Source organism: Cupressus sempervirens, chromosome 10, assembly GCF_028749045.1.
Source record: "Cupressus sempervirens isolate cs-2001-9-10 chromosome 10, ASM2874904v1, whole genome shotgun sequence".
In the NCBI taxonomy this organism is placed as follows: Eukaryota; Viridiplantae; Streptophyta; class Pinopsida; order Cupressales; family Cupressaceae; genus Cupressus; species Cupressus sempervirens.
The window spans coordinates 742,821,517-742,893,605 of NC_143127.1; positions in this window are offsets into that span (position 1 = coordinate 742,821,517).

The following is a 72,089-nucleotide window of genomic DNA, read 5'->3' on the forward strand; positions in this document are numbered from 1 at the left end:
TACTTGATTATGTAACTCATAAATGATTTAAATTTTATCAAATGGTTGTTAAATCTACATTTTTGAACCAAATTCTTGATGAAGAAGTCTATATTGAACAACCATAAGGTTTTGTACATCCTACCAAAAGAGATATGGTTTGAAAATTACACAAGGCATTATATGGTCTCAAGCAAGCTCCCAAAGCTTGGTATGAAATATTTCATAATTACTTGATATAAATTGGTTTTCAAACAAAAAATGATAATAGTAGTCTATATATCAAAGAAGGACTAGACAAGAAGATTGTGTTGGCTGAAATATTTGTTGATGACACATTATTCATAGGAAATGATGACTTGTGCAAGGCATTTTCGAAAGAAATGAGAAAGGAATTTGAGATGCCTATGTTTGGAGAAATAAAATTCTTTGTTGGATTATAGATTCAACAAAAGAAAGATGACATCTACATTGCTCAATCTAAATACATCAAGGAGATACTAAAGAAATTTGGAATGGAAGACCCAAGACTAGTTGGAACCCGTATGTCTACTTGACAGAAGCTTTTCAAAAATGATGATTCCAAAGAGGTAGATTAGACCACATACAAATCAATAATTGGAAAACTATAGTTTGTAATACATACAAGGCCTGATATTGCATTAGCAGGCAATTTGGACTTAAAAGTATTTACTGATGTTGATTGGAAAAAATTATTGATCAAAGGAAGAGCACTAGTGGTAGATCATTCTTTCTTGGTAAAAGACTAGTGTCTTGGACCAACAAGAATCAAAATTGCATCTCTCAATACATAGTAGAGGTAGAATATGTGGCATCAACAATTAATTTTTCTAACATTGTTTGGTTAAAACAATTGTTGGAAGGAATGAAGATAGAGATCAAAAATCTAGTAGTCATATACTATGATAACACCAATGCAGTCAATATATCAAAGAATCTAGTAATGCATACCAAAATAAAGAACATTTCTATAAAATATCACTTCTTAAGAGAACTAGTACAAGATAAAGAAGTTAGATTGGAATATGTGAATACAAAAGAAAAAATTGTAGACATATTCACAAAGCCATTACCTAAGGATGCATTTTTGTATCTAAGAGGTAAGCTAGGGGTTGTTCCCCTATATGAAGATCACTAAAAGAATATTAGTGATGCATCAACTAGAACATATTAAAGATCAATCAGTTGGTTCAGTATTAACAAGGGCACATTGTAAATGAATCTATACTTAAGGTACATTAATATTCACTAAGCATTGTCTTTGGCATGAGATGTCAAAGAGAGAGAAGTATAGTGTCGTATCTCATAATTTTTTGTTGAATAGAAGGAGAAGTTTGATGCTATAAAAAGTTTGATAAAGAAAAGAATTTTCATAGAGGGAGAATGAACTTGATAATAGTTCTAGTAGATAGAGGGAGAAAATTGAAGGTATAGTTCACACTTAAAAATTTGAATAAAGATAAGGATATGTTCCCTACTTTATTCTTGCTCCAAAATTTCATTGTGTTATAATATGTTATGTTGCCATCAATGTCAAAGAGGGAGATTGTTGGATACAATTGATTAATTGCATATTATCTTTGATATTATGCAAATGTCATATCATTATCAGTCATTATATTCCAAACTCATTAGGGCATTAAAGACAATTTTTGGTGGCTATTGAGTAATCCAGAGTTTACCTAGTTCAGAAGGTAGTGTTGACTAGATTCACTCGGGTGCGAAAGAAAAGTCTATGGATGATGAGTGTTAATTGAGCTCACTCGGTTAATGAAGTACATGTTGGATGGAACCAATGCTAACGAGCTCACTTGTTTACCAAAGGAATTTTCCAGTAAGTAGTGTTCACTGATCTTCACTTGGTTAACTTAGGAAAATTACTTCTGAGTCAGTGTCTACCGAGTAGGGTCGACTATCAAAGGATTCTCTTGTTTTGGCACATTAAGTTTAATTGATTTATCTATTGATTCTAGCTAACTGACATAATGAATATTCATTAATCTAAGTTGTATTCTAGCTAACTTGAGAATGTGAATGATATAATTAGAAGCTCATGTTGTGGGATAGTGTGTGTGAATAAGTACAATATTGAAGATTTGATAATTTCTCTAAGGAAGCAAATCTGGAGATAAGAAGGATATGTTTGAGGAGCTGAAAGGATACATTCAATTAGGAAGAATCAAGTACAAGCCAAAATAGAGATCTATAATCAAAAATTTAGTTGCATCAAAATCAATTCAACTCATTGTTACTTTCTAACTATTGTAGTAGTGATCTAAATCTCTTAACAGAGTTGGTTTAATAGCCATTTGTAAATCCTCAAACAAGGTGGTTGTTCTGTTGAATTTTCAAAAGAGCTCTGACAAGGCACTCCTAATAAGGTGATTAAATCCTCTAATAGGTCACAACTAAAAATGTGTTTTGTAACCTTTGACATGGTTGGCTCCTAACAGGGCTCACTTCAAAAGAGTGAAAATCAATAACTAGTTGCTATTGGTGGTTTTTCCCAAATTGGGTTTTTATATTAAATCTTGGTGTCAAATGTGTTCATGCTATTTCTTTTTAATGTTTTCAACTAAGCTAAAGTAATGATAATCATTGATAACATCTTAAGATCTATTAAGATAATTCATTATCGAGTATATTTAATATTTACTGAGTTACAACATTACATGTGTGTACGTCGAACATCAACAATATTCAATTTTTTAGAGTTTATTTTGTACTGACATCTAAGGAATCTAGGATTTATTTTTTTAGTAACTGATTCACTCCTCCCCTCTCTATTACTCCTCTTATTTCCAATAGTGAAGATTTATCTATCTTAAAGGAATTATTACAAAATATTCTTGAATTTCCAGCTCATGGACAATTCTTGAAGAAGTACTTCTATTGAAGGTACTTTTCTTTCCATGTATAGTAGTTTAGGTTTGTTTAAAATTTGTAAATCATGTATGTGTGTGTGTGTGTGTGTGTGTGTATATATATATATTTGTTGTTCTTTTTCCTTTGTGTGTGTATGGCTCTCTAAAAAAGTTTTCATTTTCCAAGTATGTAGTTTTCTTTAACTTGGAATTCTAAATCCTTATATGCATGCTAGCTATTGATTATCCCTAGACAAAGCCATTGTTGGTCTGTATTTCTCACTTTGTTTGAATCTTGAAAGTATTGGTGTAAAAATCTAGTTTACTTATGTGCAATTAGGGTTTTTTATTTTCATGTGTAAAATTTACCATAGAAAAACCCTAGTTTCATAATCTATATGCTTGTTTTCACTAGAAACCCTCCTTGTTTTAAAAATGTGTTTTGTGCTCTTAAAATATAACAAAAAATTCAAAGTGCAACCATGTGACCATGGTGATCACATGGTCATTGCATGGTTAATATCTTAATAGTTTTATGATGCAAATTTGTGAAATACTTAAAGCTATATGCTTGCTTGGTCATGGTGGTTTATTAGAAAAGGTCATTTTAGATAGCAAAGGTGGGATGTAGTCAAGAGAGCAACTATCACATCATCGCATAGACAAATATGTGGTTAGATTTTCAAGAAGTGATTGTGTGAAAAGGGACTATCCCATAGTTATTACACTCATAGAAGTTTAAAGATATGATACATAGAGGTATTTGAGAAGACTTGCTTGTTTTAGTATAAATATTATGGTGCAATGATGCAATTGATGATAAAGGAATGCTAGTGACAATTTAGAAACTTGAAGTTCAAATAGTTAAAGTAGTGGAGTGACTCAATGATTAGCTATGATCACATTGTCAAAGGCCTAAAGGTGCAATGTTATGACATAGTTGCAATGGTGCAAAACTATCAATTATAGGTAACTAAAGTTCTTGATTGTGTGGCTGCAAGGTCTAACATGTAGCAAGTATAAGATACGACTAGGTGAAATAGTTAAGAGTTTGTGAAGAATTATTTGATCATGTAGTTGTGTATTTAAGAGACATGTAATAAAGTGAAATTGCAATCTAGAAAACTTTTTAATCACACAATCATGTCATTAAATAAATAAGTCAAAGTGTATGCATGAGATTGCTAGTTGCATATTCGTACAATTAAAAATTTAAGTTGAAAAGGAAGCTATGAAGTGGCGAAATATTTAAGAGATTTTGAAAACTCAATGATTTAATGGTCATGCATCTAAAGTAATAAATTGAAATGAAGGCAGTGACCAAGCGATCACTCAAACCTAAAAGTGATGTAAGAGCATCCAGTGGTGTAAGGGCAATCTTGTATCACCGAAAAATATGCTTAGTGTTAGTTTTTTTTTAATGTGTTTTCATTTTCAAATACCCATTTGGGTCAAATAGAGATTCCAACTCTCATAGTTTCACTATTGGTTTTTTGAGTTAGAGTTTTTGAGCACTTTGGGATATGTGCCAACATAGAAAATAGATTATTTTTTAATTGATACATCATTATTATGAATTAGAGGTTGTAAGTTTCAAAGATGATTATAATTTTAATTCAAAGCAATCCAGAAAAAGAATCAGGTCAAAAGGCTTTACAGTTTGAAAGTTATTGCAGTTTTAAGTTGCTTGGAGACCCCTTAAGAGCACTTCAAAGTCAGATTTGAGGCACTAAATGGTGACATACAAGACCAAGAAAGGGGGACAAGAAAATCTAGCCCATAGATCTATAGAGCACTTGGAGAGCTTTCCAAAAATGTAAACAGTTTTTCAATCAGAGTGTCAGATCAAAAGTTATGCCTCCTAGAAGTTGGACTACCATTTATGGATTTTTCTAATTTACACTAACTTTTGACATGATTTATAGAACCTTCTATTTTGGTGGCAGATGAAAAATTGTATATTTTAAAATGTATTCCTAACCCTAAGCCTAATTAGGGTTTATTTGAGAACAGTTTTGGCATTGTAAAGGTAGTCTTTGGTGGAATTTCGGAGAAGGTATTGGAAGAGAGTTTTCTCTAGGATTAGACAACAATATAAGCCCATAGGATACGTCTTTGGGTCTATTTCATTGTACTATGTAATATCATATCACTTTTGATAATAATATTCCCCCTTTCCTATTGTGTTCATTTTGGTCTTGGATTGTGCCCTCATCAAGTGGTATCAGAGCAAGTTTTTCTAAGCACGGAGACAGAGCGTCGACTATGAGGCAATTTGCACCAAGACTATGTAGTTGTAGGTTTTGATACAAGAAGATGCCTCCATGAAGGGAGCATGGTGGAAGGGCTAGAGTTTTTACTCTTGAGGTTAGAGCCCTCTAGAGACAAGTCCAAGCATTGCAGGAGGGAATCTATAGAGGGATGAATGTTGTTGTAGGTGACGAAAGTGAGGAAGAAAATGAAGAAGAAGAAAATATTGGGTAGGAGGGGGAAGGAGATGGAGAAGTCCTAAACCAGGTAGAGGAGAAGCTTTTTAGGGCCATTTCCAAGCTTGGAAAAGACCTAAAATTGACATCAGCATGTTTTTGAGAAATCTAAACCCTAATTAGTTGATCAACTAGATCAATGAGCTAGAGGAATATTTTGAGTATGAGGATATTAGGTACCCTGATGGGGTTAAATTTGAGAAGTCCAAAATGAAAGGACATGCCAAAATATGGTGGCAAGAGATCTAATTGGAAAGAAATAGAAGAGTAAAGGAGAAAATCACAAGATGGGATCGCATGGTGGACAAACTAAAGAAGCAGTACATACCTGTTGTTTACAAGCTTGATTTGTTCAATAAGTTGCAAGGGTTAAAGCAACCAGGAAAATCTATCTAGGAATACACTAAGGAATTTTATCGAGTTCTTATTAGGGAAGGGAATGTAGAAACAAACAAGGAGAAGGTTTCTCATTATCTTAGTGGATTAAGCCCTAGCATTTAGGAGGAGTTAAGTCTAGTTAGAATGACTAGCATTGAAGAGGCATACTAGTTTGCCTTGCGAGTTGAACAGAATCTAAACAAAAAATTTGATGGAAGGAAAAGAGGGCATAATCAAGGAGGAGGGGGTGGTGGTAGGTCATTTGGAGGTTGAAATAAGAACCAGAAGAAGAATGAAGATGTGGGTACTAGCCAAAACTAGAAGAATGAGGGTTTCAACTGCCTACTTGATCAAAACTTTGGAGATCAAAGAGGAAGAGGTAGAGAATGTGGACAAGGTTCAGGAAGAGGGGGCTTCCGTGGTACATTTTTTCATTGCAATGAAAAATTTCATCATGCCTTTGAAAGACCTCAATGCTAAGGAAGGATACATAGGAGAGCTAATGTTCAAGCAAGGGTTTCTCATGTGGATGATGATGCATAGTCATCTCATTTAGAGGATGCATAAAGAGGAGAGGTTCTAGTTAATGAAAGGGTTTTACTAAGTAGTGAGACTGAACCATGACAAAGGAGGATTTTTTTTCATAATAGGTGCAAGTGTGAGGGTAAATTTTATGATGTTATTGTTGATGGTGGAAGCAATGACAACTTGGTGTAATAGGAGATGGTCTCAAAGCTAAAGCTCGAGAGGGAGAAACACCCCAAACCCTATTAGATTGCTTGGGTGTACGATGACCATAATGTCCTAGTTAGTGAGAAATGTTTAGTTAAGTTCAAGATTGGGAGTTACCATGATGAGGTTCTCTATGATATCATTCCAATGGATGTCTACCATTTATTGTTGGGAAGGCCATGGTAGTTTGATAGGCATCCTATACGTGATGATCATGCAAATACATACTCTCTGACAAAGGATGGAGTTTGCCACAAATTGAAGCCCTTGATAAAGGAGGGTGAAAAGGTATGTAGTAGTACTAGGGTATGTCTTTTTGATGGAAGAAAATTTATGGATGGCATGAAACATCAACATACATGTTATGCTTTGATTCCTAGAAAAGATAACGAAGGTAGTAGTGAAATTCCACTTGAAGTTTTAGGTCTATTAAGTGAGTATGGAGATGTCATCTCTGATAATGTTCTAGAAGGGTTATCATCAATAAGGAAAATTAGTCATCAAATAGATTTAGTTCTTGGAGCTAGTTTTCCTAACAAGGTTGCTTATAAGATGACTCCTAGTGAGACTAGGGAACTAAATTGACAAGTTTAGGAGCTATTGAGGAAAGGCTTGATTCAAGAGATCCTGAGTCAATGTGTAGTACCTATAGTGCTAGCACCAAAGAAGGATGGAGAGTGGAGAATGTGTATAGACTCTTGGGCTATAAATAGAATAACCATAAAATATCAGTTTCCTTTGTCAAGAATGGATGATCTTATGGACTATTTGAGTAGAACTCAGCATTTCACAAAGATAGATCTCAAGAGTGGCGATCACCAGATATAGATATGAGAGGGATATGAGTGGAAGATAAAATTGAAGACCAAGGATGGTCTATATGAGTGTTTAGTCATACCTTTTGGACTAACCAATGTGCTAAGCACCCTCTGCGGCTTATGAATGAGGTACTAAAGAAATTTTTGGGAAAAAAATTTATTGTCTATCTAGATGATATTTTGATTTTCAATAAATATTTGGATGAATATTTATTGCACATTTATATTGTCCTTGAAAGGATGAGGGAAGAGAAATTGTTGATTAATTTGAAGAAGTGTCATTTTGTCAAAAGGGAGTTAGTCTATTTGAGGTTTGTTGTATCAGCTGAGGTTCTCAAAATGGACCCAGAGAAGGTGAAGATCATCTTGGAATGGCCTACTCCAAGGTCTTCCACTGAGGTGAGGTCATTCCATGGTCTGGCTAGATTTTATAGGAATTTCATTAGTGATTTCAGTAGTATATGTGCACCCCTAACTAAAACAATGAGGAGGGATAGAAAAGAGTTCAAGTGGACTACATCAATTGCAAGGAGTTTTGAATTTCTGAGGAAGAAGGTGACAAAGCAACCTATGTTGGCACTTCCTAATTTCAATAGAGTGTTCTAGGTGGATTATGATGCTAGTGGTAGTGCTATTGGGGTTGTATTGAGCCAAGAAGGTAAACCTATTGCCTATTTTAGTAAAAAAATGAATGATGTAATGAAGTACTCTATTTATGATCAAGAGTTCTATGTAATAATTCAAGCCTTAAAGAAATGGAGGCATTATTTGTTGCCAAAATAATTTGTCTTGTATACTGATCACTAGGCATTGTAGTACCTAAATAACCAAGGTAAATTAAATCAGAGACATTTGAAATAGGTAGAACTCATAAAATGCTATACATTTATATTGAAACATGGAAGTGGAAGGTCTAATAGGATTGCAGATGCATCAAGTAGGAGACAATTGTTGCTAACAGTAATGCAGGTTGAAGTGGTTGGGTTTGATGAACTCAAAAATCTATAACCTAAGGATCTTGACTTTGCAAAGGCTTGGAAGGCTTATAAAGAACCTATTACTCTAGATAGGACTAGGTAGCTAGATTACATGACTCAAGATGGCATGTTATTCAAGGGAAGTCAATTGTGTGTTCCAAGGAATTCTATGAGGGAAGACTTGATCAAGGAGAAATGTAGGGGAGGGATGGTAGGACACTTTGGTCAAGATAAGACCATTGCCATTATTAGAGAACATTATTTTTGGCCTCAATTTTCATAGGATGGGAAGAAGTTTGTGCAGAGTTGTCAAGTATGTCAAATAGTCAAAGGATTTAGTCACAATACTAGACTCTATCAGCCATTGTCTATTCAATCAAAGCCTTGGGAGGACAGAAGTATGGATTTTGTTCTTGGGTTGCCAAGGACACAAAGGGGTAATGACTTAGTACTTGTGGTGTTTGATAGGTTCTCCAAGATGGAACATTTCATTCCATGCCACAATACTCATGATGCAGTGCATATTGCAAATTTGTTTTCTTAGAGATGTGGTGAGGCTATATGGTCTCCCAAAAAGTATTGTTTTTGATAGAGATACTAAATTTGTGGGGTACTTTTGGAGGAATTTGTGGAAGAAGTTGAAGAGAAAATTTAGGTTTAGTTCTACACATCATCCATAGACTGATGGAAAAATAGAAGTAGTAAATAGAAGTCTGGGAAATTTTTTGAGGTGTTTAGTAGGAGATAAGCCCAAGGGATGGGATTTGATTCTACCACAAGAAAAATTTGTTTACAATAATTCTATGAATAGGAGTATCGTTAGATCACCATTCCAAATTTTTTATGGGAGTAGTCCAAGGACTACACCATAGCTGAGGAAGATGGAGCAAGGGGAGATGACAAGTGTTGAGGTAGAAGACTTTGTTGAACATGTCAAGAACCTACATGAGGAGGTGCAACCACATATTACCAAGATGAACTTTTTGTATAAGGCTAGGGAAGAACATAAAAGGAAACATAAGGAGTTCCAAGTTGGGGATCTGGTTATGCTATACTTGAGGAAGGAATGATTTAGAGTGGGTACCTACAACATGCTAAAGATGAAGAAATTTGGCCTCTGCAAAAGTTTTAAGAAACATAACTCAGGGAATGCATGTGAGGTGGAGTTATGAGATGGGATTCACATTTCTCCTATTTTAAATATTGTATATGTAATAGAATATCATGATGATGGTGCAGATGAGGAGTTGAAGCTAGAGCCATGTCTGAGAAGGAAGAGATTGAAGAAATCTAGATAGTTGTGTGGGCTAAAGTACCAGAAATAGGCAGTATGAAGAATACCTAGTGAAGTGGAAAGGATGACCAGTAAAAGATTCAACTTGGACATCCATAACAGAGGTTTCCCATTTGGGTTTTTCTCTACAAGCTATAAAGTGACAGGGCCACTTTTTAATCTACCCTGGGTGTCTAATCTAGGAGCATCCAGTGGTGTAAAGGAAATCTTGTATCACCTAAAAATATTCTTAGTGTTAGTTTATATTTAATGTGTTTTCATTTTTGGATACCCATTTGGGTCAAATAAAGATTCTAACTCTCATAGTTCCACTATTGGTTTTTTGGGTTAGATTTTTTGAGCACCTTAGGATAGTTCCAATGTAGAAAATAGGTTATTTTGTAATTAAGTCATAATTATTATGAGTTAGAGGGTGTAAGTTGGAGGGATGGTTATAATTCTAATTTAAAGCACTCCAAAAAAAGAATTAGGTCAAAAGACTTTACTGTTTGAAAGTTATTGCAGTTTTAAGTTGCATGGAGACCCACTAAGAGCACTTCAAAGTTAGATTTGAGGCACTAAATGGCCTCATAAGGGCCCAAGAAATGGGGGACGAGTGAAGCTGGTCCATAGGCCTATAGAGCACTTGGAGAGCTTTTGAGAAATGTAAATGGTTTGTCAAGCAGAGTCTTGGATCAAAACTTCTAAAATTTGGACTACCATTTCTGGATTCTTCTAATTTTACATTGAATTCTGACATGATTTCTAGAACCTTCTATTTTCATGGTGGATGACAAATGACATATTATAAAATGTATTCCTAACTTTAAACCTAATTGGGGTTTATTTAAGAATATTTTTGGCATTGTAAAGACAATCTTTGGTAGAGTTTGGGAGAAGGTACTAGAGGAGAGTTTTCTCCAGGATTAGACAACACTGTAAGCCCAAAGGGCATCTCTTTGCATCTATTTCATTGTAGTGAGTGTAATAGAAAATCACTTTTTATAATAATATTCCCCTTTTATTGTTGTGTTCATTTTGGTCTTGGATTGTGCCCTCATCAAAAAAAAATTGCATGTTTGCACGATTTAAGTGCTAAAGTTAGGATCAAACAGTGATCATGCAATGTTGTCAAAGGGTTGTAAATATTTATGTGGTCACTCAGTCAGGTAGTTAAGATCATGAAGAAAAAAGAAATTTTTGAAGTAGAAACAAGGTATTTGAACAATGTTAATTTAGTTGCAAGGCTAAGGGGTTAAACACAAAGCAACAACCAACGGATTCTCATAGTCACAAGAAAAAACAAACAATGGAAAATGAACCTTGTGAAACCATGAACAACTAGAAATATGTAGTGTTTGTATGGTTGCAACATAAAATTTTAATAGTTTAATGAATGTTGAAACTTCATGATTAACAAAAAGATAGGTATTGTCTAAAAATTACAAAAATGATTTTGGAAGCAAGCAGTACTAGTGTCTTAAAGCCAAATTGTGATAATTTTTGAGTTTTCAAAAATTCTCATGCATGTTGATTTAAATACAACCATTAATGGCATTTCTATGCCCAACTTCTATTAAAAGGTGATGCAATAGATTTCTAATTATGACATTCACAAAATTTTAGAGCCAAAAGAGATTTAAGCACAAAGTTGTTTCAGAGAATTGAGATGTAGTAGAAGTGTATAATGGATTTGGAGTCAAAAAAATGGTGTAGGAAGAAGGTAGATTGATAGAACAAGTCAGCATAGAAGAAACTACTCAAGGTGCTAAAAAATGAAAAACAAATCTAGCCAGCCTCTATGTTGAGGAGTAGGTTTATTTTCTACTAGGTTCATCACATGCTTAGACATTAAACTCACATATATTAAAAGAAATATGCAAATTTTGTAGAGATGCAACCATTAATGGAATATAATAATAGGTTTGAAAAACCACCAATTTTCAACCCTTGGAACATAAACTTGGTGAAGTTAATCATGCTAGAGGTAATAGTTGATGTAGACTTGGTGAAAAATCTAATAAAATCCTATAATCATACAACTCATGGATTTCATGGGAAGGATATGAGTCTATTGTTCTTTTTGGATAAAGAGACCTTCATTGAAGTTTTTAACCTTGGACGGCCAATGAAAAAGCCCATTGAGCAAGAGAAGATGAATGAGACATTCAAGAATTAGAAGAATTTCTTCACTGGAAGAGTTATGCGAAGACATATTTGTAAGTCCAAGAAAGAAAAGGGTGAGCTCCCTAAGAATGTAGGAGACCTCATGCCTCTAGAATTATTTAGCAAATACTTCCAATATAATTTTATTTGGAGTGGATAAAGTGATTAGACTAGATGACATGATGAATACTCCTAGCAATGTTTATATCATAGCCCTAGACATACAAGAGTTGCATATAATCAATGCGATGCACAATGAAATCACTCCTGCTCAGACGAGAGAGATGGGGAATTTCAAATTCCACCCTACTCATTACTGATGCACATCATTCTCTATAAGATATATAGAATATCAGTCCTAATTCCATTAAAGGGACTAAGGAGAATGGATAAAAATTGCTTATGCAACTATGGAGTCGATTATGGAAAAGGTTTTAACCCTATTCCAATATTATTTCTTTTTATAATATTTTGTATTTCCAATTTCTAGTATGATTTTTGATAACACAAAGTATTACTAGGGGCGTCAAGATGTTGATTAGGCCCTCTACATGCCCTAATAGGGATAGGAGGTTAGGCTATTGTTGGGAAAACCTTTTCCTTTTTAAGAATTCTTCTTTATTAAGGGTTTATGGATGTCCCCAACTCCCCCATGTTTTTCCTAAATGATGAGCTCATGAAAAAGTTGCAAGAGTATGACCCAAGTAGTGAGATTCTCACTGTGGATGAAGCTAGGGAGCTAGTACAAAGAAGTGGTATGTTTCTCTTCCTTGGATGGGAGTTCAAATCATCCTTCATGCTTGAAAAGATAAGGAGGCAAGATAAATCTATCTCATTTGAGGAGACAAATATTGTAAGAGATTTTCAAGGGTCTAGATTATATTCAATGTTGACCCCAAGGCAATGGAAGTATGGAGTGTGATCCCTAAATCTAATGATCCAACTCTAATGTAAGTAAGAGACTCACCCCAAGGAAATGTGATATTCTAGAATGTCACTACTACTTCAAGTGACCATATTCATAATCTAATGAATATGGCACCATTCATGGGGAAAACTAAAATGGATATGCTAGAAGAGTAATTATATCAAACTTATGGCATATCCATTGATGCAAGGAATAAATATGAGGTGGAACTCAAAATAACATATGTACTAGAGTAAAAAGCGGCTACCCTCGAGAATGAGGTACAGACTCTGAGAAATGTAACTAGGCCTATCACAAAGGTCAAGAATCAAGAGACCCAAATTGAAGCTGATATAGAAAATATGGGTATATATTAGCTAATGGAGATAGATGAGTGAGAAGATGGAAGGAAATAGAGATTAGAACAATGGAGAGCATGCTCTCACAAAAAATAAGTGTTCTCAAATTGGCTTCTCAAGGTAGTCACAGTAGCTACATCACATTGACAGGAGTAGAATATCAGTGCAATGAGGTAACATCCATTCTTTCACCCTTGTTTATTATGTGTGGCCCCTATGTTTCTTTTTTGATAGGTTGGTCCAAATTTTTCCCCAGAAAAAGGAGTTGCCCAAAGAAACCATTATTTACACAAGAAAAATGGTAAATAAAGTAAAATATTTAAATGCATTCTTTTCTAGTAAGTTGCAAGAAATAAGCAATAAAATGAAGGTCATTCCCAATGGGACACCTGGCTTCATAACTAAGATAATTGATGATGAGAATAAGATAAGGGAATGGTTAGAGTGGTCAGACTAATTTGATAATATTTTGAAACATGAGAGGTTAATTGCCTACAATAATGGAGAAATAGACATAGAATTTTTTTTTGATATATTTGATCTTCTATACAAAATGGAGACATATATGAATAAGACAGTCATAGAGGATCGAGCTCTAACTAATGCAAAATGGAATAAATTCCTAAATGAATTGAATATAGTTAGGGGAGCCACCTACCCAGATGAGGAATCATATATTACCATCTGGGAGGTGATAGCTGATATAAAGGAAATTCAATTTGGAGAAAGTGACTAATCATGCAGAGGAAAGTCAAAAGAATCTTAAGATGGAGGAAAACTATCTGATAGAGACACCTTATCTTTATAGTTCACTTGCTATGGGTGTGCTCTCATTACAAATTAGAGAGTTGATCCTGAACATAAAAATTGACAGGTGTTCAAATTTTGGCTATCTCCAACATTCTTTTTGTAACTATTTTTTCTCATATGAAAATGTTTTTGTAACTTGATTTTGAACATGTGTCCTCCCATTTGAAGCTTTTTGAAATCCTTGTTTCTATAAAAGGATTTCTAAGGTGTGGAGTGAGGGTCCGAGATTCATTTTGCTAAACTAATTTTTTCTCATGTTTTGAGTCAGTCCATGCATACTATGTAATTTTGTTCTAGAGTTTGACTATAAATTTAACAATGGCTTTTCTAATAGATTTTTTTTTCCTGATAGGTATGGTCATTAAATTTTATACAATTTCAAAGAAGTTAGTACAAAATGCAAAAGGCTAGTTGTTTATCCTAGATCTTGTCTCTTCTTTTATCTCCATCTTATTCTCTAAGATTTAATGGAAAAGTTTATTAAATTTCAGTTGTCATTTATTTTGAATTATTTTTCAATTTTCTTTTATGAATAATCTAATGGGTTATGTAAATGCTTAATGTAAATTGGAAGAATGTTATGGTTTTTGTTGAAGATTTTGATAAGTATGAGATTTGGAAATGAATACTGATAATCTTTTCACAATGTGTTATGATAAGATCTTGAAGTACATGTTTAATTTTTGTGAGTTTATGGCCCAATAGATAAGGCATTGGTCAACCTTTGAAGTTGATCTAGTTGGAATATCTTATATTGTGCAAAAACTCATATAAATCAATCATTTAATGCTCTATTAGTGAATTTTTTTGAAACATCAGCCTACACTTGATTCATGCAGTTCTAGGGTTTGATAAGATAACCATTTATCATCTCTATGACTATCATAAAATTATAATTATTAGGGGTAAATCATCAATCATTTTGAGATTCATGTTGAGTTTTGAGTTTTAAAGAAGTAAAGAGTGAATTCCTAGGTATACTCACCTAAATCTTGCAGAATTCAAAGTGGAGAAGACCTCAGAGTCTTGTTAGTTGGTCCTTTTAGTTTGTATTTCAGAATACCCATCATGGTCTTTAGCTAATTTCTATCTTTTCTTATCATCTAAGAGGTTGTTGAGATTCTGTCAAATTAGAAGCAAACAATGTCAATAGTAGGGTTAAGTTTCATTAGGTATAATTTTTATTTTCTTTTAGATATTATTTTTTATTTTAATTGAATTTATTATTTTCATGAGACAACAATAAGAGTTATCATAAAATAGTTAATTGTTGTGCTTCATTTTGGTTAAGAATTGGGATTAAGGTTATTTTTGTATCAATTCTAGAGTTATCCTTTAACTTGGCCTAATATAACACATAGCATTTGATTAGGTTCACAATCTTATTTCAACTAAACTTATCTAGATTGAAAGTTAAATTTTATTTCAAGATTCATTTTGATTAATTTTATCTATTGAATATAGCCTATTTTTATGATCTAATTTAATTGGATTAGTTGGGACATGTACTCAATATAGCTTAGTTCACAACTATGATTACTGTGAATTATGGAATGAGGATTGATTTTAATTCAAGAGCATAAATTGGTTTCAATATATTCCTTATTAGATTTAGAATTCTATTTGGATTGAACACATTATTTGAGTAGGCCTACCATAATATTTATCAAACCATCTTATCATATAAAACCCTTTTTTACCCTCTATCTCTATCTTATGTCTCTTACCCTTGCCCCCTTATCTCACTTTTTCTCTTAAATGTTCCCAAGTGATTCCCCCCTCTATCTCTCTTCCCACATCTTCTTTTTAGAATCAAAACCCTTAATGTCATCAAACTTAGAATAACTTAGGGTAGAGGCAATGTCCAATATTGCTTGATTATGTTCCTTCTTCTTTTTCAAATCATCAACAGTTGGGGCTCTTGCAAGGTTGGCATGCTTACTGATAATGGTAGATTGTGCATGATCTCCAAGACATCCTAGGTTTAGCTTCATCAAAATTTTCCATGTAGGGAAGTTCTCCTTATTAAGCTTAGGTACCTCTCTATTCGACATCTTGATCTTTTTCTTCTAGTACCTTCAAACTAATCCTCTTAAGACCTATGTCTCTAATACCAATTGTTGGATTTATTTAGAATAACTAAGCATGGGGGTGAATCATTTATCCAAGGTCCAGATGTACAAATAAAAATTTTCAATTTTTAGTAGACCCATATCCATAAAACCTTATTATGCATGCATCCATTAGATCGTACAATACCTAAACTTTGAAGGTTATTGTCCTAGGTCAAAACAAGTTTACATAAATGTAAACATGAAACATAATAGATTCAATAACACATTTGACACAAGGATTTTACATGGAAACCCAATTTGGGAAAAACCATCAGTACCATGCTACTAATTATCACTCTTCTAAAGTGATACTCTATTAAAGGTTACAGTGCACACTATTAAATGTGACCTGGTTAAAGGATTTTAATCACCCTATTAGGAGTGAGTCGTGTTAGAGGACTTTAGACCATTCACTTGGAATTTCACCTAGTTAAAGGATTTATAAATGATTGTTAGCTCAACCTTAATCCAAAAGATTTACCCTAGACTGATATTATGATTAGAAAGTAACAGTAAAGCTTGATCTAATAACAAATTAAAACTCACTTGGAGATCACAAACCTCTATTTCAGTCCTCCATTCTACTTGGCATTCACATACTTAAGCTCCAGTATCTTGTTCACCCTTCAAGAATTCATATTCTTAAGCCTTCTTGCTTTGCATGCCAATTACAGTCTCTACTATTTAGCTAGGAAATGAAGCAATACCCTAGACTCCTTGTCTTCCTTAGGTTTTCACACTTGAGAACCTTTTCTTCTAACTAGCTCTCTCTATAAATAGAGATTTAAGATATTTTCCCCCTTAACCACAATCATCCATTTTAGGTTTAGGTCAGATTAGGTAGGATACAATAAATCTAACCACTTTTCCATTTGGTTCCTCTATAAACTTCTTCTTCAATCCTCCTTGAATTCACCAAAAAATGGTTTACCTTGAATTATGTAGCACTAGCTCATCATATTTATCTTCCACATGCTTCACACAATTCAAGAAAGAAAATAGTCAGCTCAAATTTGTCAAATTTATGATTTAACACAAGTTCTAGCACTTTGCATCAATATATTGTCAATTGACTTATACTATTCTTCCACTCAACTTACACTAGATTACTCAATGGACACTAATGTTTATTGATACTTAGCATCAACTAAACTTTACTTGGCATATACTAACAATCACTCAGCTTGCATTGATTTTCATCTTTGCTTGACTCCACTTGATTTTCACTAGGCTTCCACTAATTTCTACTCAGCTTGTACTAGCTACTTGGCAAGGCTTGGTAGAAACTTTTAATACTTGATCTTCTTCCATTCTTAACTTGATTAATCTTTCACTTCAAACTTTAAGTAGATAAATAATTCACTATAGTAGCAATGTATTAATTGGTCTTAGTGCACTTCTTCTACATACCAAATAACTCAGTCTTTCTCTAGGTGTTATTATTATCTCCTCTTTTCAAATCCTCTTCATCAATCAACTGAATGATAGATTTTAGACCAAAAAGAAATTTTCTCACGAGCAAGTAGCAAGTTTGACATCATTGATGAAATAATGAGTGTTCCATTACACAATCTTCACTTCAAAACAATCTCATATCAACAATCTCCCTCTTTAGCATTGATGGCAAACCAATACCAACAATAATACCAAAAATAAAATAAAACTTTGAAATTTCTCCCACTATCAATGTAGTATATGTCCTTCCTCTGTGTAGGGTAATGTAAGATTTGTCAAGTTCCTTTACCAAATCTTCTCCCTCTAACTTATATCTCCCTTAGTACTTTCTCCCTCTTCAAAGTAGATGTATTTCTTCGATCAAGTATATTTCAGTTATATTTCTCCCTCTTTGACAACAATGTCAAAGACTTGTCATCTCTATATGCAGATATAATCAATTTTAGATTCTCCCTCTATCACCTTACATGTGACTGTAAATCAGCTAATTCATCTCCTTCATTACTTTAGCCAACACTTAAAGTAATATCCACTGCATCAAGTTGTAAGATACAACATTCATCTCAGTTGATGCAGAGCACTACTCATACTTATTAAGTAGATTTGGATAGCGGTATCACCCCTAGTTTACCACTTAGATACTCATGAGAATCCTTATGTAAAGATTTTGTGAATATATCATCTATTTTCTCTTTTGTATTCACATATTCCATCCTCACTTCTTCTTCTTGAACTAACACTCTTGAGTAATGATACTTGATTACAATTTGTTTAGTCTTTGTGTGCATCACAGGGTTATTTGATATGTTTATACCACTTTTATCATCACAATAAAGTACCACATGTTTAGTGATTTCTTCCTTCATACCTTTGAGTAGCTATTTGATCCATACAATGTTTGTACAATTTACCATAGCAACCACATATTTAGCTTCAACAATAGATTGACATGCAATTTTGTTTCTTGTTGGTCTAGGTAACCAACCTCTTTCTTAAGAAAAAAACTTCTCTACTTGTGCTCTTTCTGTCATCAATATTTCTAGCTCAATCAACATTAGTGTAGGCTCTCAGCTCAATTTTTTAATTTTTCTTGTAGTATAGACCATAGTCTTTTGTTCCTTTCATATGTCTCATAGTTCTCTTAACAACCATAAAATGATTCTCCTTAGGATTAGTAAAGAGTATTGTAATAATCCCAATAGATAATGCAATTTTAGGTCTTCTATGTACTACATATTGCAATTTTTCAATCATAGACCTATACAATGTTTGATTCAAATTAGTTGAATCATCATTCTTTGACAACTTGTGTCCTATCACCAAAGGTGTGCTAATTGATTTGGAATATTCTAATCCAAAAGTTTTCAATATTTCCTTCACATACTTAGACCGAGTGATGTATATAGCATATTTCATCTAATATACTTGCAAACCAACAAAGAATTTGATCTCTCTAAACATAGACATCTCAAATTCTTTATTCATTTTATTTGCAAATGCCTTACATAATCCATCTTGACCTCCAAATATGATACAATCAACAAAAATTTTAGCTAGTAAAATACATTTGCCACTTTTCTCTTCAAGTAAAATTTTTTGTTATTATCAATCTTCTCAAATCCAATCCTTACAAGATAATTGTGAAGTCTTTCATACCATGCTCCTGGGGCTTTCTTGAACCACATAAAGCTTTGTGTAGTCTACATACCATGTTCTTGTTGTGAGTATCAAAAAATCCTTTTGGTTTTTCTATGTAAACCTCTTCTTCTAATATACCATTCAAAAATGCTAGCTTCACATCCATTTGAGGGTATGTGCAGGATCATGGTCAACCAAACTATGCTCTTAAGTGGCAATAAAAAATTAACAAATCAGGGTTATGTCAACTTGATGTGCAATTTTCTACTTGTTATAAACTTTATATCAAAAAGTTGAGAGAAAAGAATCTCTATGAAATTAAATTTAGTTTCTAAAATACTAGGCCTCATCTGAAAAAAAATAAAAATTGATTGGTCAAAATTTTGAATTTTAATGCAATAGTACAAAAATTTTAGAACAAAAATAAAAAGTAGACATATGTCTGACCACCTTTATCAAAATCAAATGATAATAATTTTTAATAATATTCTAGATATAAGAAGTGGGCTCATGCCTAGATGTGACATGTATTTTTGGATTTTTTCTCTAAATAAATAAATAATTATTAAATTTATACTTTATTATATTTGGAATAAAAAAATTTCATGCCTAACCACCTTAACTAGTTTAAAATTGTGTAGAATTTAATTTTCCTTTTTTTCCTTATAGTAGAAGAAACATAGAATGTGATGCATCTTTTGGATTTCAAAAATGTTGTACCATTTGAAAGTTATAATTTTTTTCAAGTAGTGTGTTAATCAACACTTTATACATAACTTCATTAGAAATTAAGTAATAATTACTTACTAAACTCGTAATTTGACAAACCTTACATTTATGGAAAGCTAAGAACATTCTTATGAAACCCTTTTCATTTCATCAAATTTTGGTTTAAAAAAATCATCAGTTACATGTTTGAAGTAAAAAATACACAAAAACAAGCCAAAAACACATTTTACAGATGTTTTTGAAGTTGATCATATAGGGTTAGTATCGAAAGATAGAGTAGCCCTTATAAAGGTATTAATTATTTTAGTTTATTATCAAGATGGGTGGGAAAAAAGTTGGAATATATTTTCAAATGCTTTTAAGCATTTCAAAACTACATATTTTTTAGATTGCCAGTTTTTGGCACACCATGATCCTTCAGATACCCTTGATAAACTTTGAAACCTTTGTATGCAGAGTAAGCAAGTAGAGTTCTTACTCCTTCCAATCTTGCAATAGGGGAAAATGTTTATCCATAGTCTATCCCTTCTTCTTGTGCATACCCCTTGCAAACTAATCATGCCTTATTTCTTATGACTTCACCATTTTCATCTAGCTTATTTCTATACACCCACTTGGTTCCAATCACATTTTTGTCCTTTGGTCTAGGAACTAGAGTCCATGTCTTGTTCTTATCAATCTCTTTAATCTCTTCTTTCATGGCTTTACTCCAATCCACATTTTCTAAGGTATCTTTCACTATCTTAGGCTCATGCATGCTTAGAAAACATGTATCACTTCTCAAACTATTTCTTGTCATTGGTCTAGCATCTTCATCTCCAATAATTTGTTTAGTGGGGTGATGTCTTTTGACATAGTTTGCCAATCTTGGTTCTACTCTACTTTCCTCATTAGGTCTATCAATTTTAGAATCACTATGTACTTCTCTATCAAGTAATTAACATTTCTTTTATGCACACTTATCTCATAATCAGAATGAGTCTTAGCTTCTATCTATAACTTGGCTCCTAACTATAGCTAAGTTCCTAAATGTAACTGTTCATACATTATATGTGACTCAATAGTCACTAAAACTTGTTGTTGATTTGCAACATGGTTTACAACATCTTCATCAATAGGAATACCTTCATAAAAGTATGCAAAATATTTTTATTCCTTTGGTTCCTTCATAGATTCAGCCTCATGTACCTTCGTATATTTATCAAATGTCACATTTTCACTTTTCACAACTTTCTTAGTGTTAGTATTTAAACATGTATAAGATTTACTTCTTTCCGAATATCCAAGGAATATACCTTCTTCACTTTTAGCATCTAATTTATCATTCCTTAAATATTTAAGAATGTAGAACTTTCTTCCAAATACTTTAAAATATTTTACATTAGGTGAGTATCCATACCATAATTCAAAAGGTGTTGAATAAATACCCTTCTTTGCTTGCACATGGTTCAAGGTATAGATAGTTGTATTTACAACCTCTCTCTAATATTTCAAATAAACATTCTTCTACATCATAAGTATCCTAGCACAGTCCATTACATAAATGTTCCTCCTTTCAACAATCTCATTTTGTGGAGGGGACCTAGGTGCATATGTTTGTCTTTTTATTCCTTTGTCATTACAAAATATCTCAAACTCATTTGATGTAAATTCTCCACATCTGTCAGATCTTAGACATTTAAGTCTTTTTCCTATCTCCTTTTCAACTCTAGCTAAGCACTACTTAAACATTTGGAAAGCATCATATTTATGTTTTAGAAACATAACTATCATCATCCTAGAATAATCATCAAAAAATAGGATAATGTATTTGTCACCCTTGTAGCTTTGTACATTAATTGGTCCACATAAGTAAGTAAGAACAATCTCAAGAATTTCTTTAGAGGTGTGAGTCTTACTTTTATAACTATATTTTGTCATCTTTCCTAACCAACATTGTTTATGAATTACGTTATCAAGTTACTTCAATTTAGGAAAACCTTTGACTCTTATCATGTTACTGATACCCACTAAGTTATCAGAGTTAACATGACATAACCTCTTGTTCCATAACCACACACCATCAAATTCTACAAAAAGATAAGTAGAATCATTCATATCAAGATAAAATAGATTACCTCTAGTATGATCACCTTTCCCAATTAGTTTCCCCTCAGTATCATATATCTTAGCTATCGTGTTCTCAAGCTCAACCTTGCAACCTGAACTATTCAATTGTGACACGCTCAAAAAATTATAGTTAAGTCCTTCAACATAATAAAAATTTTCACATAATCTTTTATGCGAGTTTGATAGAACCATTTAATTTTATCAGACAGGGTGCATCATTACCAAACATTACACTATTTCTATTATAACAATTTAGAGTAATGAACTTACTTTTATCTCCAGACATGAGATGTGAACACCCACTATCAATGATACATCTGTCACTCTTGTTCACATAAGACACCAATGCATTTTCCTCATCCTCATCAAAATCATCCTTCATTGCAACATACACAACTTCATCATCATGATCATCAAATCCATCTCTAGTTTCCTCTTCTACAATGTAGCAAGACTTCTTGCCTTTTTCTTTGTATCTTTTTTGTCCTCATCACTTTTACTTCTGTCTTTGTATCCACTTCTATTGTTCTTCTTCTCTGGACACCTAGCAACAATATGACCAACCTTATTGCATATAAAACACATGATAACTAGCTTGCCTTTAAATTTGCCTTTGCCTCTGTGAAATCTCCTTGCTAGTAGTGCTTCAAGTTGTGCTACATCTTCCTCATCTGTATCACTATCACTAGAAACATATTTTACCTTTTTCTTTTTATCTTTATCATCCTTTAATGATATTTTAGATTTCAAAGTAGATTCAACATTCTCATATTTGAATTTATCAAAATTAGGGAGCTCAAAGGCAGTGAGCCTACCTACGAGAACTTCAAGAGTCAGATTAGAACCTAGTATACATCTTAATTCTTGTATAATAGAAACTCTATTAGCATACATGGGTATAAATGTTCTCAATACTTTTCTTAATATAGTCTCATCAAAAATTTTACTAGTAGATCCTCTTATATCATTAACAACATATTTTATTCTAGAGAAAAATTGAGCAACATTCTCACATTCTTACATCCTCATGTCATTGAACTTACCTCTAAGACTTTCAGATTTTTCTCTCAAAACATTTGCATCTCCTCCATAAAATGGTGTGAATAACATTCCACATCTTCTTTGAAAAATCACAACCCTTGATGTCATCAAACTCAGAATAACTTAGGGTAGAGGAAACCTCCAACATTGCCTATTATGCTCTTTCTTCTTTTTGAAATCATCAACAGTTGGGGCTCCAACAAGGCTGACATGCTCAATGATAATGGTAGATTGTGCATGGTCTCCAAGACCTCTTAGGTGTAGCTTGATCATAATTTTCCATCCATGTAAGTTCTACTTATTAATCTTGGGTACCTCTCTCTTTGACATCTTGATCTTTTACTTCTAGTGCCTTCAAACTAGTCCTTTTAAGCATTATGCCTCTGATACCAATTGTTGAATTCTTTAGAATAACTGAGAGGGGGTGAATCATTTATCCAAGGTCCAGCTGTACAAATAAAAATTTTCAATACTTAGTAGACCCATATCTATAAAACCTTATTATGCATGCATCCATTAGATCATACAACACTTAAACTTTGTAGGCTATTCTCTTAGGTCAAACAACTTTGCACAAATGTAAACATGAAACATAATAGATTCAATAACATATTTGACACAAGGATTTTACATGGAAACACAATTTGGGAAAAACCACCATAACATGCTACTAATTCTCACTCTTCTAAAGTGATGCCCTATGAAAAGCCAACCCTATTAAAGGTTACAATGCACACTATTAAATGTAACCTAGTTAAAGGATTTCAATCACTCTATTAGGAGTGAGCCTTATTAGAGGAATTTAGACCATTCACTTGGAATGTCACCCAATTAAATGATTTACAAATGACTATTAGGTTAATCTTAATCCAAAGGATTTACCCTAGACTGATACAATGATTAGAAAGTAATAGTAAGGCTTGATCTAATACCAAATTAAAACTCACTTATATATTATCAATAATTTTTTAATCCTCCATTCTTCTTGGCATTCAAACACTTTAGTTTTGATAGATTTTTTCACCCTTCAAGCATTCATACTCTTAAGCCTTCTTGTTTTCCATGCTAATTGTAGTCTCTACTATTCGGCCACTGAATGAAGCAATACTCTAGACTCCTTGCCTTCCTTAGGTTCTCGCACTTGACAACCTTTTCTTCTAACCATCTCTCTATATAAATAGAGATTTAATAGTTTTTTTTTGCTTAACCATAATCATCCATTTTAGGGTTAGGTTAGATCAGGTAGGATGCAAAGAATCTACCTACTTTTCCATTTGGTTCCTCTAGAAAAATTTTCTTCAATTGTCCTTGAATTTTCCACAAAATTGTTTACCTTGAACTATCTTCCTCCAACTCATCATAGTTATCTTGAAAATCCTTCACACAATAAAAGAAAAAAAAATAGTCAGCTCAGATGCATCAAATCTACAATTTAACACAAATACTGGCACTCAACATCAATATGTTGTCACTTGGCTTCCATACTATTCTTCCACTTGGCTTACACTAGATTACATGGAAAACACTAATTTTTATTAATTCTTAACATCAACTAAACTTTATTCGACATATACTAACAATCATTTGGCTTGCACTGATTTTCATCTTTTCTTTGCACCACTTGATTTTCACTTAGCTACCACTAATTGCTACTCGGCTTGCACTAACTACTTGGAAAGTCCTGGTAAACACTTTTCATACTTGATCTTCTTCCAATATTAACTTGAGTAATCTTTCACTTCAGAATTTAAGTAGATAAACTATTCACTATAGTATCAATGTCTTACTTCATCTTAATGCATCTTTTACATACCAAATAACTCAAACTTTCTCTAGGTTCTATTGTTATCTCCTTTTTTCAAATCATCTTCATCAATCAACTAAATGATAGCTTTTAGACCAAAAAATAATTCTCTCACCAGTAGGTAGTAGTTTTGACATCAGTAACAAAATAATGAATGTTCAATTGCAAGTTTTTCACTTCAAAACAATCGCATATCAACACTAAGTAAGGTATTGAAGTGAGAAAGAGATATCAGAGATCTAAGATCCAAGATAAGGATGGTATAGAGAGAAATTGTGTATCTTTCATAGAAGGTGTTACCTAGATAACATAAGAGGGTTCTAATCAAGAAAAGTAAGTTGCTACTATAAAGATAATTTGCTGCTAATTTCTAATCACTATATTAGTTTTCTAAACCCTTGAAAAAAGTGGATGTAATAGTTTTTTATGTAAATCTCTTAACCAATGACACACTTGAAGAGTATTGTAAAATCCTTGAAAATTTTAGATCCTTATAGGTCTTATAGCATACTGCTAGACAAGTAAGTCAAAAAAAGTGACTAAACATTGTACAACCCTAATAAAGCACCCTCTTACTCTAGTAGTGATGAATTTATGTGTACCATCTGCACTATAGTTTTCTCTTTGGCCAAGGATTTTTGTGATACAAAATGAATGTGTTTAGAGCTATGTTTTATGAGCTTATATTATTTTATGTCATGAATGTTGAATTAGTCATCCTATTTTTATTTATGAAGTATTTTTATAAACAATTAGTGATTATCGAGTTACATAAGAGAAAATAGGTTCTAAATTGGTTTAAGATTAAGAAATTTAGAGAATAATGATTCACCCCCCCCCCCAAATGTTTCATCTTTCCTAATTATTCCAACATCTATATATCAGTCAACATAATAATTCTTTAATAGCAAATTCGGTGTCATTCAATTATACTACTTAGCATGTGCAATAAACAACAATTACAGAATATGCTGAAAATAATAATGAACAAGAGATTGAAGAAGGTGAGGTTATTTAGATAAATCCCATAGAACATGAATGTGAAACTATATCTAGACTTCATAATGGTCAAAATATGAAAGTTTTAGAAATAGATATATTGGGAAGAAGGGATATTGATAGAAATACAAATTGGTCTAATGAATATCATAATGAAGAGTATAAAATGGGAGAAAGAAATTTTATAAGAAATATGAAGCACCATGGGTGTCTCGTAAATGATTACATTTTAGAATGTGTCAACTACACAACCCTTAGTAGTAAACAACAAAAGGCCATTGAAATAATTATGACATGCTACCATAGCAATCAAAGTAAAAGGACTTTATTTATGATAATTCAAGGAATATCAAAAATAGGAAAGTCATATATGATTGGTTCCATTAGTCAAGCTCTTAAAAATTTAGCAAGCCTAGGTCCTTCTCCCCTTCTTTTACTTACACCAACAAGAGTTGCAACCTTTGATATAGGATCTTTTACAATTCCCTCAAAATTAAGACTTCCAATTAGATATTTTTCTCAACTAGAAAGATCAAGACCTAGAAATTTTCAAGAAGAGATGACACACATCATGTATATTTTGATTTATGAGATGAGCTTCATCAACCAAAACATATTAGAGAACATAGATTCTTGACTAAGGCTAGTATTCCCACAAAGTGTAGATGCAAACTTTATATGTATAGTTGTTGAAAATAATTATTCAATTGTATATTGTCTTTAATGTTACACAAAATGTCAAGCCTTACTGAAAAGTCAATGATTTTTTAGCTTACTTAGGCATTGAAGATAGTTTCCTATATATTTTGAGTGTTCTAGTGATAACCAAGTTCAGAGTTAGTATCTACCTAGCTCACTCAGGCATTGAAGGCAGATCCTGTGTTAACCAAGTTTACTCGATTGCCAAAGGAAAGTTAGCATGGATCCTATATTGAACAAGTTCACTTAGTTACCAAAGGAAAGTTAGATTAGAATCAATATTGACCAAGTTGGGTTAGTTAACGAAGAGTTTTTTTGAGTTGACTAAGTACTCAATTTTGTATTAGCTGACTGGCATCACATTGAGTTTGGTTAATGATAGTCGACTTAAGGGATGATAATCATTTTATTAAAAGTGTATTTAAGATGACTTGACAAGGTAATTCATATAAGTCTATTGTCAAGTTGAGGATTGAAGAGTGTGAACATGTGGAATTGAAGAAGATGATTTAAGGAATCAAACTGGAAGGATATTTTCTAGAGAATAGAGTTTCCGAGTTAATCAAGATGCAAAGGACATTCTAATGAAGAGGGATCAAGTAATCAAGCTGGAACTAAGATCTAATTCAATAAAGTTAGTTGCATTAGCAATCAAGTCAAGTAATTGTTACTCTCTAATAATTGTAGTGGTGAATCAAATCTCCTAATGGAGCTAGCTTAACAACTATTTGCCAAATCCACTAACAAGGTGGCATTTCTAGATTTAAGTTTCTTAAGACATCTTACAAGCTCACTCCTAACAAGGTGAATTAAATCCTCTAACAATGTATTTTGTAACCTTTAACAAGGTTGGCTCCTAACATGGCTCACTTTAGAAGAGTGAAGAACAATAACTAGTTGCAATTGGTGGTTTTCCCAAATTGGGTTTCCATGTTAAATCTTGGTGTCTCATGTGTTCATGTTATTTCCTTCATGTTTATAAAACTAAGTTAATTAAGGTTAATCACATATAATATCTTATGGTGCATATATTCTATGTTAATTGAGTGAAAGTAACATATTCAGTGTTAACTGAGTGACAGTAATATATTCAATTTTAACCAAGTTACAACAAGGATTTGATTTATAGTTTTGTTGACATCTTAAGGGATATTGGATTTGTTTTTGTGGTAATTGGTTCATCCCTCCCCTCTTAGTTACTTCTTTTCATTTCCAACAATACTTTCATTTATATTGCCAATAAATTAGAAACTGCTTTATGTATATTTAATGCAATAAATTAGAACAACATTAATATACAATTTGAAAATATTTTGTGTTGGTCATCTTCTAGGTATATCAATTGTTTTGATTGGAGAATTGGGTCAATTGCCTCCAATCAATTATCTTATGATAGAAACAAGAGGGAGAAGTTATTATGGGATGAATTGAAAATTGTGGCTAGTTTAGATAAAATATTTAGACAAGATGGGAAAAAATTCCAACAACAAAACAAATTGTCAACTTTTGACAAATTTTAGAGATGCAAACCCACCAATTAATGACTAGAAATTTCTTATGATGAGAAATCCTATAAATTTAAATCTCACAAAAAAGTTAACAAGTTGAGAATGATGCACATCTATTTTCCACAAATGACAATATTCATAACCATAACAAGAGAATGTTATATTCATTGAAGAACTTTGTTGCACACATCATTGCAATAAAATAAGTGTTAATACAATAGAATATTATTCAAATGATGAGCTTGTGTTGGAAATATTCAAGACTATACTAAGTTACTGAGAGGAGAGGGGTGAATCAGTAACTTCTAAAATCTCTACACCAATTTCAATTTTGAATCCAATAAACCATTTAACATTTAATTTATCACATCTGATCCAATTACATGCACAAGAAACTGAAAATATGAAAGCATCCACAACACTTGAACATAATGATTTGATGACCTAGAAACCTTTCAAATAGAAAGTAAAAATGGGGTGGGGATGAAACCCACAAACTTTACTACTATAGTATCAAGTTGGCCTGTTAAGGCTTACATTGATCACTTTTGATGATCTACCTTGCTAGGTCCACCTTGTGAGAGAATTTACAAACATACAATGAAGTATGCACTTGGTAAAGATATTTAGAAAAGACTGTTAGGTCTACCTTGTTAAAGGATTTTGATTGGTTCACCTATTAGGATGAAGTAGTAGATCTTTGAATTTGCAACTAAGTTTTCTAATAGAAATTTCATGATGTATTGATCATCTTTTTGTGATAGATTTGTCTCTACTACTCTTTATGCTGATATGGCCTTCATAAATATTTATCTACTGCTTACATTTGCACTCTCTCACTTGCATTACATACACATTACATTCCATATCACTTTGATATGATACAATACATCACACACACACACACACACACACACACACACACACACACACACACACACACACACACACACACACATCAAACCAATTTGCAAAATTACAAAGTCAGCCATGACACAATTTAACACAAATATGACAAAATCAGTCAATATGAAGATACTCAGGTTCTAAAGACTGACTTGACAAGGTTTTGATACTCGACATCCACTGTCACTACTTGGCATCATCATGCTCTTGGTGAATGTAGAAGCTTGACCATACTTGGTTACCATGGAGTGGCTCAGTCAACACTACCTTCACATCACGTGAACTGAGAACTTGGTAGACACTGCAATGGTTGGTAACCACTGGCTTCACATCACATGAACTACAAACTCAGTAACCACTAATAAACGTGGTATACATTGAATTGCTCGGTTTGCACTATTGAACTTCACACTAACTGAATCTACTTGGTAACCACTAGAAATTTTCCAAAGGACTTGGTAGCAACTATAGAAGCTCTTTGGCTACTAAATTACATGGCAAACACTGTAAACTATTCAATGAGCTCGGTAGCTATACAAAATCTAAATAAGTGTGTGTCACTAAGAACAAACTTGACTGATATGTCAACAACTTGATCTAGAGTTATTTATAAAAAATAATTCAAGGGTTATGATGGTTTCAAATATTTGGGTACAAGTGGGCCTAGTAAATAGAGCGATGAGTATATTTAGCAAATTGTCTACAAGCTAGGAAGTGCCCCACCTCAACTATCAACATATGTAACAGTTGAATTTACAATTACTCTAGAATGCCATTTGGATATATAGTTCCAAATATATCAATACAAAAGGGAAGAACACATAAATTACCACTAAAATTAGGATGGGCATTGACCATTCATAAGTCTGAAGGCTTAACTCTTTCAGAAGCTATAATTGATATAGGACCAAGAGAGAGAACATGATTAACATTTATGATCTAGTATCATGTGTGAAGTATCTATAAGGTTTCAAAATAATGCCACTATTCATATATGATCAATATGAAAAAATAAAAAATGTAAAACAGTTTTTCAAATAAAGGGCTAAGGAAAATAGACTCAAATGTCTAGAAGATGATTCATGTACAATTTGTGTTTAACAAATTTCCATTTACAACTATATTTTAAAAGTTATACATTCACTTAATGCAATATATTATGATCCATTACCAAATGTGAATGTACAAACCATTTGTTATTGTTTTATATTGTGATGTAGATTATATACAAACCTTTTTTATCGATTATGGTTAAAATCATAATCAAATACAACCTCCCCTCACTATATTGAATAAAATATATAATCAGTTAATATAAATTATCATATATATGCTTATTGAAATGTGATGTTAAATATATTTAATAAGTACGCTTATCAAAATCATAATGTCTTCCATGTTCCATGATTTCTACTAGCTTGTGTATGTGTGTGTGTGTATGTATATATGTATACATATATGTATACACACACACACACACATATATATATATGTATGTATGTATGTATGCATATGTATATCTACACACACACACACACACACACACACACACACACACAGATGTGTGTGTGTGTGTGTGTGTGTGTGTGTGTGTTCTATTTGAGGTGCCTATTTAAAAAATTTCAATTACAAATATAATAGGTGCCTTGATTATGATATATATAACATGCCGAGAGATATTATATTCGATGCACCTATTTTATCTTTAATTGAATATGTTTTTAAATAGGTGCCTCAAATAGAATATATCTCTTTGTATATTTATATTGTTGGCAATATGGCTAGGCAAGATGAGTTAGAGTTGTCATTTATGGCAACATATATTTCAGGATGCAAGCACAATATATATTGTTGAAGGTTCTACAATCACAAATAGAAAATTGTCTAAGTGTTAGATAGTTTCACAACCAGCGCAAAGATTGTTTTTGGTATAGTGAAAGCTACAGAGATATTTGGCACATGCAAAGTTAAGGGAAGGTATATTAGAGTGTCATGATGACGTACTGAAGTGTGTAGGTCAGTACAGATAGTACATACAAGCAATCTATGTAAATACAAAGTATTTGATGAATATTAGAACTATATCCATGCCATGTAAACTTATATGAGAATTATGTAATGCAAAGTGTGATGTTAGATCAAGCTATGCAAAGTAAGGAAGTCGGGGATAAAGAGGTTTTTCTATGTATCCCTTTTGTATAAAGGCACTATATTGTATAATTGCATGTTAGGGTAGTGAGCTCTTCTTGCATACAAGTATAATTGTAATACCAACTCCTAATAGGGTTGAGGCTTTTAATAGGGCCTAGTCCTCTAACAAGGATCAATACACTATATGTAATTCATAGACTCCTAACAATGTCAATATCCTTAACATGATTCTTTTTTTAGTGGATCATCTTGTGGGTACCATCCCCACCAAATTTTTCCCTTGGCTAGGGTTTTCCTTGTTAACAAATAATGATGTTATGAGTTCTCTTTGCGTATGGTTTTATTTATTGTTTAGCATTGTTGGTTTATGTTCATATGCATGTTGCAATGTAATTAACAATATCTAGTTGTGGACAAAAGTTTGTAGAATACTGATTTACAACACCACCCCCCCCCCAACCTGCCTCTTAGTATTATTTGCTTCTAACAATTAGTATCAAATCTTATTTACTCAGACGAGGATTAACAACTTGAGTAAGATTCCTATGGATATGGAATAATTATAGAGAAATTTTGAAGAAGTCCTTGAGAAAATTGATCTTCTTATAGAAGAAAGAGACAACCTAAAAGAAAGGTATGAAGAGGCAAAAGATTACATTGGTAAAGTGAAAGATAAGATTGATTACCTGAAATCTAGAAAAGAATCAAAAGAGAAAACTAGTGATAATGATCAAGTAGGAATCCTCAAGAAAGAAAATGAGACCTTGAAACATGAGTTGAAAATTGTTGAACTTAAGTTAAGTCTTAAGAAGGATGACAGTGAGATTGAACCATATCTAAAATCTAAGAATTCAGATGTAAGATCCCATATAACTCAAGTAACATTTGAATTAGATTCTATTAGAATAGAGCATGTGGAATTGGAAAACTACAATTCCATTGTGAAAGGAGAATTAACCCAAGCTAAGAAACAATTAGAAAAAAATTATTCTAGTAGTGAGCAAATTTATGAATAACTATTTTACCCAAGATCTTCTTATGATAATATAGGTCTTGGATATCTCATTGGAGAGAAATCAGCCAAGAAAACTAAAGTTAGGAAAGAACTAGATCCAATTGTTGAAAACCCTAAGCCTAAACAAATTGATTGAAATAAGATTGAACCAAGCACATCAATAGAAGTATTTAAAGAACTTAAGAAAGTTAATACATCTAATAAATGTGATCAACCAAAGAAAACATTGCAAGTTGAATCACCTAAGGATGCTAGACATGAATTCTAAGCTAGATGTTTTATATGCAATGAATTTGGTCATATGAAGAGAGATTCTATGGGAAAGTCTTTTAAACCAATCACTAACTTCTATTGTTATAATTGTCATGGTTATGGACATAAGAAATAAATTGTAAGGAACCTAAGTTTGATAGTAATAATTCAAATAGTAGAATGTTTAGGGATACCAACCCTACAAGAAATGAAAGAAAGAGATCACAAAGAAGATCTAATGATGAAGAAAGACCTAATGGAAGAAGGAACCAAATTTTATGATAAAAATGTAACAACCTTTGACACATTGCAAGGAATTGTAGAGCACCAAATAATCCAAATGGAACCAATAAAAGAAGGAATGCACATGTATGTTAGTTATGCAATAACTTTTGGCACATAGCAAGATTTTGCAGAATAGATAGAAGAAATTTCAATAGGAATCCTAGCTATAGAAGGAACAATAAAAGAAATGACAAAAGAAATGATAATGATCGCACTAACAATCAGAAGGAAGCACTCAAAGAGAATGTTGAAGAATTCAAGGAAGCATTTGTGAAAGAAAATGATCCAAAAAGTTCTTATACAGTTTTGGAAGAACAATTTTTTGATGTCTAAAGGAAGAATGAAACTGACAGTAGTGTTGTTGGTGAACAGACTATCTTCCCTTTGAAAATAAATAATTTATTCTATGCCCAAGGTAGGAAATCAATGATGCTCACAACATTTGGGTAAATTTTTTATTAATCATTTCACTCTGAATTCTTAAAGGTATAGCTCCCTTTTGATAGATCATTAAAAAAATTAATTTAACAAAAATTGTAAACATGTAGATGCACTTTTATAGGAAAGTGCTTAAGGATCTCTCACGTACTCTTAGGTACAGATGTGTGATACACAAATTCTAAAAAATGAAATAAAATTGAAAAGAAAACGTACTTCTCAAAATTGAACAACATTAAAAGAATAACTCAAATTTTCAACAGAATGAAACTAAATAAGGAAAAAGACCAAGTGTGGAAATTTAAGACAGTAATCAATGTTATTGGAAATCAAAATAATAGTTCTCAAACTACCTATGAGCGACTAAGTTCAAAATCAAAATTCTGAGCCATAACAAGTACTAATAGATATATTAATGTAAAATCTTAAGCACAAAGTCTTGAAAGAAACAACATTCACATATATCCTTACTTTCTATTGATTTCTATTCAAAAAGCCTTCCCAAATAAAACACTTCTGCTAAGATTGTTTATATGTCTAACTAAAATCTATCTCTTTCTAAGTTCTATGCCCCATCATTTATAGTTTTTTCAAAACCTGAAAGGCCTCCAACAAAACCCAACCATTTAAGTTACAAACGGTTATCAAATGTAATAGTTCAAAGTATTTTTAAAATAGGAAACAAAAAAACAACTTCCCATTACTAAATTTCTTCTCCATTCCTCTCATCATCCACCATGGTTTATTTTACCAACTTCTAGCTCTAGAAGGTGCTCATAAATTCTTGAACTACATGAGAATGCAAGTTCTTTAAGCTGCCTATCTTTCACCTACATGCATCCTTCTAGAACCATCTCAATTCTTTGATCATTCTAATTTTCCTAGGTATGAGCTCCCTATGTAGAAACAACATTGAGTCTATGATATCCACTATATTAAAATCTTGGGAAGTAGGGCTCTCACTATCTCTGATCTTAAACAGGGAGTCATGAAAGCTCTTTGTTAAGGTCTCTAAATATGTGCTCCCATTGTTCAACTATAAGATGTCAGTAGGATTTATTATTTGCATGTCTTTTAGTATCTATTTATGCATCTCACTGACCTTGTGTTCAATTGCACACATCTCCTTTATGAAAACCTTATAAAGAGAATCTTACCATCTCATATTACTCTTCAAAATGAAGAGCATGCAAGCATCTATGGCCTTCATAGGATTTTCACTTTGGAATTTTATTACACCATACTTATCTACTTTATTTACCTAGAAATTGACTAGTTAGCATCAACTTTGGTCTATTTCCCATGTACTAACAAGAGTCTGAACTTCCCCCAATAACACTTCTCATTCTACATACATGGTAGTAAAGTCCAAAATAAACTTGCTCCCTTCTTTCGCAATGTATCTACCCATTCATTTATCGCCTCTAAAAGAAGTATCCTCCTTTTCATTTGTTTAACTAATTGTTGATTGTTGGAGGAACTTGGGTTGAAAGACTGTAGAACCTTTATCAAAGGCAAGGCACTAAGAATCATTAAAGAATCAATATATTTTTCCATGGTCACAATCAACCTTTTTAGTTCCCTCTTTTCCTTTCTCTCCTTCTCCAATTGAGTTAACATATGACTAGCCAAGAACTTGAAAATATGGTTGTTAGTATCCCTAGTAAGAACTCCCAAATCCATGGTAGTAATTTTAAAGTCTTCAGCTTCTACTTCACCTGAATCTTCTTTATGTCTATATGTGGCTATGGCTACTTTTGTTTTCACCTTCCCTATGATAGGGTCCTTAGTTAGACATGTATCATTATTTATATTTTTTTTCATTGGAGCATGAGTAGCATATTTAGTCACTATGTCTTTAATGAACATAGTCACGGGCTGAAGGTTGCATTTCTTGCTCACAAAATTAGACAACCAAGGTGGAATGGTATTAACAACTATTGTTCCTTCATTATTTTTGGGAGGATTCATGAAGTTGGATTGAACTACATTCAGAGTTCCTATCACCTTAGCATCCATCTTTTGGTTTCCTGATAAAGTAATATCTTCCCCTTTATTTTGTCCTTGGTCCATAGTGTTAATCCTCTCCTAAGCAGGCATTGTAGACTTGGTTTTAGACCTAGTTCTAGGAGCCAACAGATGATTTAGGGACTTTGGTTCTTTCTTCTTCTTATCTTTTGAAATACAACCTAAAACATTGGATGAAAGTAGAATGTTAGAGCTTAAAGGTTTAGAGAAAGAAACTGCCTTTGTATGTTTTGCAATTTGTTCTTCACTGACTAATTTTATACTTCTCCTTCTTAAATAGTTATCTCTACAAGCCAATATAGACCTAGTCATAAGGTTTATATTATCCTCCTCATCTCAGATCCAATCAATATCAAGATGAAATCATTTATTCACTTCTTCCCAACCTCATTCAACAACTTCTAAACCATCTCGAGTCATTCCTTCTATGTTGAATTTGAGTTTCAATGAGGTGATCTAGGAGATTTTTAACCTTGAGTGATCTCTTTTAGTAACCTTACATTTACAACCACAATCTTCACACAAATATTCAAGGAAAATTATTGAAATGGTCTTTAATGTTGAGTACCAATGTCGCAAACTTTTTATTATCAAAGTCTCTCCTTCCTTAATAGAACCCAAGATTAAAATTCAATAGGCCACTTCTGATTACAGAAGAATTAGTCATTGTATTATAGGATAGAGAGTCAAGCTTAATAGGAAAAATAAACTCCCACCTCTCTTCATGAAGATTATCTTTTATTACATAAAACACCTATTTGTATATCTCAACTATGACAAAATAATCCAAGGCATACCCGAGCAACTTAATGGGTTCTTCTTTGAATCCCGTTACTCTAAAATAAGTGAGCCTCAGGAACTATATGTAAAAGCTCCCATAAGTTTTAACCAATATTTTAGCTTTTGGAGATATCCTCTACATAGGTTCTTTCATGAGACTAAGGTGTACATTTCCCATAAAAACATCATGCACTTTTCTAAATTATTCTAATACTATGTCTCTCTTTAACAAGGGGCAATATTGATATATTGTTACATCCTCATTCCAAGGCTCATGGGGAATGGAAGTAAGATCACTGGAATATGTAAGGCAATAAGTCAGATAAGAAGACATATAAAACTCTTGTCTAGAGGCTCGTGAATGTTTGAGTTGATTCCTTAATGAGCTACTATTAATTCTACCCAGTCTAGAAATTGTTTCCTAGTTAGAACAATATCTAGACAATGAAACATCCAATTTTTGAAAAGAAAAACATAAACTAAACCCTTAGCTCAGTGCAATAAAACCATCAGGTCATGTATGTGAGGTTTCATAGGATTCTTGGTGATTATTTTAGGCAACCTTGAACCTCCATGATAAAATGTTTCTGCCCACTTCCAAGACATTTGGTTGTGATATTTTGAAGGATTTTCTTGTTATAAGGACTAGGTGGGACTAAAACCGACAAAGAAGCATTATGGTAACTTGAAGACAGATGAAATAGTTTCTTTGGTGATAAATAACATTAGTTCTTCATTCCTATTCAGTATACTCTTGGTTTTTATAGATCATAATGATCTATACAATGATGGGGTAATTATGGGCTTAACAATGTAGAAGGAAAGGTGGTTGCTTCAAGGATACTACTTTTTAGGACTTCTAGACACCCTTTAACCTTGGCTTGGTCCAAGAAATTTCCTTGGAATTTCTCAACTCCAACTCCCATAAAATTGCTATTATAAATTAAATTCTTTTTACACTTAAGACTGGAAACATTTTCAAATAGATTTATAGGCTAAACACCAGTAAAGGTAGTGTGCACAACAAAATAGAGTGCAACGAGAAGAGAGGTATAAAGTGTTAAGAAATTATTTTGGTCAAAAAGTAATTACTTGTTTTTGTAGGGATGGCATCCTAGATTTTTACCCTAAATCAATGTAACATGTGTTTACATCAAGCCAACTCCACAAGAGTTTTGTAAAAGGAAATGATATAAGTAAAGGGTTACTGTATGCAAAGTAATTGTGAAATATGCAATATATGTGATATATGTGAATAGAAAGTATTTGATGAATATGTGAACTATATTATGGACATGAAAATTTATATGAGAAGTCTGTGATGTGAAGTGTGATATCAAATTAGGCTATGTGAAGTAAGGAAGTCAATAATAAAGAGGTTTTTATATCTATCTCTTTTGTATAAATACACTATATTGTATAATTGCCCATTAGGGCAATAGGATCTTCTTGCATAAAATTTTAATTGTAATACCAACTCCTAACTGGGTTTAAGAAACTCCTAATAGAGTTGAGGCTTTTAACAAGGCTTGGTCCTCTAATAAGGACTGATACACTATATGTAATTCACGGACTCCTAATAAGGTCAATATCCTTAACAGGATTCTTTTGTATAGTGGATCATCTTGTGGGTACCATCTCCATCAGGGTTTTTCCTTGGTTAGGGTTTCCATAGTTAACAAATAATGGTGTTATGACTTCTCTTTGTGTATGGTTTTATTTATTGCTCATGATTGTTGGTTTGCTTTCATATGCATGTTTCAAAGTAATTAACAATATCCAAATATGGCCAAAAGTTTGTAGAATACTAATTCAGGCCCCCTCCCCCCAGTATTATCTATTTCTAACATACATACATACATATATACATGTATATGTATGTGTATATGTATGTGTATATATATGTGTATATATATAAGCTAGTAGCAGTTGTGGTGCATGGAAGACATTATAGTTTTGATAAGCATGCTTGTAAAATATATTTAATGCCACATTTAGATAAGAATATATATATATATATATATATATATTCATATTCATTTTAGCTAACTATATATTTTATTCAAAATAGTTGGGGGAGTCATATTTCATTACAATTTTGACCATAATCAATAAGAAAGGTTTGGATTTGATCTACTATATATATATGCTACTAGCAGTCATGGTGCATGGAAGACACTAGAATTTTGATAATAATACTTATAAAATATATTTTATATCCTAATTATCCTCCCCCCCCCCCCCCCCCCCCCCTCTCTCTCTATTATGATTCACAAATATCCTCTTCCTAGAGATCTATTTCATCTCTCTCCCCTCACCATATTTTACCACTCATTACCATCTATAGCTACCTAATCTCTCTCTCTCTCTCTCTCTCTCTCTCTCTCTCTCTCTCTCTCTCTCTCTCTCTCTCTCTCTCACACACACACACACACACACACATACACCATATTTATCTATTCTAATCCCCAATTATAAAAATTAAAGCCTTGATATCTCTCATATTTATTTATACATATTATATAATTTATAATTGTTAAGTATACTTATAAAATATATTTAATATCCTAATTATCCTATCTATATCTCTCTATCTCTATTATGATCCACAAATATCCTCTTCCTTGGGCTCTATTTCATCTCTCTCCTCCAACATGTCACTTTCTCCTTCCCATTTCAACATATTTTACCACTCATTACCATCTATTATTGCCTAATGCCTCTCTCTCTCTCTCTCTCTCTCTCTCTCTCTCTCTCTCTCTCTCTCTCTCTCTCTCTCTCTCTCAATTATCCTATTTAACTATCTCCCACTCTCCTCTCACCATATATTGCTCTTTATTTATCTCCAATCTATGCACCTCATGTCTATAAACCTTTTTCCATTATCTCACTCTATCTCTCACATGTCCCCTTATAATTAATATGCTCCCTCCCTCCCTCTCTCTCCTACCCTCTCTCCCTCTCTCTCTCTCTCTCATGTCTTTTCATTTTTGGTTTTTGACATTGTCTCCCCTATCACAAAATCTTCCAAGAACTAAAATCTATTATTTTTTCATGTATCTCACCCTATTCCCATTTTATCTCTATCATTAAACATCCTCATCTTTATCTACTCAAAGCACTAACTATCCTCTTTCTCAATTGTTGTCTCATCCTTAACCTTCATCCATTTTCCTCTCTCTTCACCATCTCTACCTCCTCTCTCTCTTGTTGTCTATTCCTCATTATTTATTATTTATGTCTCATGTGGATAATCCTCTCTCTCTCTATTCACTAAGTCTCTCACACACATATCTCTTCCCCTATTTACCCAAGCCTTTCTCATATTTTTTAATATTTTCCCTTTCTATCTCACTCTCTCTTTCTATATCGCATATCTCTCCCCCTATTTACCCTATTTAACTATCTCCCTCTCTTTTACTATCTCTACCTCTCTATTCACCCTTAAATTGTACATCATGTCTATCAAATTTTCCCCATTCTCTCTCTCTCTCTCTTCCCAACCTTTCCATTCCAATATTTTTTTATTTTAATCTCTCTTTCACACTCACTCACATAAAAATGTAATTAAATCTTGGACTTATGTTTTTAAATGGTTTATTATTAGGGTTATGATTATAAAAAAAAGGTTGTCATTGTGACTAAAAATTAGGGTTAAGCTTTGGTTTAGAATTGGGATTTTTATTAGGTTAAGATTTTGTTAATGGTTTACAAGATCGTTAAAATTATGGTATACATTTTTCTACTGATTTACTTTTCAATGTATCTTTGTCTCTATTAAATGAGTTTCATTTTTGAAGTATAAACCTAAATAGAAAGACCTAATAGAATATCCAAATATTATAACACCTTAAATTTTGATATAATTGTTATATTGTTAATAATTTTTAATTTTGATATCTCTGATACGGGAGTAGATTCAAACCCAAGACGATGAAAGGCTCACAATTTACCAATGTGTTATAGGCTCTTGCCTCCTTCATCATTTTATATATAATAATGAATATAGTTTACATTTACAAGACTACCACATAGAGGAGAGGAGATCTCTATTGAGATATTCTTGGGTTGATTGAAATGTTTGAAGAGCTGCTATCTTCGGACCTATGATACAACCAAACAAAGGATGGTCTGAATGGAGGAAACCATGGTGGCAGCACCTCCCCTATATAACATCTGCTTCACTTGGCGATAAATAGGGCGCCGCTCGCCAATATTCAGGTTTGAGCACGCCAGCCCAACTATTAACAAACACATATATTAAATATAATATCATTCATGGCAATATTTTAAAGAAAATAATCATTAAGTAAAAACCTCACGTTCCACTCAATTGTGAAAGATTTGACCCAAAAAAAATCAGATTCACAAATCAATCTATCTATTTATAGGAATTTTTTTTTAGAGAATTAGAATAAGAATTTTGATATAAATATTTGATCAATAAAAAATATATTTCAACTTCTTGAAAGTTTGATCAATGAAGAAACATACAAAATCTACAAAATATAACTTACAATTATGATAAATAATTATCAGAAACTTTAGTCATAAGAATTTAAAATTATATTGAATCTTATAAAAACTTAAAACTTAAATAAGTTGTGTTAGTTGTGAGACGGGTTGAAGTCATAGTTGAGGAAACAGTTAGAAACTATTCAATGTATTTTAGTTTTAAAAACTGTTCGAATGGATATTTATAAATAAATATATTTTATTCAAATGAGATGAGCCATTATAATTATATTGTAAAATAATAATCAAAATATTATATATTTATATGATTCGAAGAGATTACAATAAATTCTACAATTTTATTCAGATTGGAAGGACAAATTTCACAGATTTTATAATCAATCTAAAGGTTCGACCCCAAGTTAAGAGTGGGAAATTTTTCCATAGTCCTATCCAATCGGTTATTTCCATTCAAATTTAGGTTTAGTTTGCATCTAACAAGCTACATAAGAATTGATGTTGAAGGATGCAGTAATGGTTCATTTCAACTACACTATACGTTTGAAATTATGTCGATTATTATCTATAATGCTTCAATGTAAGGTTTATCATTCCAACTGCGGTCTCAGAGGGTTTTAATCTACAAAGATCTTTAGAAACAAGTTTCACTCATCCTCACGAAGAGGAGTGTAATTTACCAAACTATTAAATAGTTCCTTCTAAAATATAGAATCATGGATTTAATTGCGCAAGCATGGACATAACCATTCAATACTTGGTGAAACCAGAGAAATGTGAGAGAACTTCTCCAATTCTTGTTCTACTGAAGAATTCAAGGAAGAATTGTCGTTAGAAATCCTAAAGTTATCAGCTTAAGGGTTAGCAGAGGCCTCCGAGACCACGTCAGGGACTTATACGGGTTTGATTTATAGCATGGACATAAATGCGCCAACATCAATACTCTCAGATCCTTAGAATGCAACCGGTCTTAGCACAAAGAACTCAAAATTGGTGATGTCTGCAAACATTGCTACATCGGTGATGTGTGGAAACGTTGCTAGTGTTGTGTGATGTCTAATACAAGAACATGTATAATAATATATTTTTGTTTCAAAAGATCATATTTCGAAGTTCAATGTTTCCAAAAGAAAAAGTAGAGAGATCGCCTTATTTGTTTATTTTAATTTTTGGCAAAGTGGACAGGACTCTATATATATATGTATATATGTTTCTAAATCCTTGTTGGAAAACAAATTTGAAATATCAGGCGCGTAACTATTTCCAAATGATTCCATGGCTGGCATCAACTAAGTAAAAAGCCTGGATATTTTAGAGAGAGAAAACTTGTTCTGCATTACACCCCAGCTTTACGATCCATAATGTATGATATCCACCAATTTAGCAGAGTCTTATTGAGGCAAGCATTGATTATGATCTTTGAATCACCCTCAATGTGCACATTGGTATACCCACCCTTCTTAGCCAGGACTGACAACCAGTAATGAGTGTGCCTGTGCTATATTATTAGTTTTGAGAGGAATGGACTAGCCTTTATGACTATCAAATGTCCTTCGTGATCCCTAATGCACACCAATCCTAGACTTTCCCAGATTCCCACGTGAAGATCCGTCAAAATTCATTTTATAGAATCCATGAGCAAGGGGGGCCATTTAAGTAAAGTTCTGTCTTCAGGTTGTCTATTCTTTGGCCGAGGAATAGTTCTTATTGGAACAGCAATACCTTTCCATTCTCTCTTCATTTTTCCATCCCAGATTGAGAAGTAATGATTACATCTGCTGTTAACTAGATTTGCATTCACCGACTCCATAATATTGGCCTCAAGATGCTCTAACACGTGAAAAAGAGATGGAGTTTCTTGTCTGAAAATACGTTTAATCGTCTCCCATCATATTGCCCAAATCAGAGCTCCCATAAATTATTAGGAAGAGGCATAGGGTAATTGAGTATGGAGAGGGAAAAAATACCGATAGTCTAGGGAAAAAGGACACCTCATCAGTAGGTGATCAACTGTCTCAAATTCATCGTGGCATAGGACACATTTAGAAGGTTGTGCAATGCGAAGAGTCAATCTTTCACTTGTTAGAATCTGGTTTCTTAAAGCTAACCAAGCAAACCAACCTATTTTTAGTAATACTGCATTGTTCCAGCAGAGGGAGAATGCTGTGCAAACTGATTTCCTGTAGACTCTACTTAGAAGAACCAAGTAACCAACATTAATAGTGTACTTATGGCTTCTCCCCGGCGCCCATAAGAGTGTATCCTCCCTATTAGAGAAGAAGATTCCCATTCTGAAAAGAATTGTTGCGAGCACTACCTTTGTGTTACACCTATGGGCAGCTCAAAAAGTTTTTTCCATATAACTCTATCTGATGAAGATTTCAACTGTGCCAACATAGTTAATTAGCTTGTTTCTCTAAGTGTTTGTAGAAATATTCATTATGTCCTTAAACATTGGTGTGAGAGCCAGTGGTGGCTTTCCATTTCATGAGCCAACCCAAAACAAAACTTTAGATCCATTGTGGACTTCCCAAGTACTAAAGTCTGAGACTAAATCACGAGATGACATCATAAAATTCCATATTGTGGAGCCTTTGGGAGGGATAAGGACTGTAAAAACACATGTAGGATCACCATTGTCCAAATATTTCTAGTGTATTATTTGACACCATTTACTATTCGGCTTTGAATACATTTGCCACACTAATTTACCCCCAAATACTTTATTCCTTTTACTCAAATCATGGAGCCTTGCACCCCACTAACCTTGCATCTTGCCATGTCTTGTAAGGATATAAGATGTATCTTTTTCTCCTCTGAAAGATTACCTTTCCAAAGAAATTCTCTGATCAATTTCTCAATTTGATGTATCACCATGGTTGGGTCTTTAAGTATGGCCAAGTAATAATTGGGAATAGCTGATAAAACTATTTTGATCAATACAATTCTATCATAAAGTGATAACTACCTAGCTTTCCATGTTAGGATTCTTCCCTTAATTCTATCAATAATAGTTGACCAATAGTTAGACTTGTTTGCCCCTACAAAGAAAGGGATGCCCAAATATGTTGACGGTAATAGGTCCACTAAAAAATCCAAAATATCTACAATTCTTCTACAAGAGATACTTTGTGTGAAGAAAGTAAATTTTTTATTTATGAGTAGTTACCTTTTAACCAGATGTTGAGGTGTACATAGTTCTAACTTGTTTCGCTTCTTGAATGGTGCCCTTTCCAAACAACAAGATGTCATTAGAAAGTAATGAGTGTGTCACCGAAATACCATTCCCCTCAATTTGAGCTCCATGCCATAATGCCCTCTCTTGTTGAACCTTTATTGTTCTACTAAGAGCCCCAGCCATGATAATAAAAAGAATTGGGAAAAGAGGGTCCCCTTGTCTAATCCCTTGAGAAGAAGGGAAAAAGTCAGCTGAAACCCCATTGATAATGACTGAAAACCAAGCCCCATATATACATGCCTTCACCCATTGACACTATTTTTTAGAGAAGCCAAACTTTTCCAAAACTCTAAGTAAAAAATCCCAATTTACTCTATCATATGTCTTCGACATATCCAATTTTATGACAAAATGTGTTGGCTGACTAGGATGGATAGAGTGCAGAACCTCGTGTGCAACTAATGCACCTTCAATTCTTTCTCTCCTAGGCACAAAGCCCCCTTCCTCTAATGAGATGATATTGGGAATAAGATGCTACAATATTAAGTATATAGCCATTGTAAATATTTTGTAGATTTTATTGCAAAGGGAGATTGTGCAAAAATCAAAAAAAAAGTTTTAGGATACTTGACCTTAGGGATAAGTGCTATATTGGTTGTATTGAAGTTCCCCAGCACATCCCATGAAAGCATATCCCAACATTTTGGAAGAACAAAGCTGTAAACCGATTAGGCCTTATTTGGAGGGAAAGAGAAAATAACACATTTTAGTTCATCTATTGTGAATAGAGCCATGATCTTTTCATTATCTTGATCAGAAATCAAGTGTGAAATATTATCTAGAAGTTCATCCATCTGAGATTGGTCCGGAATAAAAGGTGATGCGGTGTTCAAGAGCGCTTTAAAAAATCTAACGCCCTTAGATTAGATTCCAATCGGATCTGAGATAAGATTACCCAATTCATCTTCATGGATAGAAAATATAGTGTTGGCTACTTGCTTTTGTTTGGGAGAAGCATGAAAGAACTTTGTATTCTTATGACCATCTTTGAGCCATAATTCCCTAAACTTCTATCTCCAATACACTTCCTTCCTTTTACAAATTGCTTCCCATCTATGAAGCACCTTGACCTTGCATATGGATAGATTTCCAAGCATTCCACTTACCCACTAGTTTTCCATAAGCCTCTTGTGACAATTTGGTCTCTTGCAATAAGATGCTATCTGCTTTAGAGGAATCAAGTTGTTGCTTGATCCAAAGTCTCTTTTCAGAGGCATTAATGCCTCTGGCATTCCAAGATTGATCTTCATTGCTAACAAGGAGAACCCCTTGTTCTCCTTATTGTTCTTTGACGATGACAATTTCTCAACAAGTGTTGTTTGAATTCTTACTTCCGCTTCTTCCCTAATTTTGGAAATTTCTATTGCTCTTTTTATAAATTTAGAGGTTTTCTTCCCTTTAATTATAGTAGCTTAGTATAGTAAAAAAAATCCTTACTATCACTCATGACCGTCACTAGTACATCAACTAATCTTATCTATGTTGTGTCTAAGTCTGCTTCCTTGGCCAATAGATGCTCCAAGTCCTAAACCTCCTCGGGATTTCCATACTGAATGGAGTATTGTCATTGTTTGGTTCCACTAGATTGGTATGAGAATCTTGCTTATTGTCTTCACAAGTAGGAAAAATAGTTATCTCTACCTCAAGATTCAGCTGTGAACTCATATCAAGCCGTTCTATTTCATCCATCAATGGATCTCTAAAGTGAAAAAATAGAGAGAATATAACACAACAGAATACTCAAGAAATGAGCACTGATATCCTAGCCTCAACCATTCTATTTATAGCTGAATTAGTAATAAATGTACAGAGCATTCTAGAGAAAAATTTGGTTGTGTATTAATGGTTGTAGGTGAGAAAAACGGCTATAGCCAGTAGTGGATGACTGCACATTTTTACATGTGTTTCTAGAGGCTTCTTTGGTTTGTGCCGATCAAGTCGATGAGTAATTAATTTACTTTAACATCCCCCCTAAATTAATTACAATAGCTATACTAAATATCTACTATCTAAATATCCCCCCATAATCTACATATGATGGGTCCCAGCCTAAAGCCTTGTTATGTACCCATTTACAATCAGTTATCTCCTAAATACAATAGTTGGAATTCACAAGAATCCCCCCTGAATGAAAACCATGAGACAATTATGTCACTTCTCTTAAACCCAAAAGATGTCGAAGAGATACAAACTTGGCTTCACTTAAGGCCTTGGTGAATAAATCAGCAATCTGGTCCTTTGTCTTGCAATATTGAAGATGAATCACCTATTGTTGGATGAGATGCTTGATATAATGGTGATAAATCTCAATATGTTTGGTGCGAGCATGAAACACTAGATTCTTAGCCAATGGGATGGCACTTTGATTGTCACAATGAAGTAGATAAGGTCGTGCATGACGTTGCCTGAGGACTATTAGGATAGCTCATAGCCAAGTGATTTCTTTTGCTACTTCATTTGCGATACTATATTCAGCTTTTGTAGTGGATAGAGCAATGGTAGATTGCTTTTTACTGCACCAAGAAATGGGAACTACACCGAGATAGACAACATAACCTGTAGTGGACTTACGATCATCAACGTATCCTACCCAATCAGGTTCTGAATAGCCAATAAGAGAAATATCTCCATGAGATGAATAATAGATGCCCATTGTTAAAGTCCCTTTCACATATCTTAGTATTCTTTTAGCTACTATCCAATGTGGGACTTTAGGTGAACTCAAAAATTTGGAAACCACACTAACTGCAAAAAAAATATCAGGATGAGTGTATGTTAAATATACAAGACTACCAACTAATTGCCTATATAAGGTAGGATCAACATCTTTGCCTTCCATGTCCTTACTTATCTTTAATCCTGGAGCAATTGGAGTAGACACACTTTTACAATCTATCATTTGAAACCTATTCAATAAGTCTAGGGCATACTTAGTTTGAGAAAGATAAAAACCATCATCCTTTTTCCATACTTGTATACCAAGATAATAGTGTAGAAAACCAAGATCTGTCATCTCAAATGTATCTTGTAGGCTTAACTTTATGTTATTGATTTTATCCATGCTATGTCATGTGATAATAAGATCATCGACATAAAGCACAATGATTATGATATCACCACCATCAAATTCCTTCACATACAAATTTGGATCATGAGGACTATTATGGAAGCCTTGGATTTGAAAATATTCATCAATTTTAGCATACCAAGCCCTTGGAGCCTATTTGAGACCATATAAAGACTTCCTTAATTTGCAAACCAAATGTTCTTTCCCTTGAATTTCAAATCCTTGTGGCTGAGTCATATAAATCTCTTCATCAATTTCACCATTCAAAAATGCATTTTTAACATCCATTTGGTGTAGAGGCCACTTAAAATGAACTGCTAATGCTATAATAGCTCTGACAATACTAATATTTGCTATTGGGGCAAAAGTTTATGTGTAATCAATCCTTCTTTTTTTGAATACCCTTTGGCCACTAGTCTTGCCTTATGTTTTTCAATATTCCCATCCACCTTGAACTTGGTCTTATAAACCCATTTATTGTTAACCACATTCTTACCTTTTGGCAACTCTACCAATTCCCAAGTGTTGTTCATTATCAAGGAGTCATACTCATTTTTCATAGCATCTTCCCATTCATGTTTTCCTTTGGCATCTTCGTATGTTTGAGGATCATTAGTCTTCATTATGGTGGTCATTAAAGCATAATTAATTTGATGAGTCCTTTGATAAATTTCTTGGATATTCTTGGTCTTTGGAGGAGGACTGGATTCTTCATCCATGTCAAAGGGTTCCTTAGAACTTTCACTAGTTTCAAAATCATTAGGATCTTCATGATTCTCAATTTCCATGTGTGGAATAGGAGTGGATATTGGCATATCATCAAACCCCTCATTAAACTTGACATCCCTACTTGTAAACACATCTCCACACCAGGATCATACAACCTATATCCTTTCCTTTGCTCATCACACCCCACAAAGATGCACTTAATGCTTTTCTTATCAAATTTCTTTTCTCTAATCTCATTTGGTATATGGGCATAGGCTTCACATCCAAACACTCTAAAATACTTAACATTAGGTTTTCTTCTACTCCAAGCTTCTTTAGGAGTAATGTTTTACCAAACATTTGTGGGAGATCTATTCAAAACATGTGATGCGGTTTTAATAGCTTTAGCCCATAGAAACAAAGGAAGATTCTTAGATTGTAGCATACAACATGCCATTTCCACTAAAGTCCTATTCTTCTTTTCAGCAATACCATTTTGTTGGGGAGTATATCTAATAGTCATCTCTCTTTTGATCCCATGATGCTCACAAAATGATGTGAACCTATTGTTTACATATTCTCCACCATTGTCAGTTCTAATTCTCTTGATCTTATTTCCACTTTCATTTTCCACAAGAGCTTTAAACATTTAAAATTTGTTAAACACTTCATCCTTTTGTTTTAAGAAATAAACCCAAACTTTCCTTGAAAAATCATCAATAAATGTCAAGATATACCTAGCTCCTCCCTTTGATGTTAGATTCATAGGACCACACAAATCACTATGGATAAGTTCTAGACTTTTCATTGCTCTCCATGTAGACTTCTCAAAAGTTTCTTTATGTTGTTTACCAACCATGCATCCTTCACGCACATTTGTATTTAGTTTTATCCAAGATAATCCATTAACCATATTCATCTTTGAAAGCATAGCCAAACTTTGATAATTTGAATGACCATATCTTTGATGCCATAACTCACTTAAGGATGATCTTGTAGTGATATAAGCCTTCTGATCAACACTAGTTTGAAATTTATATAGTCCATCACTCTCAACTCCTCTAGCCACTATTTTGTATCCATCATTAATATTCTTGATTAAACACTTATTTGAATAAAACTCCACCTTATATCCATGTTGAGTTATTTGAATCACTAATAAAAGATTTTTGGCTAACCTAGGTACAAAATTCACATTAGTTATTTCCAAATTTTTACCATCATTACCTTTCATTGAAATTGTACCTATTCCTTCTATGTTATGTGAACTATCATCACCAAGAAATATTTTTGCACCTCGTGTTGCTTCTAAAGAGCTAACAATATTTTTGTTGTGAGTCAAATGTTGGCTAGCTCCTGAATCAATATACCATGTGTTACTTGAATCACCTTGAGCAGCCAAAGAAGCTATCATTATATGATGATCACCCTCTTCTTGAACAAAATTTGATTGCCTTCTTTGATTAAATCTCTTTTGCCATTTCTTAAAACATTGATCACTTTTATGTCCTTCTTTTCCACACTTGAAACATTTGATAGTATTTGCTCCTTTGAGATTATTATTGTAATTTCTCCCTTCATTTTGTGGCCTTTGATAATTTTTCCTATTTTGATTATCTCTTTGTTGAGACCATTGTCTTTGATTATTTCTATATTGATTCCCTTGATTAGGTCTTTGATTTTGATATGTTCTTTCTTGATTATAATTCTTGCATTTGCCTCTAGCTACAAATGCTTGACTCTTGCTAGACTCACTTGTAAACTTGTGAAGCCTTTCTTCTTCATTTAACAAAGCACCATACACTTCTTGCAGTTTTATATTTTCAAATTTGTTAGTTAATTCTAAAGTATGAATGAAATTATTATATTGCTCTGGAAGACTTTCAATTAAAAATTCTATAATTTCATCATCTTCGTATTCAACCTTCATCATTGCAAGCTGATTTCTTAAATTTTTCAATCTAGCAATATGATCATTCATGCTATCTCCTACTTTCATTTTCAAATGAGTTAATTGCCTCTTAATATCTATTATTTTTAACTTACTTGTTCTTTCATACATTGTTTGTAAAGTTTCCCATATTGCCTTTGTTATTGTTAAACCTTGAACATGAGGCCTAATCCCTGGACTAATTTGCCACAAAAGTGTAGCACGTGCATTCATATCCTTTTTATTCCATTTCTTAAGTTCAGCTTGATCCTTAGGTTCTTCTTCTGTGACTACTTCCCATAAATATTTCATTTGTAAAATTAACTCCATCTCACATTTTCAATTAGCATAATTTGAACCATCCAATTTTTCACTAATCACAAGATTAGACATCTCACCAGCCATAGTTAAATTTCCAATCAATTACCAACACACATGCACACAATCACATAAGCATAAAACATCTTGCAAAGACCACACCTTGATATTGGCCTTCTTAAGAACATATCAAAACAAAGACTTCTAAAATTACCACTTCAACTTCCCACACAAATCTTTCAAAGTGCTCTTAAAAGAATAATAACTTTGACATACACTCAATTCTCACAATCTTGCATAAGAAATCCCTCTTCACAAATTTGAAATAAGCAAACGATCATTAACAACTTTAGATTTAGAAAGACATTCGATAGTTCATTTCTTATTTCAGTGGCACAATAGAATAGAGAAAGCTCAATATTAAAACAATAAGCATTACTGCCCCACATAACATTATATTATTTTATCCTTCAATACGTACCTCTTAGAAACTCAAATGTGATCTTTCACCAATAATAATTTCTACTCCTCTAGGAATGGAGGCAACAGATCTTGCTTTCTTCAGCACTTGATCTTTCTTCTCTAAGACGATGCCAACTCCAACAGTTCAAAGAAACACTCAACTCCAACAGCAGCTTGTAGATTTATAACAGCAATCTCCTTCACTTCACATAGAAAAACAAAGCATTCACCAATCCTTAGTCATGGCTCTGATACCATAAAAAAATAGAGAGAATATAACACAGCAGAATACTCAGGAAATGAGCGTAGATATCCCAATTTCAACCATTTTATTTATAGCTGAATTAGTAATAAATGTACAGAGCATTCTAGAAAAAAAATTAGTTGTTTATTAATGGTTGTAGGTGAGAAAAACGGCTATAGCCAGTAGTGGACGGCACTGGCTAAATAGCTGAATATTTGCACTGGCTATTTAGCCAGTGCCGTTACCTCTGTGACTCGGCACGTCAGTTTTGCTGGATGCCCTGCCGCCTATGTCTGCACCGTACTCTATTCCGTCAAACTTGATCGTTCCAGTTTTGACAGTGACATTATCGCTTGGCGTGCTTCCACACGCCACATGTTTTGGGCTTTTCTTTGCGGTAGGAAGGGACCCCACTTCAATTGCAACACTTGGACTATTTCTCTCCACCATTTTCATTCAGTGTTGCCAGATTTTTTTCCATTGAGCAAGTTTAATCAATTTATGCTTTTCTAAACACTCATTTTATTTGAACTATAATATATCTATATATTCAGTTTAATCAATTTCATTTAAGTTATTTAAATTCATTTCGATATCTTATAATTCTCTTGTTGATCAACCTCTCAAGCTTGCATAACATCATAGTCATGCTTTGTTCTCTTTAGATGTGATGTGCATTTTGGTTGATGGTAATATTTGGGAGTTACATGACTCATTATTAACTCCAACATGGTAGAAGAGTACCAAATATGTAGCTTCCTATCCAATTTCTAAGAGATCAACACAAATGTGGGATGAGAACTTTTACTCAATGTATTTTTAAGAGATAATTTTTTTAGGCTTTTCCCATAGTCACATTTTTTTTGAAATGAATTAGATTTTGCAAATAGTGAGAAGATCTAGTCAAACATATTGTTGGAATAGCACAACAAGGTCATATTTTCTTGTAACTTGAAGTTTATTCCTTTTACCAAATTACACATTCTACTAGTTGGAATTTAAGATTAGTTTCTTGGACTTGTTGGTGACATAAATTTGTTTTATGGATATCCCTTTCCTTTTGCATGTAATATGAGTTGAATTTATAAAAATAAATTAGGAGGGTCATTTGTATTAACTAACTTTAGCCTTTTTTAAATTGTCTTTTGAATTGGGTATTGGATTTTGTGATATAAAATTTGATTAGAAATTTAAAACTTCTAAGAGCTTTCTGTTGGTATAGGTCTCATCCTTGTATTTTATAATTGGTACATATTATTTCCCTCTCTTTTATGGAATACATTGCATCTATTAAGATAGTATGCTTAAGGTCTTTGGGATGGGTCATGATGATCAATGTATAGGTTCTCATTTAACCTTATATAGGGGAAAACACATGACATTAACATAATGATTCTTATATGGAATTAACATTATGATTCTTTGGGAAAAATCATTGCTAAGTTACATAATCATATTTTTTTCTTCTCCATTACTAGCATCTAGATTTCTTTACAAAGTATTTGACACAAATAAAATGTTCTTCATGTTTCCTTGTGTCACTAGTCCCCCATTATTGTTATTTCTTTTTGTCTACTATTAATAATCACCTAATACATTTTTTAAGTGCCCAAAAACCTCTTTGTAATATTTTATTGGGATTTTTTTGGGATCTCCTTTTGTGTATCTTTATTGAGGGATTGTAAGAAAAATGCCCACAACTAATTTGGGATACATTATTCATGATAGCTAGGAGCATGGGACTTACTTGTGTCATGTGATAAAATGGTTCTTCATTCATTCATATCTTTATTAACAAGTAGGAATTATCAAATATCTATTTTAGTTATTTTATTTATGTCAACGAGAGTGAAAAACTCAAGAATGAGTTACACAAAATAATGAGTTGAGGCCTTAGGAATCATATAGTACTAATCCAAGACAACAACCTACAAAAATTTTTAAAAAATTCAAGTAACTACTAAATAAAATGGATGAAGTTCTTAAATTCTCATTAAAATATACATCTTGATATGGAAGGTGATTTTAACTCCCTTAAACTTGGGAGGCTAGGAGGCCATTGAAACATGGTGTCGTGATTATGTGATCTAAAGGCTCCTTCAAATAATAAAACTACATTCCTAAAATGGGGTGTGTGTCGAACGAATAATTCCCCCAAACATGTAGAGCTTTCTTTGTTGATTTCACTTCAAACACCACTCCCAATTATTCATACTTAGGAAAGAGCGAATAACTAGGTGGGATAGTTTTTAAATTTAAAGATCAAATTGGATTTTCTTCATTCAATTATGAGTGTCAAATATGTCACTTGATTGGTTTGAATTTTGAAAGTAGGGTATCCCTTCTAATTAGTTCAAGGTTGCTATATTGTAGGATGGGTGTAAGGGAGGTATACAATCCTCCTTCCTGATACTAATGCAAATGGGGCCTTGATTTTCACTTAGATTTGATCATTTTTTGTAATAAAAAATGAGTTTACATGTGATCATCATCTTAGATATATATTCCTTTCCTTGGGTTTTTGTGAATATATTTCTTATTACCTAGATCTAGCTCAAGTGTCTTGATCTATAAGAATAAATGTAAGATATTGATGAGTTATTCATCCTATTTTTTGATCTTGGGTTTTACCACCCTTAGGTAGCTTATTGAGTAACCTCATTATTTCTTTCTTCTAAAAATATTTTTAAAAATTGTTTGGCTTGGTAGGTTGTGTGGAGAGACTTAAGAGCTAGGCCTCTTCTAAATTTTTTTCAAGATGACTATTTCATTATCTATTTTAATGGACAACTACACTCTTTCCCCTACTTGAAACAGTTAGATTGCTCGACACTTTAAGCAACCTAGGTGAGAGTAAATTTGGGACTAACTCACTAAATGCAACATATTTTGACTTCAATGTAAGAAATGGAAACATGCATAACCAAGTACAATAGTAAGAGAGAAAGGAAAAGATGACAGAATGGGTAATTTCTAGATTACAAAGTTTAACTGATATTTTGACAATACCCAGATTGTTTATATCTCAGCCACTCCATCAACCAATTTCCAACCTCCTTATACAATGAAATATAGTTCACATATGAACTACGAGATATAGAAGAAAGAACAAAGAAAACTTATGCTGAAGAAAGTAAGGCATACAATCTATTGAATGAAAGATATAAAACCAAGTTCGTTAGCATTCACTCAACTGTCAAAAAAAGATAGTTCACTCCAAATACTACACTACAACTGAATGAACAAAAAAATTAAAATTGGACTCAAAAGTCACACACAGTAGTCCTAGCTATAGGGGTTTGCCCAAAAGTAAATTTTTTTAAAATCTTATTAACTTCTCAAAAAAATACATATATAGGCCTTCTCAAAATGGCTAGCTACAATAGATGATTGCATCGCAGACCATCTTTGAACAGAATACGCTAAAAATAGGACAAGCCTAAATCATTGTTTGTTACAGAGATTGACAAAATTCCATAACTGGATACAAAAAGAAAGAGGGAGAGCAAAAGATAGCAGTCTGGAAGAATGGCAAACATGATCATGTCTTTTTAAGAGTAATTGCTTTAGCTCTATAGGCTTTCATAGCATCAATTACTTTGTCCAAGTCCTCAAAACCTGGGATGATGATATTGTTAGCTCGAATCATCCAGTAGTCATGCATTTATGTTAACTCATCTATTCTGGCAACCTTGGACTGGAACTTCTCTGATGCCCTCCTTATGATCGACTCAATAGATGAAATCGCTTAGATTTTATACATCTAGAATTTTTTGTGTTAGCGACCTCATCAACAAATGCAATGAACTTTCCTTTCATGTGCTTGACATTGACCGACTTACCATTTCCAAATACATATGACTCCATATGCAGTGTCTTACAATATTCAAAAAGTTTCTCAGTGACCTTGCACATCCTTAAGCTCACCTACAGAATGAACAAAGCTTTCTACAATAAACTCTAGAGATTTTTTCTAGTGAAACAATGGCTCTTGGCTTGGCTTCAGGATCCCATGAGAGATAGCAATATTAGTCTTCATCTTGATCTCTTCTTGCAATAGGGCCAATTGCTCTGTTAGCCCAACTACTAATTTTTGTATGGTGGTTTGATTGGAATTTGCTTCCTAAAGCTTATGAGCATCTAATACTAGATTTTCCAAATTTTCAATTAGTAGGGGACCTTGTGCCTTCATCTGGTATACCCACGCACAACCAATTTGCCCAAATTTTCTCTCTTGTTGTAGCTTTAGGAGTAGATTCTTTTTCTCCTCTACATTTGGGTCAAATTGGTTGGATGATGTATTCCCAAGTGTAGATTTGATGAATTCCATCAACTCTCTATTTGAAGCCTTTAGGACCTCCTTTTCCGCTCTCATCTCGTCTAGCCTATCTTCAATTTTCTCATTAGTGGACTTCCATTTGTTCACCATGGAGTCATGAATAGGGATACCAATATCCACTATTTTGATCTAGAAATCGTCCATGGAAAGCTCATGGAATATATCCTCCTTTTATGGCTCTATAATCTCTACTAGCATGTGGCCAGTAGATGGATCGGTAGCCAATGCTACAATTGATCTTTGCTTCTTCATTTTCTTGGAGGTTGGCTAAGAAGAGGTAGCCTATGTAATGAAATCTTTTGATGGCACAGATTCTTCATACCTTCTCTTCTTCCTATCAATGGTCTCCTTGAGACATGACTCAATAGAGAGCACATTGATAGCTGACTATAGGGTAGTAGGATCAAACAAATTCCTAATAGTTGGTGGCATTTTCTTGCCTTGAGAAGTAGCAAGGAAGGAAAAAACCTTAGTCACTAAGAGGGCCAAGGTGTCCCCTTGCTATGATGTGTCCTGCTCTTGGTCGTCCATGGGATTAGTGTCACCATCCAGGTTGATCATTTGAATAGGGGAGGGAGGCACAACCAAAAAAAATTCTTGTTCTTTCACCTTCTCCTTGTCCTTTTCCCCTTCTTTGTCCCCATTTTTTTTTGTATCTAAGAGAGAGCCATCTCCACATGTAGGAGTAATTGACACATTTTTATCTGGAGGCTCATCTGCACCTTAGCCAATTGATTGAGCTAGGCCCACAAACGTTGAAGGTAGTGGTTGTTGCTACATTGGATTGGGCAGCTCCAAAAGATACTCCACCCATTGAACTAGTCCTCCCCATCCTCTTCTTCCTTTCTCGGGTCCACTCTACCCACTTTTTTATCCTCTTGATGATTATGTGCATGAGGACTTCCATGGTGTCAACAATAGGGCCTGTGGGTAGGGTAAACACAATAGGAGTTCCTTTGATCTTCTCTTAAGATGAGGGATGCATGTAGGATCCATCATCTACAAGGTCAAAAACATCAATAGAATGCATGAATACTCAATAACTTAACATATGTGGGGAAGAGAGAGAAACATAGCTTTTTCGTAAGCCCATTTTCCTTCTGTTTAGAATTGCATCCTAGGGAGTGATCCTTTGATGACTTGCGCACTTCATTCTTGCACTTTTTGCACTAGGCATGTAACACTTTCTTTCCTTATGTCTAGGTCGCATCTTCACAACCAACTTTTCTAGAAGTATCTTTTGAGCATCTTTGAAGGTTATTCATACTTTAAAGTTGCCTGACTTTTTATTTTCAAAGCCTTCAAAGAAGTGGCCTTCTATGTTACCTAGGGATGAAAAACCCTTTTCTAAGCAACATTTCATGGAACAAAGTGAATCAACAAAACTTAACCCTCTAATCTCAATCTAATGGCTATAAGTTTAGATTTCAAACATCAAGTTTACTAATTTCAAGTTACAAGAAAATATGACCTTGTTGTGCTATTCCAACAATTTATTTGACTAGATCTTTCCACTATTTGCAAAATCTAATTCATTTCAAAAAAATTGTGACTATGGGAAAACCTAAAAAAAAATTATCTCTTAAAAATACATTGAGTGAAAGTTCTCATCCCACATTTGTGTTGATCTCTTAGAAATTGGATAGGAAGCTACATATTTGGTACTCTTCTACCATTTTGGAGTTAATAGTGAGTCATGTAACTCCCAAATATTACCATCAACCAAAATGCACATCACATCTAAAGAGAAAAAATCATGACTATGATGTTATGCAAGCTTGAGAGGTTGATCAACAAGAGAATTATAAGATATTGAAATGAATTTAAATAACTTAAATGAAATTGATTAAACTGAATATATAGATATATTATAGTTCAAATAAAATGAGTGTTTAGAAAAGCATAAATTGATTAAACTTGAACAATGGAAAAATCTGGCAACATTGAATGAAAATGGTGGAGAGAAATAGTCCGAGCGTTGCAATCGAAGTGGGGTCCCTTCCTACCACAAAGAAAAGCCCAAAACATGTGGCGTGTGGAAGCGCGCCAAGCGATAATGTCACCGTCAAAACTGGAACGATCAAGTCTGACGGAACGGAGTACGGTGCAGACATAGGCGGCAGGGCATCCAGCAAAACTGACGTGCCGAGTCACGGAGGTAACGGCACTGGCTAAATAGCCGGTGGAAATATTCGGCTATTTAGCCAGTGCCGTAGTGGACGGCTGCACATTTCTACATTTGTTTCTAGAGGCATCTCTGGTCTGTGCCTATCAAGTCGGTGAGTAATTAATTTACTTTAAAATAAAGAAACACTAATCACATTTCATCTGCCATACTATTTAGTTGTGCCTCTCTAGGTTTTGCCAATTTATGGTTGGGTTGTGCTCTCGAAAACTGAGCAGGAGACCTGTGAAACATAATCTCATGAACCAGATTATCCATACACTTAAGACCCTCGTGGCTTCTTTTCTAGGTAATCGGACTGGATTACCTAGAGTTTCTCCACAAGAGAAATAGTTTAGTTTTGAAAGAGCGTAGAAGAAAATGGGAAAGAAAATGAAATTGTTTTGCGTGGTGATAATAGTATCAATGGCACTGCTGGTAGTGGGCATGGCAGTGGAAGATCCTCATCCCTGCGAAGATGATATAAATTTGTGCGATTGCCATACTGATTGTGTCGTGCCGTATTGGTGCTGCGCCCTCGGAGAGTGTGAATACGGCCAGGGATATTGCTGCAATACTCGTAGTTAATCTCTTTATCTGCCACACTGGGACTTTGCTCTTGAGAAAAACCTCAACTACTTAAAATAAATGATCTTATTATGCTTTGCACATATATGCAAAGACTAGGATCATAATTTATGGTCTACAATATTAGATTCTGGAGAATATGATTTTAGTTTATGAAGATCTGTTTGGTCATATTGTAGAATTTTTTAATGTTATGATTGTTTATTATTATATAAGAAAAATAGATTTTTACAGTAGGAATGTGTGATTTTTGATATTTCTATTGTATTTTTTTTTTGGCGGGTATATATATATATATATATATATATATATATATATATATATATATAAGATATTTTGTAGACATCGAAGAAAATGGAAACATGGAAAGTATAGGCTATTATTCTTTTTTTTTGGGGGGATGGAAGAGATGAAAAACTTAACAAAAGTAGAACCAAGTGATGAGATATTGTTTCTTGTAGGTTCAATAATATATTGATGATCAATCATATTGATTTGTCTAAATATGAATGTATATTTTTACTTCTAGTTTATCATGTTGATTTATCACTTATTCTCAACTTAGAAATATTCAAATTATGGGCATGAGAATATGCTTCCAAACCTATTTTTCATTTAATAAGCTCACAAAAAGGTAGTTGGAGTATGTTTTTTTGTTTTATTCCTAGATTCATGAAGAACCAAGAAAAGTGACAAGGTGACACTACCTAAGAGAATTTAAGAGAGGGAGAATGAGAAGTCACAAATATGAATTATTTTATATTTTCCATTTGGTTATTATTTAGGATATGAAATATTTTATAGATTAGACATTGGAGTAAGTGCACAAAGTTGTGGTACCAAAAAGGTGCCACAATTATTTTTTCTTGTCTAAGATGTGGGGTGATCATGCTATTCTTTTAGTGGGATGAGCCTTAGGCTCATTAAATTCAAAAAGAAGTGTGATAACACTATAGCACGGATGCACTATAGTATGATCATATTTTTAAAAAAACTTATAAATCACAAAATGTGAGGGTTTCCCCTCATTTCTCTCCATTTCTTGTATTTTTTGCCACTTTTTTCTTAGCTAAGGAGTGTGAATGAGTTATCTAAAGTGGTTTTAAATGCCAAATTGCACCAAAAATGGCTCCACGTCATCAAAAATCACAAATTGGTGGAAGTGTTATGAAAGTTAACTCTAGTTTTTGTTAAATTTTGTGTTTTCTTAATGTTTTATAATCAATTTTGATTTATGTTTCTTTAGATTTAAAATTAAATTTTTTTAATTATCAAGTAATGTAGAAAATGCACCATGTAATCCTCCTGTAAACTATCCACTACAAAATCCACCAGTCTAACAAAATCCACCACCAAAGCCTCCACTTAATCAACCTAAAAACCCTCAAGATGAAGAGCAACCACTTCCACAACCTCCACCAATTGAAAGACCTCCTCTAGGGACCCAATAAAATTTATTGAACAAAATTGAAAAAGGGAAAACTAAATTAGAAATAATAACTAGGAGGCTTATGAATTCACTTCAAAATAATCTTGGTAGTGAAAAATTGGCACAATCCCTTAAGACCATTGTGAGTCAGGTAGCATTTGTTAATGTGTAGTCAAATCTATGGCATAATAAGTGACACAAACCAATAAAAATATTATGGTGATAGATTTCCCTATGAAGATTTTAAAAATAATAAAATTACAAAAGATGACATATGTGCTTTGTGTAGAAAGGTTGGAGAGCAACACACCCTAAGAACTATAGCAAAGAGGTTCCCCATCCATTGGTAAATTAATGAAGATATTGAAAATAAATTTTGGAACATATGGTGGATGGTGTTTGATATCCCTCCTTTTAATAATCACAAGGTTCCAAAGTATTTCTTAAACTAATTATATTGTGATTTTATCCTCGGGGAGATCCCCAATTATTTTGGTATGTTATATTCATAGGGTAGAGGTGGTGGTAATCATTTTAGAAGTTGGGGGAACTTTGCGACCCTAATGTAGTGAGGGTACCTATTGGCGAGTTGGAGCATGTTTGTTCCTTCTATTGTGAAGGAACATGTCAAGGCTGGTACACTAGGCACTTTTGGTGCTTTGAACTAGAACCTCATTCATTGTGCCACTCCTTTTTCTTGTGGATGATCCTCATTAGTCTAGTAGAGGTCACATATGCACATCATATGGATTGTTATGCACATTCAACACTTTTGACAAAGAGGATGCTAATGATGGGATGATGAAAGATGATTTCCTCAATGCATGGGTAGTCAAATCTATGGCATAATAAGTGACACAAGCCAATAAAAATATTGTGGTGATAGATTGTTCTATGAATATTTTAAAAATAATAAAATTACAAAACATGACATATGTGCTTTGTGTAGAAATCCTGGATAACAACACACCTTGAGAACTACAGCAAAGAGGTTCCCCATCCATTGGTGAATTAATGAAGATATTGAAAATAACTTTTGGAATAGATGGTGGATGGTGTTTGATGCCCCTCCTTGTAATAATTATGAGGTTCCAAAGTATTTCTTAAACTAATTAAATTGTGATTTTATCCCTAGGGAGATCCCTAATTATTTTGATATGTTATATTCATAGGGTAGAGGTGGTGGTAATCATTTCAGAAGTTGGGGGAACTTTGTGACCCTAATGTAGTGAGGGGACCTATTGGCGAGTTGGAGCATGTCTGTTCCTTCTATTGCGAAGGAACATGTCAAGGCTGACACACTAGGCACTTTTGGTGTTTTGAACCAGAGCCTCATTCATTGTGCCACTCCTTTTTCTTGTGGATGAACCTCATTGGTCTAGTAGAGGTCACATATGCACATTATATGGATCCCTATGCACATTCAACACTTTTGACAAAGAGGATGTTGATGATGGGATGATGATAGATGATTTCCTCAATGAATGAGTAGTGATTTCATCTATGGCATAGTAAGTGACACAAACCAATAAAAATATTGTGGTGATAGAATTTCCTATGAAGATTTTAAAAATAATAAAATTACAAAAGATGACATATGTGCTTTGTGTAGAAAGCCTGGAGAACAACACACCCTGAGAACTATAGCAAAGAGGTTCCTCATCCATTGGTGAATTAATGAAGATATTGAAAATAACTTTTGGAATAGATTGTGGAAGGTGTTTGATGCCTCTCCTTGTAATAATAAGGAGGTTCCAAAGTATTTCTTAAACTAATTATATTGTGATTTTATCCTCGAGGAGATCCCCATTTATTTTGATATGCTATATTCATAAGGTAGAAGTGGCGGTAATCATTTCAGAAGTTGGGAGAACCTTGTGACCCTAATGTAGTGAGGGTACTTCTTGGCAAGTTGGAGCATGTTTGTTCCTTCTATTATGAAGGAACATGTCAAGGCTGATACACTAGGCACTTTTGGTGCTTTGAACCAAAGCCTCATTCATTGTGCCACTCCTTTTTCTTGTAAATGAGTCTCATTAGTCTAGTAGAGGTCACATATGCACATCATATGGATCCCTATGCACATTCGACACTTTTGACAAAGGGGATGTAGATGATGGGATGATGAAAGATGATTTCCTCAATGCCACATTTGGCATTGATACATAAATGAATATTAATGATTATATTTTAAAATATTTTTATCACATCTAAAATGTGCACAATTGACTAATAAATTAGTAAGTCTTGACATTGTTTGAAATTCAGGGCTAGAGTGTTGTTAGTGCTAGGAGTAATCCCCTAGCCTCATTTCATAGCATGTTGATGACTCTATAGGTATGTATTGAAGTAAGCGTGTGTGTGTGTGTGTATGTTTAATGTAATCATATTAAAGGTTGATTCAAAACTTGTATCCATGCACATTAGTTCTAGTGGACGATTGACTTTCACATTGGACTTTAAGTGTGGGTATGATACCACTCACATAGAGATATATTTATTTGCATGTCAATTTATTTCAATTGAATGTGTATTTAAGAAATGAATGAATAATTAACTAATTTGGCTTATTACATAATCATATGTCGATTCAGAGAGGTCATTGTGATGTTGATTTGGAATCACCTAGCTTTTAGATGACTTCATTTTCTCCAGAGGTCTATATGTGTACTGATGCATTTTGATTTGTATGTCTATAGTATATTATTTTTCAGATGAATGTGATGTCTAATAGATTTACATACATGTGCGACAAGCAAATATTGAACCTTCAACATTGGCATTGCACAATGAAGGATGCAATGTTATATTCACAGAGGTGTTGGAAATATAAAAGGAGTGACTAAGACAGGAGGAGTGAATCATTTACTAAAAAATTATTTCCTAGGTCCCTTAGATGTCAGTATAAAATAATTCTATTGATGCTCGGTAAACAAAGAAATATTCTAACTTGTTAAATACTAAATATGCTTGGTAAACACTTATCATGAAAATCTTAAGATGTTATTGTGATTACTTATTACTTTAAATTATTTGCAAACACATAAAAAAAATAGCATGAAAACATTTGACACCAAGATTTAACATGGAAACCTAATTTGGGAAAAACCACCAATTGCAACTAGTTACTATTTTTCACTCTTCTTAAAGTGACCTTGTTAGGAGCCAACTCTGTTAAAGGTTACAAAACACACTATTAGGTGTGACCTTGTTAGAGGATTTAATCACCCTATTAGTAGTGGCCTAGTTAGAGGTTTTTAGAAAATTCAATAGAACTAAGACATTGTTAGAGGATTGACAAATAGATATTAAGCCAACTCTATTAAGAGATTTAGATCACTGCTACAATGGTTAGAGAGTAACAATGACATGAGCTGATTTGTATGCAACTAAATTTTTATTACAGATCTCAATTTTGACTTGTATACTTGATCCTTCCTAATTGACTAAATCTTTTCATCTTCTCAAGGATATTTTTCTTCTCCTTCTGATTCACTTCCTCTTTGCATCATTAGATCTTCAAAATCTTCCATGCATTCACATATACCACACACTCTCATTCTCAACTTGACCTTTTATTTATATCTTTCATATTTTCAAGTTGGTTCAAATATAACTTAGAATAATTAATATTCATCTTCTCATTTGGCTTAAACTCAATATGCCAAAATAATAAAATCCTTTGCTAGCTGACCCTACCCGATAGACACTAACTCAAAAATGATTTTCCTATGTTAACTAAGTGAAGCTCAGTCAACACTACATACTTTCTAAGTTCCTTTGTTAATTGAGGTTCTCGATTAGCACTGGTTCCATCCAACATTTCCTTCATTAACTGAGTGAGCTTGGTTAACACTCAACTTTTGCAAACTTTCCTTTGATGCCCAAGTGAAATTGGTAGACACTGCCTTCTAAACAACACAAACTTTGGAATGCTTGATAGCCACACAAAACTACATTCAATGCCCTAGTGAGCTTGACATACATTGACTAGTAAAGATATGATATTTTGTGTAACATCAAAAACAGTACACAATTAGTCAATTATTTCAACAATCCCCTTCTTTGGTATTGATGGCAACACAACATGTCATAACACAATGAAATTTTTTAGCAAGAATAAATTAAGGAACATATCCTTAGTTTTATTCTGATTCTCATCTGTGAGAACTCCCTCCATGAATGTGAACCCTGTCTCCAATTTTTCCCTATGTCAAAAAGCTTCTGTTTGCTAGAACTTCTACCAAGTTCATTATCCCTCTTTGAGAATTCTTTCTATGAAAAAAAACTTCTCCCTCTTTTCAACAAATTTTTTTTATGATATATGACAGTAAACTTCTCCCTCTTTGACATCTCATGCCAAAGACAATAATCAATGAATATCAATGTACCTTAAGTACTCATTTGCAATATGCCCTTGTTAATATTGCACCAACTAAATGATCTTCAACAATGCTTTGGTTGATGCATCACTAAACTTTATTTGGTGAACCTCGGATAGGAGAATGACTCCTAGCTTACCTCTTAGATGGGTAGAAGCATAACCCTGTGTCACCCTTTTGTAAAGGAAAAGGCTAACAAAAATATAACTATTAACCTTCAATGACATAAAACTGGTATTATTATTTTGAATTTAGAAATGAAATAAACTAATGAAATGTATAGAAATAGATGAATTTTAGGATTATAATTTTTAAATAAGGAATAAGACTTGATATATTTTTCTGATTTTAAAGATAAATTTTTAGGTGTTGAAAAATGGTAAAAATTAGAGGTCTAGTTCCCACCACAAAACTATATGGAAATAAACTTATTTCGCTTTGATCTTAGACTATGTTATAGATAACATATATATCTAGAACAATCAAAAATAAAAAATCAAATTTAGACATATATTTTCTCTTTTATACAGATTGAAATTTCTACTCATTCAAAATCCATAGTTTTCTTCTCCCACCATATTTTTCAAAACAAATATATTCTAACTAGGAGAAAAATTATACATTCTAGAAGAGAACTCTGTCCTCTAGAACATCATATAATTTTTAGATTTTTTTGATATGATTTAATATTTTTTTCTTTCTCAAAACCACAATCTTTTCGAGTGTTAAAATACATGGTTGTGGAATTTTTTAAGTATAATATACTATATCTGATTAAAACATTATAAAATCTACATGAGAAAATATTTTTAACTCTGAGCTCTATAAAATGGTGTTTATATGTTATTAAAAAAATATCATGTAAAAATAGTAAGAGTTATTGAAATGCCACTTATCTAAATTAAGTTTATTTCTTTAGTAATTGGAAATAAACTAGTATAAGACATGCATTTAATATACATTTCCAATTGGAAAAGTGTTAGACCATATATAAGTTAGCTAGAATGAATTTATCTAGATCATACGTTTTAAAAAAATGAATTTTAGATAGAAATACTCAAAATTAGTCATTCTGATAAGTCAACCTGAAAGGTGAAAAAACTCTGTATTTTTACCTAGATATAGAAATGCATCCTTAGGTAATGGCTTGGTGAATATCTCTACAATTTGTTTTTTTTTGTATTTACATATTTCAATCTGACTTCTTTATCTTGCACCAATTCTCTCAAGAAATGATATTTTATAGCAATGTGCTTTGTTTTGGTATGCATCACTATATTATTTGATATATTGATTGCACTGGTGTTATTACAGTATATGACTACTGGATCCTTGATCTTTATCTTCATACCTATCAGTGGTTGTTTGAACCAAACAATATTAGAATAATTAACTGTTGCTACCGTATATTCCACCTCTATTGTGGACTGAGAGATACAATTCTATTTCTTACTTGTCCAAGACACTAGTCTTTTACCAAGAAAGAATGCTCCACCACTAGTGATCTTTCTGTCATCAATACTTCCTACCCAATTAGCATCTGTAAATACTTTTAAGTCCAAATTTGCCTCATATTTTGTACCACAAACCATATTCTTCAGTACCTTTCAGATATCTCATGATTCTTTTGACTGCCATCATGTGATTTTCTTTCGGATTTGCTAAGAATCTTGCTACCATATCGACTACTAATGTAATATCAGGTCTTGTGTATACTACATACTACAATTTTTCAATCATTGATTTGTATCTGTTCTAATCTACCTCTTTGGAATCATCATTTTTGAAAAGCTTATGTCTAGTAGACATAGGGGTTCCAACTAGTCTTGAATCCTCCATTCCAAATTTCTTTAGTATTTTCTTAATATACTTAGATTGAATAATGTAGATACCATTTTTCTTCTATTGAATCTATAATCTAACAAAGAATTTCATCTCTCCAAACATAGAAATATCAAATTCTTTACTCATTTCTTCTAAAAATGCCTTGCACAAGTCATCATTTCTTGTGAATAAGGTATCATCAACAAATATTTATGCCAACACAATCTTCTTGTCTAGTCCTTCTTTGATAAACAAGCTACTATTATCATTTGTTCTTTGAAAACCAATCCATATCAAGTAATTATGAAGTCTTTCATACCAAGCTCTGGGAGCTTGCTTGAGACCATATAATGCCTTGTGTAACTTGCAGACCATGTCCTTTTTGCTAGGATCTGTAAAACCTTCAGGTTGTTCAATGTAGACTTCCTCATCAAGAATTCCATTTAAGAATGCAAATTTTACATCCATTGATAAATTTTCAATCCTCTATGAGCTGCACATGCTAGAAAAGTTCTAACACCTTCTAATCTTGCAACATGAGCAAAAGTTTCCCCATAATCAATACCTTCTTCTAGAGAATATCCTTTACATACCAACCTTGCTTTACTTCTAGATACTTTTCCATCTTTATTTAACTTATTTCTAAACACCCACTTTGTGCCAATTATATTTTTATCCTTGGGTCTAGGAACAAGAGTCCAATTTTTGTTCTTCTCTATCTGTTCTATTTCTTCATTCATTTTTTCAATCAAACTTTCATTTTCCAAAGTATCTTTAATATTTCTAGGTTCAAATTTAGCAACTAAACATGTACCTTTCAATTTTCTTCCAATGATTTCATCAGGTGCATGATGCCTTTTGACATATCTTGCTAACATAGGTTCTTTGGATTTGGAATGAGTTTCACTAATTTCATCGTGAATTTTAGTATCAAGCTCAGGTCCCATTGTCTGTGTCTTGGGTCCATTAGACTCGATTTTCTCTAGCTCAATAGCTTCTGACTCGGGTCCTTCAAACTATGACTTGAGTTGCACTATCTACCACTCAGTAGTTGTTGGAGATTTTGGGGACTAAGGAGGTGAAGCCTCGTTTCTCTCAAATAGATTTGGTAGGGTATCAAGTTCATAGAAAATAAATCTTCTATAATCCTCAAGCTCTTTGTTCCTTTCTTCTTCACTCTTTTTTGCAAATTCATCAATTCTCACATGTGCACTTTCTATAATTTTATGAGTAGACAAACTCAAAAAATTTATGCTTTACTTCTGTAAGAGTATCCTAGAAATATTCCTTCATCACATTTGACATCAAATTTTCCTTTTCTAGATTCTTTCAAGATATAACATTTGCTACCAAATACTTTCAAGTAACTTACATTAGGTTTGTAGCTATACCATATCTCATAAGGAGTTTGATACAAATCTTTCTTCAATTGTACTCTGTTCAAGGTATGAGCTACAATGCTAATTGCTTCCTTCCAGTGCTTGAGTGCAACTTTCTTTTCTATCATTAAAGTTCTTACAAAATCCATGATGGATCTATTCCTTCTTTTAGTATACAATTCTGCTTTGTACTAGGGGCTAATAGTTTTCTTTTAATTCCCTTTTCTATATAGAATTTGTTAAATTCATTGGAGATTAATTCACCACCTCTATCTGATCTCAAACATTTTAAATTATTTTCAGTTTCTTTTTCTGCTCTTGCCAAATACCACTTGAATTTTTGAAAAGCTTCTAATTTTTCTTTTAGATACACTACAATCATCATTCTAGAATAATCATCAACAAAAAGAATAAAAAAACTTTTCTCCATTGTAACTCTCTATTTCAATAGGTCCACATAAGTTTGTATGCACAAGCTCTAATAATTCTTCAAAATGATAGTGCTTGCTTTTGAAACTAGTCTTTCCCATCTTACCAATTTGATCATTTTTGCATAGACCCATATCAGGTTTCTTCAAGATAGGAATACCTCTTATCTTTTTGTGTTTTCTTATCTTAACTAGATTATCAAAGTTTACATGACATAATATTTTGTGCCATAACTAGCTTTCTTCTACTTGACAAATAAAACATGAACTTTCACTGAGATCAAGATAAAGTACATTACCTTTTATTTGTTTTCCAAATCCAACTAGATTTCCTTTTCCATCAAGTAGTTTGGCCTTACCATTCATGAATTATACTTTGAATCCTATGTTATTCAATTGTGCCACACTTAGTAGATTATACTTTAGTCCTTCAACCCAATAAGCATTATCACGTACAAGTTCATTGGTCAAAGAGATGCATCCTTTTCCTTTTATGTTACAAGGTTCATTAATTCTAAATTTCACACTACCACCATCATAGTATTCCATGTGCTCAAATTTTGTTTTGTCTCTAGTCATATGATGTGAGCAACCACTATCAATAATCCATGTATCATTTTTTCTAACATGAGAGATAAGTGTCATCTGTTCTCCTTCTTCATCACATTCATCTTTTATAGCAATATATACCATTTCATCGTCATTGTTGTTAGAATCTTTAGCCATAAAACAAGATTTCTTACCTTTATCCTTGTAGTTCTTGAATTCCTTCTTGCCTTTTTACTTATTACTTTTCTTCTCATCCTTGTTTTATCTATTTGGACACCGAGTAGCAATGTGACCAATTTCTTCACAAGGAAATTAGATTAGAGGAATCTTGCCTTTGTACTTTCCTCTACCTTTGGAGTATTTCTTTGCAAGTAGGGCTTCAACAAATTTAAGATCACTGTCAAAAATTTCTTCTAATTCTTCTATACTTCTTGATTGATTGGCCTTTGATTTCTTACTCTTTTTCTTGAGTGAAAGTTTGGCTTCAAATAAAAACTCAATACCTTTGGAACTAGGAACATAGTTATCATAGTTTTCCAACTCAAAAATTATCAATCTTCCAACTAGAGCATCCAAAGGTATATTGCTATTTGGATCACATCTCATTTCTTGAATAGCACAAACTCTAATTACATAAATAGGAAGAAGAGTTTTGAGTACCTTGCCTACAATTGTTTTGCCATCAATGTCTCTTTCAGATGCTTTGATTGGGCTCACACTTGCTTTGATTCTTTCTACATATTTTGCAATGTTTTCATCTTCTGTCATTTTCATTTGATCAAATTGACCTTTGAGACTTTTTACTTTACCTCTTCTTACATTTTCATCTCCTCCATAGTTGTCCTTTAGTTTGGTCCAAATTGCATGAGTTGTATTGTAGTCTTTTATTTCATCAAATTTAGCATAACTCAGAGTAGATGCAAAATCAATCATCATGATGTTATGATTCTTCGTTTCAGCAATGTCTTCAACTGATAATGTTCCAATAAGAGTCTTATATTTAGAATTAAGATATTTACAACTTGAATCACTGATAGTCACCAAATGTAATCTCATAAGTCCTTGCCATGCTACAAAATTGTCTTTGCTCAACTTCGGAATCTCTCTTCTGTAAGACATCCTAATCTTGATCTTAGGTCCTTGAAACCTTCTCTGCAAGCACCAAAAGCTCTAATACCAATTGTTGAAAATATAAGAGCAGTAACTAAGAGGGGAGGGGTGAATCAGTTACTATAAGAATATTTCACAAATCCCTTCGATGTCAATACAAAATAATTTTGTTGATTCTCAGTAAACAAAGAAATATTGTAACTTGGTAAATATTGAATATGCTCGGTAAACATTTATCATGAAAATATTAAGATGTTATATGTGATTACTTATTACTTTAACTAGTTGCAAACACATAAAAGGAATAGCATGAACACATTTGACACCAAGATTTAATGTGGAAACCCAATTTGGGAATAACCACCAATTGCAACTAGTTACTATTTTTCACTCTTTTGAAGTGAGCCTTATTAAGAGCCAACCCTGTTAAAGGTTATAAAACACACTATTAGGTGTGACTCTATTAGAGGATTTAATCACCCTGTTAGGAGTGGCCTTGTTAGATGTCATTAAATAATTCAATAGAACTACCACCTTGTTAGAGGATTTACAAATAGCTCTTAAGCCAACTCTGTTAAGAGATTTAGATCACTACTACAATGATTAGAGAGTAACAATGACATGACTTGATTTGGATGCAACTAAATTGTTGATTATAGATCTCAATTCTGGCGTGTATACTTGATCTTTATTAATCAAATATATATTTTCAGCTTCTCAATGATATTTTTCTTATCCTTTTGATTCACTTCCTCTTTGCATCATTAGATCTTCAAAATCTTCCATGCATTTACATACACCACACACTCTCATTCTCAACTTGACCTTTTATTTATATCTTTCATATTGTCAAGTTAGCTCAAATACAACTTAAAATTATTAATATTCATATTCTCAGTCGGTTAGCACCAACAGATAAATCAATTAAACTCAATATGCCAAAATAAGAAAATCCTTTGTTAGCTAACCCTACTCAATAAACACTAACTCAAAAATGATTATCCTGTGTTTACCAAGTAAAGCTCGATTGACACTGCATACTTGCTAAGTTCCTTTGGTAACTAAGTGAGCTCAGTTAACACTCAACTTCTGCAAACTTTCCTTTGACACCCAAGTAAACTTAGTAGACATTGCCTTCTAAACTAAAGAAACTCTAGAATGCTTGGTAGCCACAGAAAACTATCTTCAATGCCCAAGTGAGCTCGACATACATTGACTAGTAAAAATATAACATTTTATGTAACATCAAAGATAATACATAATTAATCAATTGTTTCAACAAGAGGTACCCAATTTTTTAAATTGATGATGTGATATAATACATTATGTATTCTCCATAATTGCATCTGATTCTTGTGGCGTATCATATTCAGTTATTGACATTAGAGACCCCTCCACATCTTCTCCAATCTATTGATTAGGGATTCCTTACTACAATTACTAGTTTTGAGTCATTGATAGAGGTATGAAAGAGTTTGCATAATTTTATTTGTTATTTATAATTTAATTAGTGTTGAAATTAGATGTGATATTCATAAGTATGATCAAGTGATACTTTTGATCATTATTGTAGGGTCTTATTACTCCCAATTGTCAACGTGCCCCTAAGGTGGTTGTAGAGAGGGATTATTAGCTAGTGACAAGAAAATATTTTACTAATGTGTATGTATATTTTATTTTTATGTATGATATTTATTGTTTCACATATACTTTTGATTGTAACAAACCAGGTTATTGAAGAGTCTAGACCAACAAACTAGCGAGCATGTCTAGAAGACCCCCTCATCCATATCCTCTCCCTCTATGGGATGATCAAAGATAGCAATGGATTTTTTTTCTTCCCCTAGTGAGAAGGAGTATATATCTAGGGATGTACATTTTATGCCTCTATGGCATTATTGGACATACATTTTTTATATTATTTTTTATGTACTTTATTATTGACATATATTGGACTTATATAACTTGATTTATATTTGATCTTTTTCATATGTTACATTTGATATATGAAATATTCAACATATATTTCATGTATGACATTATTAGACATTGTTGGATATTATTGGTATGAATTTACTGATATTCTTGATCTTAAATATATGGATGGTTGGATGTATTGGCACATGCCTTTGATGTTGTTCTTAGTTATGTTAAACTTTGCCCTTATCATAACAACTGTTATTTTTTGTTATCACATTGGATTTGATGTTTTGTTAGCCCCAACTGATAATGTACACAAGACTACTATCAATGTATGTGAAAATTCATATCAGTTGTTATGTTGTCATTGATTTCAAAGACTTAGTTGGATATATATTATGATATATCAATAGAGTGCCATATCATTTGATTGATGAAGAGGATTTAAAGAAAGTATGATGATGAAATAGTCGATAAGTATGGTATTTAATGGGCACTTGAATGAGTTGGATAGTGATAGTATAATATTGGTTTGATTATTATGCAATCATGTAATTCTATAATGTAATGAAGAAGTATGTATATTTGCAAAGCTATACAAGATACACTGAGTAACAAGGTGAAAGAATACATACAATATTGGCTTAGTTACTACTATATTAATTGAGTAATTCATATATTAAATGAGTGATGTATTTCCTAAGTGAAATTTAATGTTCACTAAGTACATCAGCTAGAAGAACATTTTTAGAAAGATAAGATCTAGGGCCGACTTATGGTAACATAAAGAATGTTTGAGAAGTTCAAATGCACAAGTCAAAGTCTATTACAAGGTCAATGACTAGAAAAATACAATGAAGATCCAATGATGTAAATTTAAGAAAGATAAAGATGAGCACAAAGTTCAATGAAATTTCTATTTATTAGGTGACTAAGTACATTGAATTTGAGATCTACATATGTGGTTAAGTGGAAAAACTTTGAAGAATCTAGAAGAAGATAAGATGTTGTAGAAAATATTTAATTATTGGTTGAATGTTGAATGGATGCAACTTATTGATAGAGAAAAAGAGAAGAAAAAATCAAGGAAAACTAAGCATAGAAGAAGGAAGATCAAGCGCAGTTAGAGAAAAGTGAAAGTGTGAAGAAGTGAATCATCCAAAAAAATATCAAATAAGGAAGAAACTAAGGAAAAATAGAGATATGAACAACCAAGGTAGTGCTAATCTTATAGATCATTTTATTGTTTCTTTCCTACCATTGTAGTAGAGAAATCTCTTAATTGAGTAGACCTAATAAGTTAGTGAAATCCTATATGGAAACATCAATTACTGATGTTTGTAAGTCATTTAGAGGAGATAATACTTTAGAAAAGATCAAGTAGTGATAAGGTCTAGATGATATTTATATTAAAACCCTCTAACCAAATCACACTAAAAATGTCCATGTAACCTTCAACAAAGTTGGCTCCTCGTAGAGCTCACTTTAGAAGAATGAATTTATTTTAGTTTCTAGTCCCAAGTGGTTTTTCTCTTACAAGGTTTCCAAGTTAAATCATGGTGTAAAATGTGTGATTTATTTTATGTTGCAATTTTATTTTCATGGTATTTACCTGATACTAAAACTCATAATAATAAGGAAAAAAACTAGGTAAATAACAAAATTACCGAGATAACACTTCGAAGTAAATTTATTACAAGATTGAATTGTGAAGTTGAATGATATCACAGAGCTATTGCTATTTATGTTTATGAAGTTTAATTAGTACAAACTAAATAATATGAAAGTATTGTATGATAACTACACATAACTAATT